A 72,089-nucleotide genomic window follows, 5' to 3' on the forward strand; every position below is an offset into this window, starting at 1 on the left:
GAAACTTTTTGTGAAGAAAATGATTTTTCTCATAATTTCTCCACTCCAAAAAACTCCTAACAAAACTGTGTAGTTGAAAAGAAAATCGTACTTTGCAAGAATTTGCTAGATCAATGTTGTATGAGTATGGGTTTACCTTACATACTTTTGGGCGGAAGCCCGTTAACACCACTTGTTATGTTTTAAATAGAGTTTTAATTAGATTTTCTTTTGGATAAAACTCCTTATGAACTTTGGCATAACAAATTCCAAATATTGGTATTTCAAATTTTTTGTTGCAAATGTTTTATTTTGAATAACAAAAAAAACTTAGAAGATTTGATTCTAAGACGGATGTTGTATTTTCCCTTGGCTATTCCTTCTACGTAAAAGCTTATAGAGTTTTCAAAAAAAGAACTTTAGTAATTGAGGAATCTATGCATGTAGTATTTGATGAATATGCAATGTTATTTTTTAATGAGCCTATTTATAGTGATGTTTTAGAAGAAATTTTGGAGATTTACTTGTTAATGACAAAGGCAAGGAAATTGTTTCAAGTAAGCAAGAGGTGAGCTTAATAAAAAAGAACGAAGTTGGTTCTTCATCCATGCCTAAAGAGTAGAGGTATGCTCCTTCCCATCCCAAAGAATTAATTCTTGGTGATCCCGAACAAGGTGTCAAAAATCGTTCCTCTCTTAATATGTTTAATAATCTTGCTTTTGTTTCTCAAATTGAACCAAAAAGTTTTAAAGATATCGAAAATGATGAATTTTGGATTTTACCTATGCAAGAAGAATTAAATCAATTTGAAAGGAATGAAGTTTGGGAGTTAGTCCCTAGGCCCTCTCATGCTTCTATAATTGGAACTAAATGGGTCTTTAGAAATAAAATGGATGAAAATGGAAATATCATTAGAAATAAAGCTAGACTTGTAGCTCAAGGTTATTGTTAAGAGGAAGGAATATAGTATGAAGAAACTTTTTTTAATATTATTTTATGTTTGTGTCTAACGGCTGGTTTTTTATACATTATATGTTTTTTTATTTTGGATTGTCTTTAAAGAGAATGAATTTAAAAAGAAAATGAATTAAAAGAAAAATGATTTAATATTAGTTTGTGTTTGTGTCTAACGGCTAGTTTTTGACACATGGTATGTTTTTTTATTTTTTGGATTAATTTTAAAAAGAAAAGAAATTTCGAAAGAAAAGGAATTTAATATTATATTTTGTTTGTATCTAACGACTAGTTTAGTTTAAAATCTCCACCATTGATTTTTTTTTTTCCAAAATCCAATGGTCCAAATTAATTGTGGTTTCTAAAAATTTTTCCATCTCTATATAAACCATTTTCCTCTCCAAATTTTACATTTCATAATCCTCCAAAACTCAAAAGTTCCATTGTTGCTCTCTCTAAGTTCCCAATTTTTTTTCTTCATTTTATTCTTGAGAGAGTGTTATTGTATTGTGAGGATAAACTTGTTGAATGCTTAAACTTGTAAATCCACTCTAGTGAGAGTTATATTGTGTTCTTAAAAAATTCTAACATTTGTAATGGTTTGATCCTAAACCGTGAAAGGCTCGGGTTTGCTCTTGAACCCGTAAAAGGAGTGGTGGTGTAACGGTTAGGTTCTAATCCGTGGAAAGAGTCGGAAAGATTTATTCAATTTTCAAGAGGCGCTTGGGGAGTGGAGTAGGTCGAGTTTGACCGAACCACTATAAAAATTATGGTGTCTTCTTCTTTAACTCTTTCCTTTTTATTTTTGCAATTAATTTAAGCAATTTATTGTATGTTTTAGTTTGTTCTTATTTATTTGCTAAAATTTGATAGAATTAAATTATCACATTTTTTGTCATCTTATTTGTTGCATAATTTGAATTTTTCTTTTATTTATAAAAAGTGTATTAATTAGTTTAATTGGGTTAATTTAAAAAAAGTGTAATTAAACCCTATTCACCCCCCTCTAGGGTTACCATATCGATCCAACACCATTGGCATGTATGAATCAAGCCTATGGCAAAGAAATTAGGGAATGCAGTCGAGGCTTTGGAATGAGTGGATTGTAATACCGATGGTTCTTGTTGGGGTGTGAGTCTGCATGTTAAAATCCGGCTTGGATATTACTAACCCCCTTTGAAGGGAAATCAAACTTAATATTGATGGCTCGATGGGGGATCTTTGGATCGACATGCGGTACAAGCGACTTCTAGATTTTTGTCCCTATGCGGCAAGCTAAGCTATGGACCAAAGGACTGTCCAAGTACTTTTTGTTTGTCCGGGAAAGGGAAGGTGCTATCCATCCAATATGGGCCTTGGTTGTAGCTAGATTATATGGGTAAGAGCAGCGGTCAACTTGTTATGAGCCGGCCCCGGTTACGCCAACCGATAGTGAGACAAAGGAACAAAAAAAACATTCCTACGATGTTCTGGCATTGATAGTGGGGCTCAGGCAGGGGAGTGTTGGGTTGTATCTCCTAAAACTCGTAGTTTGTAAACATTAAATATATTATATTTACAATAAAAATGTTACTGAGGTTTATTCAATAAAATTGTTATTGAATGTGTGAATTGCACTTGTTAAAAGCCTAAATCCAGTAAACTAACGAATTTCTAGCATAACATAAATACTTGAACTTTATGTAGAGTCATAGAAGTCAATTAAGTTCGAGCATATAGCCAAAATGGTTTATCACTATACGGATAAGGTTGGGTACCTTATACTGGGACACTACAGATGCGACCCACTTTGTATATGATACAAACGATATGATCCTAAAATCATTCATGTAGAGACATGCGAGTGGGGGCATCCTATACAAAAAATATTTGCATAAGACCGGACCATGAAATAGTCACTTTTCTTTATAACGTTGTTTACTGTTAAAACTGACTATTTCATTTCAATGACCTAAGGTAACTCGATTTTAATCCTGAGCTAACTATGAACTCCTGTTTATTCGGGATTATCCTTTAATTTGCATGGGTGGGAATGGGTCAACATAGCCGCTTAATAGGCCTCCCATTTTAGAGGTAAGACTGGGTAGATAGTTGGAGACATAGTTTGCAACATGGAATAAACTCCTAATCTTGAACAAGGGGCCCCACCCTCTCTATGACTGTGAGGGACCCAGTTTATTGGTAGAACTATAAACCAATTATTCATTAATGGATTAGTAGGGACTTAAGAAGCAAGATGTATTACAAGGATAAAACGACAATTTTGACGCAGCTATAAATACGAACAACCTGTGAAAGATTGACTTACTGATCATGGTTAAATCAAATGGATATAAATATAACTACAGTGAGGAGAGTGCAGCTACTGGACTTTAGTGGAGTGCCAGGTAGTTAACGAATATTGGTTAATTCGGTTAAAAGAGTTTAACCAATTAATCTCGAATCATTGGAGCTCATGATTTGTAGGTTCGTTAGGTCCTCCCACTAGCTCATCTAAACCTTAGAACAGTGTAACGGGTGAGTTTGAAGTATTCATATTCGAATTAGGGAATAAGCATTAAATATATGCGATATATTTAACGACATATCATTTAATTGGAAATTGAATGATAAAGAGAGAGTTGGAGACATTTAAATAAGATTTACATATCAAAACTATGAATAAGTATTCATCTAGATTAGTGTTGAATTTAATAATTGAATATTAAATTGAATTAATTATTTAATATTAATTTAATTTAAAATCAATTATTTGAATTAATTTTAAATTAAATGGTATTAATCAAAGTTGGTCAAAGTTAAATGTTGACTTCACCAAGGTTTGAAGGTCAAAGGTCAAAAGTTGACTTCACTAAGTGGGAATTTCCAAAATTAGTTTTGAATTTAAAATTGTATTTAATTAAAATTTGACTAAAGTCAAATGTTGACATCAAAATAGTCAAAAGTCAAATGTTGACTTCATTTAGTAGAAAGATCCAAAAATGATTTTTAGTGGTTCATCAGTGGATCCAAGAAAGATCCAAAAGTCAAATGTTAAGGGGATCGTACTAAATGAAGCGGCATCTACTGTCTCCACCTCGATTGATGCTTTTGCTTTGGGTGGTTCATCAATATTAGCAGAGGCTGTGGAGCAGCCCGAGAGTAATTGATGGGTTTTGAATTCTGAGCGGAAGCATGTGAACGCCTTACATCCCGAAAAACGATTTTTACATAAACAAAACCAGTGTACTAAAATAGAATATGTGTAGAATAAACATGTGAAATAGCATGCTTTAAAGAAAGGAAAGAACCATTCTCACCTTTGTAGATTCCCAAACTCCTAAAACGATCCTTTCGATACTCCAACGAACGACTCCTCCAATGATCTTGAACACGAACGTCTCCTCGAACAATCTTGAACACGAGAACGAGAATAACCTTGTTATTCTAAAGGATTCAAATAGAAAGATAGGTGATATCCAATTATTGAAAAAGGGTGAGGAGGAAAAGCCTTTCGAAGAGTAGATAATTTATTATTTATTTATTTTTATTTTTATTATTATTATTATTATTCTTTTGTAGTTTAGGAAAATATTTGCACAATGAATGCTTACCCTAAAAGGGTCATAAAGGAAGACTTTATATAAGGAAGGATTAACTCCCTTCTCTAAGTATTTTTCCAATTTTTCCTTGTGCACAATTAATTATATAATACTTATTTAATTAATTAACACATCAGTTAAATAAATATTTATACATTAAATTCAATTTAACGTATATATTAATTATCATAAACATCGTATATCTATGTGCAATACCTTTCTCTTTATTAATTAATTCTTTGTGAATCTAATTCACTTGAATTAATTATTTGCATCTCATTCATAAAGAAGTTAGATAACATACAACGGAAGAATTTAGAATCAATAAGCACTCTAACTACTCTTAATTTGATATTTAAACATGCTACTCATAACAAGTTTACAAGAGGGTTTGAGTTACACATTACCTTTGAAGAAACCTCCACGAATTCAGCAAGATATCCACTAATTTGAGCTTGAATCTTCAAGTAGACCACTACTAAGATCTTTTCTACTAATCTCAAGTGAGGATTATGTGGTGGAAACACTCAAATTGAGCTGGATTTGGAGGAATTTGAGAGAGGGAAGAGGGTTTCACTTCAGCAGAACTTTGGTTCAAAATCACATAATGCATGCCCATTTCTCAACCTTAAGCTTCAATTTATAGGCTCAAATGATGCATGGATATGGTGTTTGCATGGAGGCCAGCTCTAGCTTCACCAATTTAATAAACTGAAAATAGATTTTGGCGATTAACCACTCAAATGAGATAATGGATTTTTCCAAAAATTGAAAAAATCCACTAAAACTCATTTAATCATTTTTTAATCAAAATGTTAAATTTGTTTAAATAAACTATTTTATTTGAATATTTAGTTTTATAAAATTAATTTAAATTGATTAATTTAAATAAAACTAATTTTAATTTTAATTAAACGTTTTAATTAAATTATTAATTTAATATCTTAATATTAAATTAATAAAATACCAATTCCACTAATGTGATTCAATTTCATATAATTAATATTTAAAATATAATTTAAATATTAATAGATTCTCCAATTTCGTTTAATTTCAATTAATTTAAACTTTTCAATTGTATTGTATACAATTAATTGAAGCTCTAAAAATGAATTTGAACATTTCAAATTCATAACCCTAATTTCAAATATCATCAAACATACTCAATTTATTAATCCAATTTATGCGGTAGTAGAGGGACCTAATGGACCTATAGATCATGAGCTCCAACGATCTGTAATTAATTGGTTAAACTCTTTAAACCGAATTAATTACTATTCGTTAACTATCAAGGCATACCACTGTAGCTCGATAGTTGTACTTTCCTCACTGTAAATGTATGTCTGTCCATTTTGACCATAATCAATAAGTCGATCCTTCATAGGTCATTCGTATTTACAGTTGGGTCAAAATTACCATTTTACCCCTGTAAATACATCTTGCATCTTAAGCTCCCACTAACCCCCTATTGAATAACTGATCACTTATAAATCATGTTCCTCTCTATCAAGAAAGGGCGAGACCCCTTTGTTCAAGACCAGGCATCAACACTTAAGAGAACAACCTATCTACTAATCCTAAGACGGGTAGGAGCGAATTCCATCTTGCATAGCTATGTCCCCAGCTATCTGTCCAGTCTTATCCCCAAAATGGGAGGCCTATTGAGCAGTGTTGTTGGACTACCTTCACCTATGCAGATCAAAGGATAATGCCGAAATAAACAGGAGTTCATAGTTAGCTCAGGATTAAGATCGAGTTACCCTAGGTCATTTTAGTTTGAAATGTTGGGATTGGTGTCCTAATTCTCCCGGAGTCTCGTAGTTTGTAAACTATACACATTGTTCTGAATAAAATAAGAGTTATTTTATTTGGCATTTACTTATATCCAATAAACAAAGCTCCATGGTTATTGTATGAAATCTTAAGCATGTATATGAGATATACAAGTGAATCATGCCTTAAGTGATAACCTAAAAAGGTTTGTAGTATAAGGATTAAAGAGGGATACCTGATTCTAGTGACACTGCAGATATGGCTCACTTTGTAGAGGTTTACAAGTGTTGTGAACTACTACAGATGGTTGATCCTGACCATTCATGTAGATACATGCGAGCGGAGGTGTCTTATACAAAGAGTTTGTATAAGACCGGACCACGAGATGATTTGTCTCTTTATATAACACCGTTGATACTTGAGAATTACATCTCACCTAAACGACCATAGGTGACATGACCTTAATCCTGACTGTTTTGGAAACTCCTGCTCTTAAGGGCAGTTCTTTGATTAGTATGGGTGGGAGTGGCCAAATTGCTAACTCAACAAGCCTACCTTTCTGGAGATTTGTCTGATTTGGGAGCTGGGAACTCAATTATACAAGATGGAATTCACTCCTTCTCCGAAGCAGGGGTAAGTAGATAGATTTCTCCCTTAAGAGCTGATTTTGGGTCTTAAACATAGTGGCCACAACTTCTCTTTAGAAGAGAGGACTCAGTCATAGTAGAACTATGTCTTATGTTCATTAGAGGGATCAGTGGTACTTAAGGAGTTAGATGTAACTACAGGGGCAAAACGGTAAATTGGCCCAACTATACTTACAAGCGATCTGTGAAGGGTTATCGCATTGTTGATTGGTTGATATGGACACAAAATATATCTGTAATAAGGAAAGTGCAGCTGTTGATCTTTAGTGGGGTGCCCGAAAGTTAACAGATGGTAGATCCCGTGACTAAAGAGTTTAGTCAGTTATTCACGTACCGTTGGAGCTTCAAGCTACAGGTCCATAAGGTTCCCTTGGTAGCTCAATGGATTCAAGTTGAGAATCAATTCTTGGTGTTGATTTGAATTGTTCAAATTAACAAGAGAAAACGATTATATATGATATAATCGGTGTGATGTATGAGATACATCAAGTGGAGGATTAATGTAAATATGATTTACATTAAGTACCATAAAATAGAAAAAGAACTATGATTTATATGTTTCATGAGATGAAATATTAAAACTATAAGTTATAAATATAATATGGTAAGTTGGTTATCATATTTATTTATAATAATATTAATTATTTGATAATTATCTATTTTTCTCTAATAATCAATTGAGTGGGAGGTTATTGGTGGTTTTATGGTAACCGTGTGATAAAAGGGAAAATGTTTTCCTAAATTTATGAGAGTTGCTTAATTCGGAAAGAAACTCACGGATTGCTATCAAGTGGAATTGTTTCACTAAACGATAGTTGATAGAGAGACTAAACGATTGTGGAGTGTTACTATACGGTAGTTCACACAACTGGTCGTAGCTAAACGATCGCAGGGCAATATCTATATGATAGGCTACCTTCTTCTACACGATTGAATATTCGTATACGATAGACTCTTCTCATCTCCCACTTGCTCAATTGTCTACACGATTGTTGTTCCTCTGGTCTCTTCCTCTAACCAAATTCATACAGAGCCCACACTTCTGGATTCTCACACCAAGAATACCAAGATAACCATTATGGTGGTGTCCTCATTTAACTCGACTGAGTTCGAGGTTTTGGAAGTCGTTCGTTGCGTGTTTGCGTTGCTCATGTGGTGTTTGCTGTTGATCGTGCTGTGTTGCGGTTGTTGTGTTCGAGCGTTCATGTATTGCTGTCTTGGACGCTTGGAGTTCGTGATTGAGGGAATATGAAGAATGAGTCTTCAAAGGTATGTATACTTTATCCCTTGATATCATTGTAAAACATGCTGTAATTTCGTATTGTGCATGACCTGTTAGTTTCCGTTTTCTGACTGTAATTGTTTATGTTCAATTTTGAATGGAATTTGGAACGATCATTTCGTTGCTCATGGAAATCCTCATGTCTGATTTCTTTCATGAAATAGTCAGTTTTAATAGTAAACGGTCGTTATAAAGAAAAGTGACTCTTTCGAGGTCCAGTCTTATGCAAACTCATTGCATAGGATGCCCCCACTCACATGTCTTTACATGAATGATTTGTGGATCACATCATTTGTATCAGTATACAAAATGAGTCACATCCAATAGTGTTACCAGGATGAGATACCCAACTTCATTCATATACTTTATAGACCATTTAGGCTATATACTATAACTTGATTCTATTTATGTCACCACATAAAGTTAGAGTATTCATACTATAGCTATGGATTTGTTTATTAGATTTTCATAATAGAATGCAATATCAACAACTTTATTAAATAAAATACTCAATAATATTTTATTAATAAATAGAATGTTTAACACGAAATTTACGAAGTGCGAGTTTTAGGACATTTCTAACAATTCAAATGTTTCTTTCTAACATAATTTGGATTATAGATCACATCCATAATCAATTACATATTAATCATATTAATATATAATTTCCTCAAATTGATTTGAACAATTTGAAGGAAATCAGGCATGAGGATTTCCATGAACAGCGGAAGGATCGTTCCAAATTTCATTCGAAATTGAACATCAACAATTACAGTACAAGAACGGAAACTAATAGGTCATGCACAACAAGAAATTACAACTTGCTACGAGAATCCAGGGATAGAGTATGCGTGCCTTTGAAGAACCATTCTTCAAACTCCCTTGAACAATCTTCAAGTATCCAAGAATAGCAACTCTCGAACATAATGACCGAAACAATGCGATCGCCAGCACGAACACAACGAATAGCCAAACGGCTCCTCAAAACCAATCGAGTTGAGTGAGGACACCACTATAATGGTTACCTTGGTATTTTCGATGTGAGAATCCAGGAGTTGTGGGTTCTATATGGACTTGGTTAGAGGAAGAGATTGGAGGACAACAATCATGTAGACGATCGAGCAAGTGGTAGATAGGAAGTTGTCTATCGTATAGACGAATGCTCGATCGTGTAGTAAATGACAGTCTATCATATAGACAAAGCCACACGATCGTTTAGCTACGATAAGCTGAATGAACTATCGTATAGTCAAAGTCCACGATCGTTTAGTCTCTGCACACTATCGCTTAGTGAAACATTTTCACTTGATAGCCTTGTCCATGAGAAAATTTTCGAATCAAGTAACTTCTAATTTTAGGAAAACATTTTTCTTTTAACTCACGGTTACCATAAAACCACCAATAACCTCCCACTCAATTGGTTATTAGAGAAAAAGAGCTAATTATTAAATAATTAAGATTATTATAAATAAATATGATAACCAACTTACCATATTATATTTATAACCTATAGTTTTAATATTTTATCTATGAAACATATAAACCATAGTTTTTTTTTCTATTTAATGGTACTTATGTAAATCATATTTACATTAATCCTCCACTTGATGTATCTCATACATCATACCAATTATATCATATATAATTCAATTTCCTCTTGTTAAATTGAACACTTCAAACTAACACTAAGAACTGATTCTCAACTTGAATCCATTGAGCTACCAAGGGGACCTTATGGACCTGTAGCTTGAAGCTCTAGCGGAACATTAATAGCTGACTAAACTCTTTAGTCACGGGATCCACCATCCGTTAATTTTCGGGCACTCCACTAAAGACCTACAACTGCACNAACTCTTTAGTCACGGGATCCACCATCCGTTAATTTTCGGGCACTCCACTAAAGACCTACAACTGCACTCTCCTCATTACAGATATATTTCTGTGTCCATATCAACCAATCAACAGTGTGATAACCCTTCATAGATTGCTCGTAAGTACAGCTAGGCCAATTTACCGTTTTGCCCCTGTAGTTACATTTAACTCCTTAAGTAACACTGATTTCTCTAATGAACATAAGCCATAGTCCTACTATGACTGAGTCCTCTCTTCCAGAGGATGTGGCCACTATGTTCAAGACTCGGAATCAGCTCTTAAGGGAGCAATCTATCTACTTACCCTTGTTTCGGGAAATGAGTGAATTCCATCTTGTGTAACTGAGTTTCCAGCTCCCCAATTAGACAAATCTCCAAAAAGGTAGGCTTGTTGAGTTGGCAATCTGGTCACTCTCACCCATACTAATTAAAGGACAGCCCTCAAAGGTAGGAGTTCCCAAAACACTCAGGATTAAGGTCATGTCACCTATGGTCATTTAGGTGAAATGTAAGTCTCAAGTATCAACGATGTTATATAAAGAGACGAATGATCTCATAGTTCGATCTTATACAAACTCTTTGTATAGGACACCTCCACTCGCATGTCTCCACATGAATGATCAGGATCAGGCCATTTGTAGTAGTTCACAACACTTGTAAACCTCTACAAAGCGGGCTATATCTGTAGTGTCACCAGGATAAGGTATCCCTCCTTTATCCCTGTACTACAGACCTTTTAGGTTATTACTTAAGGCATGATCCACTTGTATATCTCATATACATGCTTAAGTTTACATACAATAACTATGGATCTTTGTTTATTGGATATGAGTAAATGGAAATAAAATAACTCTTATTTTATTCATAACAATGTGTACAAAGTTTACAAACTGCGAGACTCTGGGAGAATTAAGACACCAATTCCAATACAATTTAAATTATTCCTCTCTAATATCATTTAGTGAGCTAATAAAGAGACCTGGTGGACTTGTAGATCAAAAGCTCCAATGATATGAGATTAATTGTCTTAACTCATTAACCAAGTTAATCAATATTCGTTAGCTGTGAGTACACTCCACTAAAGACCCACAACTGCATTCTTTTCACTACAGATATATTTCTGTGTCCACGGATATAGACTAATAACAACAACTTAGTCCTTCACGAGTGTTCGTAATTCCAACTGGGTCAAATTACTGTTTTACCCTTAAGTACCAGTGTTCCTCTAATGAACAACCTATTTATGGTCCAACCAATAAACAGAAATCCCTCTGGGGCCAATGAGAGGGTAGGACCATTTGTTCAATTTTCGGAGACACCACTTAAGGGAACACTTATCTACTTACCCTGAAGATGGAAAATAGTGAATTCCATCTTGTATTATTATGTTCCTAACTCCCCACTCGGTCTTGTCCCTAAAATGGTAGGCTTATTGAGTCGGCGAACTGATAATTCTCACCCATACAAATCAAAAGACAATCCCTCATGAACGAGAGTTCATAATACACTCAGGACTTTGACTAAGTTGCCTAAGTCATCCTAGTGAAATAGAAACCTAACTAGTCAACGGTGTTACATCTAGTGGTTACTATTTTGCAGTTCGGTCTTATGCAAAATCATTGCATAGGATACCTCTACTCGCATGTCACCTATACAAACGCGTTGGATCTTTGTATCAAATACAAAGTGGGTCGTATCCATAATATTACCATGATAAGGTACCCAATCTTATCTCTATACAATAGACCCTTTAGGCTATATATTAAACATTGATCCCTGTATGTCTCCATGTACAGTTCAAGACTCATAAAAACAACCTTGGATGTTAGTTTATTGGATTTAGGGTTATTAAGACAAAATAGAAAACAACACAATAACATTTATTGAATTAACATCTATAACGCTTTGTTGATGATGGTCAATTAATAACACTTACTATCTACGTGTTTTAGGGCATAAAACCTCTTGGGTTGTATATCTTAAAACTCGCAGTTTATAAAGTTAAACATTTTCGATAATCAATAAAAGATGTTATTGACATTTATTCAATAAAGTTGTTGTTGAATATGTAAATTGCTAAATCTAATAAACTAAATATTCATGGCTATTATATGAATACTTGAACTTTATGTGGAGACATAAAGATGGATCGAGTTTGAGTAAATAGCCAAAAAGATCTTTTGTATCCGAATAAGGTTGGGTACCTTATTTTAGTAACACTATCGGATGTGGCCCACTCAATAGTTGCTACAATTTGATGTAAAATGCTACAAATGAAGTGATCTTGATTCGTTCATGTGTTGACATGAAGAGTGGGGGCATCCTATGCAATGAGTTTGCATAAGATCGAACCAAGAAATGAGTCACTCTTACTTTATAACATTGTTTACTATTTGAGACTGACTATTTTGAATAGATGACCTAGGTAACTCGACCTTAATCCTGAGCTAACTATGAACTTCTATTTATTCAGGATTATCTTTAGATTTGCATAAGTGAGAGTTGACTCAACAGCGCCGGCTCAATAAGCCTCCCATTTCAGGAGTAAAACTGGGTAGATATCTGGGTACATAGGGTGCAAGACGAAATTTACACCTACCCAATTAAGGGATAGGAGAAAAGTTATTCTCTTAGATATTAAATCCAGGTCTTGAACAAGAGGCCCCACCCTCTCATTGACCCGAGAGGGATTCGGTTTAGTGATTGAACCACAAACCAATTGTTCTTAGAGGATTAGTGGAACTTAAAGAGCAAGATGTAGTTTTGAGGGTAAAACAGCAATTGGTCCAGCCGTTATTACGAACAACTTGTGAAGGGTCGACTTATTGATTATGGTTAAATTAAGTGAACAAAAATATATCTACAGTGAAGAGAGGGCAACTATCGAGCTATAGTGGTATGTCTTGATAATTAACAAATATTGATTAATTCAATCTAAAGTGTTCAACCAATTAATCTCAAATTGTTAGAGATCATGATTTGTAGGTTCATAAAGTCCTTCTACTAGCTCGTAAAACATGAACATCTTGGATTAGTGAATTAATGATTTTGGAATGTTCAAAATAATAAAAACAAATAAATAAATAAGTTTTCAATTTGAAGTGTTCAAATTGAATTTTAATTTGAAATGTTCAAACTAAATTAAGGGTTTGAATTTGAAATGTTTAATTTTAAATTAGGGTTTGCATAATTATATTTGATATAATTAACGCTTAATTTATCAAAATTAAATGAAATTGGAGAGTTTAAAATATTTAAATATTGAATTACATGAATTGAATTCATGTTTAAATTAGGTGTTTGATTAATTTAATATTTGATATTAAACTATTATTTAATTAATTAATTTTGTTTAATTAATTAAAATCAAAATTGATTTACATTTTTTCAATTTTTAAACATTGAATTTTTACTTTTATTAATTTTGAATTAAATCAAAATCAAATAAAAGTCAATTTTGGCTTTAAAGGAAAAGTCCACTTTCTATAGTGGAAATTTCTATGGTTTGGTGGCTAATTCACAAACACAACACCTAGCCCACTCCTTCTCAAGTTCTTGAAGTGTCAATCAGAATTTTTGCTAATGGTTTGCATGTATTAGATACATAAAATACTTCAATTTATGGATTGAAGGAGGATGATACTTGATCAACTTCAGAATTTCTATAGAAAAAGGTTTATGCTAAAACCTTCTCCATCTCTCTTCACAATTCATTTGAATTCTGAGTTCCACCACTCAAATCCAAGACCGAGAATAGTAGAGAAGACACTTTTGATGCTCTACTATTGATTTGAAGCTCATATTAGAGAAGAGGAGCTTGGATTTGGAAGATTCATCAAAGAAATCAGTTCTGAAATCTTTTACTTTGATAAATTGTTATGTAGCATGCTTTTAGAACTCAAATTAAGTATAATTAGAGTGCTTATTGATTCTGATTGCTTCCATTACTTGCTTGTACATTCCATCAACTAGTATCAGAGCATGATTGTATGTACTCAATCAACATTAATTTGAGTTTGGTGGGTGAATTTCTATGAATGCATGTTTTGGGACTGATATGGTATTTTAATCAACTTTGGCATGAGATTACTCTTTGATTCAGTTGTTAAATTTGTAATTGGCTCTTGTTTGATGAGATTATATGTGTGCTCTAGAGTCTGTAATTTAATTGGAGTGAATAGAGTTGAAATTATGATGTAAATGAAATTTGAAGCAAGCTTGATCAGCAACAAAAACTGGGAGAACAAGCCACTGCCAACGCTACCCATAGAGCGTTGCAGTGCTGCTCATCTTCAGCCAATGGCATTGTAACACTGGGATGAAGCGTTGCAACATTGCTCATCCCAACCCAGCAACGCGCGCATTCGTGAGCCGGTTCACGTGGGAGAAAACCAATTCGACTGGTCTGGCTCTTCTCTGGTCCAGTTTAGACACATTGGAGTCTGGTTCAGCCTCATTTGGAGCCTTGGGGAGCCCGCTTGGGTTTGATTCAGGTCTGGTCGGGCAGTCCAGAACAGTTTTGGAGCTATTTTTGTGTTGTTTTGTAATATTTAGTTATTATTGCTTGCTTAGGATGCCAAAGTTGAACCATATCTCATTGTTGTTTAAATATTTATGCATGTGATGTATGTTATATTTAAATTGAAACATGTATATGCATATTGTATGCCATGTAGATTTAAAATCTCACCATAGAAAGCATGTCTCATGCATTGGATATATGTTATAAAGAGTTATAATATATAGTATGCATGTTTAGGGTTTCTAAAGTTTAATATAAGTGTTATATTAAATTTTGAATGCCTTTTATGAATGTTATGGATGCGAAGCATGTCTATTATTTTATAAGTTGTTATAAAATTAGATTAGACATTAAAATCCATAACAAAGATAAGTTGCATGCTCACATAGGTTAACCACTTGTTTTAATAGTTAAAATAGGTCGTTATCTTATAAAACACGGTTACAAACTCAACCGGTATATAATCCTGTCTAAGGCTGAAGGTATTTAGGTTGACGGTCTATGAAACACCTCCTACTTAGAGATTATGGCTGAATAATTGAGCGTTTTTAACCAATTTTATGAGCAATGCATGAGCGGTGTGAGGTAATAAAATCGGTTTTATCACCTAGACATTGTAGGTTAAATCCATTCATAAACGTTATAGTAGGATAAACCACATTGACTTAGGTTGTTTAATTAGCCGGAATAAACCTAAGTAAAGGTATACCCAAACAAATGTTAGAACACTTCAGTGGAATATTAATAACATATATGATATGTTTGAACACTTCAGTGGGAGATTGATAACATATGCGATATGTTGTTTTTTTTTCTCACGTCCCTAAAAGTTCACATTGTGAGATTCATGCTTCGCTTCGTACCCTGGGAGTGACCTTCATTCGAAATTGTTTGCATGGGTCAAGATCAAGGTGAATAGGGGAAGTAGTTCATAATAAAATTAAATATATATATGATATATTGATTTTAGCTCTCATGTCCCTAAAAGTTCGCAACGTGAGATTCTGTTTGGCTTTGTGTCACCTTGGGAGTGACCTTCATTCGGAAAGTTTTTGCATGGGTCAAGATCAAGATGAATTGAGGAAGTAGTTCATAGTAAGTTGGTGAACGATGTGTGTCAACGTGTCCTGCGTTCTCTTCCATTGGTTTGGACCATAAAATTCCTATGTTGTGCCTGTTTGTTGAGTTTAGGCAACCTTGCTAGTCGTTTAATGATGGCTATCCCCTCGGGGGTTGTAACATGGGATTCAGAGCAACTCAAACTTCAGAAGTGGCTAGGATTTCTTAGACCTATTCCCAACCTTGACTCTCCAATTCGGTAGCATCATTAGGGCCGACCTCTGAAGTTTGAAAATGGAGGGTTACACTTACATAATTAGTAGCATCGTTGGGACTAAACTCTTCGCACTACATATATATTTCTATGTCCATTGGATATAACCAGTCAACAATGCGATGGCCCTTCACAAATAGCTCATAAATAAAGTTGAGCCATAATTACCGTTTTATCCCTATAGTTACATCTAACTTCTTAAGTACCATTGATCCCTCTAATGAACAATAAGTCATAGTCCAACTATGACCAAATCTCTCTCAAGACAAAAGAGGGTGTGGTTGTAAACCCTGAGCCCTAGTTTCTCTACTTGTGTATGTTCCCTACTGAGACCTGGGTGGTGAGTAGGTTGATGTGAGAATTAATGTGTAATTGTAGGGAAAAGGGTGAAAAGTTAGAAGAAAAGTTTGAGTTTGAAAGCTTGACTCTTGGGTGAAGCTAGAAAAATTGGCTAAGTGTAACCCATGCGTTGGAAGCTAGAAAAATGGCTTAGTGTTTGCCCATATGTTGGCCTTAAGCTAAGTGCTAAAGTTAAGTCAAGGGTGCTGGCCTAAGAAGCACAGACACAGATACGGATACATGAAACGGATACAATACGTAAAGACGATACGTTAATTTCTAAAAAACTAAGATATGGATACGTTGAAGATACGTTTTAATATATATATATATATATATATATATATATATATATATATATATATATATATATATATATATATATAATGTCTAATTAATTGCTATAATACTTATTTTAAGTTAGAATAAAATATATTCAAAAAGAGAGTAAAACCTTGAAAAAAAAATCTCAAGTGATTGTTGAACAACTAGAGTAGACGGTAGGAAATAAGTAGAAGATGAAGAATGAAGTTTAGGATGAAGGGGGTGTGAATCATGATTTAAATAATGAGAGAAGGGAAGAATGAAGATTAATTATGTTTCAGTTTTTTTTTTTATGTTTTATCATTTTTAATTTATTTTGTTTTGGATTGCTCAATTTAAGTGGACTTTTATGTTTGGAAGTGATTTTAAAATGGTTGAAATCACTTTTGTCATTTTCAAAATCTGACATGTTTAATTCTTCAAAACTAATTTTGATGATATGAAAATTGCATTTAAATATGTAAAATTGAAACTAAGTTAATTTTGAGTAATTAAAAATGTGTTTTCGAGTGATTTTAAAAATGAAAAAAAATGATTTTTGATGATTTTAAAATCACTCCTAAACAGGCACTAAAAAAAAAATAGGTTGTGGGTTTGGCTTTTAAATGGTTGGGCTTAAATTTGAAAAAAAAAAATTGACCCACGTATCCCCTTCACGTATCTAGAAGCAGATACGCGTATGTGAAAATTAAAAATAAAAATAAAAAAATCAGATACTTCAAATTACGTATCGGACACGTATCTATCACGTATCTGATCCGTATCTCATACCGATTCTCTGCAAAATTAGAAGTATCTGTGCTTCCTAGGTATTGGCTTTACTCATTTGAGAGGTTAGTTGGGCATTTAAGGAAGCCAAAGTGTGTCAGAGTGGAAAAGCTATGCGTGGACAAGGCATGCGGCAACCAAGTCTTGGGAAGTTAGCATGCATGCGGCAGCTTCAGGTGTGCGCGAGCGTGAGCGTTGGGCATTGGAGTTGTGTGCGCGGATGATCGTGTAGCTATGAGCGGTATTAAGCGATGCGTTAGATGATCGTGTAGCTATGAGCAACGTGATGCGCTAGACGATTGTGTAGCTACGGGCGGACGATGCACTAGACGATCATGTAGCTATGTGTGGCACTAAATGATGCGAGGTGATGGGCTAGACGAAGCGCTACACGATGGACAATAGCGCTAAATGATGAGGTGATGGTGCTACACAATCAGCATTAACGCTAGATGATGACGCTAGATGATGGCGATACACGATAGACGTGAGCGCTAGACGATGGGTGTGATGCGTTAGATGATAGGCGTCAGCGCTACACGATGAGCGACAGCGAGAACTACATGATGAGCGGCGGCGAGAGCTGTGCGATAGGTTGTGTGCTACACGATGAGCAAGAGCGAGATCGTCAAGTGACAAGCATCAACGAGAGAATCACTAAACAATGAGTTGAATGATGGGTGGTGAGCTAAACGATTGAAGCATTCATTAATCAGTCTTTAACCACTGATTAAGGGCAACAACTATCCTAAGCACCAGATTTAACTCTATGAAAGCTGAACGTGTCGTGCTAAGTTTTAATGGTAAGCAGTGGAAAGTAGTATAAAAAGAAGAGGCTGAAATTCAAACGATTAGTTTGATCATTTCCTCCATGCAAATTAAAAGATCTTAGTGTCTTTGGAAAGCTCTGAGAGTCTAATTTCAAAGGTGATGCTGCCGGAAGAAGGTCTCACCGGAATAAGGCCGGAGAAGGGAAAAGATGACCAGAGGTTCAGTTCTTGGGTGAATCCGGGCCATCTATAAAGAATTGAATCTCTAGAATGAACTATGAGAAGTTTGAAGTTGAAATTTTAAGGTAACCTTCTTAAGATAATTATAAATAAGTTTGTACAAGGAAATTTCTTGAGATGAGCTCTATAATTTGAGTTATTAATTCCATAATTTGAATCTAGAATTTTATGAACAAGCAGACAGCTGCTTAGGTTGATTAAGCTAGTAGCTCGAAGTAAAATGCTCGAACAGACCAAGGGCTGAGCATTTTTATGCGTTGGACCTGCTGTGTGGGCTGAGGAGAGCTTGCATTGAAGTCTTGGATGCATAAACAACCTTGTGGACAGCCATGTGCAACTGAAGGAACACTTAGAGAAAAGTGTTGGTTGCACAAGTGGGTTGTGTTTGTGAGGAGCGGTTGGAAGCACTGCATGAGCTAAAGTCTCAAGGAAATTCCCAAGTGCTAAACCTACAGCAAGGTATGCGTTGAGTCAAAGTCTTCTAGAGGAAGGCTAAACACAAGGTTTACTTAAGGGTTTGTCTCAAAAGGGAGATCAATGCTAATAGCTAATATATGCTTTTGTGTCCACAGGATTGACACCAGTGTTAGAAGCATATTGACCCTTGAGGAGTAGTCCTAAAAGTTGTGAGTGACTAAATATTTATAATGTTTTAAAGAAACCATGTTTTAAGAAAGATTATTCTCATGCTAGCTAGTTTTGCAAAGTAATTTCCAAGCAAACTATGAGTTATGTTTTAAATGCATGCCATGTATGAAAGTTTATTGAAAAACTATTTATGTGTGTTTAAATACACAAAGCATGTGTTAGTACCTTTAAAGACATGTTTTCTATACGTATTGCTTTACATGCTTTAAAGAGAAAGTCATAGTATGACTAGTTTTACTTGAAGCTCGATATAGAGGGACATTTGAGAAGGTATCCGAGTAGCTCGATACTGAGGGATATTTGAGAAGGTATCTAAGCAGAAGTACCTAAGGTATGACGGTACTTAGTTATAACCACATGCACATAGGTAGCTAAAGTCAGAGATTGAGCAAAGTGGTTCCCTCTTGACTAAGTCATAGATTAAGCAAAAGGGTTCTCTCTTAACGAAGCAATTGACGTTGGAATTTAACCACAACAGGGTTAATCTGAACTAAGTAACAATTTAATGATTTAAGTTGAAAACAACTTTACATATTTTATGCTTGGAAAATGTTTATATCTCAGTAAAAGGTTACTATAGAGATTTATAATTTCAGTATGATCTCTTTATTGAGACTTATGCATGAGAATCAGTTTTCTTTCTTAAGTCACTCACTAGACTAGCAAGCTCACCTCATTTTCAAATGTTTTTCTTTTCCCCAACTAGCGGTTAAATTCTCAGAAGGTAGTTCTGCATCTACTCTGCCACTCAAGAACAAAAGTTATTGTAACCTGTCTGCTAGGTGGTTACTATAAATATTGCATATGTTACAGTTGTTCATGTAGGGACTAAGTTTTGGTTATCAGAACTTATGAGACTTGTACTGTAATCTCTGTAAATGTTGCGTGTTTAATACTTAATGTTATTTAGCCATAGAGGCAGCTGTTATGTATGAGATTGCATGTTGGTATCAGATTACTTCCTCTAGAGTTAGTGGGCAGTAAGTGTCAGTAAAAGGGTTGATAACTATTGCAGTCATGTCCTTTCCTAAGCTCAGAGAGTAGTCTGGGAGGGGGTGTGACAGGTTGGTATCAGAGCATTAGATCGTTGGGTGAAAGAGAGAGTTCATGTATTAGATTAAGTCCCATAAGTAAGTCCCTAACATGTGTACATGTTAATTAGGCCAAGATGCTGAGGAAAAGTGGCAGGCTGAGTAGGCTGACTGAGGAGAGGAATGTTGACCCTACCAGCGGAGGCTCTGAAGTTAGACAGGACCCAGATTCGAAAGGAAGAGAGTTAGAGACTTAGTAGGAAAAGAGACGACTTTTGAAATGAGTCGAGTACCCCACGGGTAAGTGCAGATCCTCAGATGGAGGATCGAGTATTTGATAGGATCGCCCAGAGATTAGCGGCGAGTGTAGGATCGATTTAGACAGATCCAAAGAAGAAATTTGACATCGAGAGGCTGAAAGCTTTAGATGCCACAACGCTCGGTGGAGCCACAGATCCAGTAGATGCTGAGGTCTGGTTGGACTTGATTGAGAAATGCTATAGTGTTATTGGATGCCCTGAGGACTGTAAGGTCGAGTTAGCGGCGTTCTTGCTGCAGAAAGGGGCTGAGAAATGGTGGAAAGTGATAAAGGCTAGGAGAAGTAGTTCAGAAGCTATGACTTGGTCTGAGTTTAGAAAAGTATTTGAGGACAAATACTAGTGCTTTCAAAGAACCAAAGAGAGATGAGTTTCTTAGGCTAACTCAGGGATCAATGACGGTTGCTGAGTATGAACAAAGATTTACAGAGTTATCTCAAAATTATCTCAGTATGCCCTTTCAATCCCAACAATCTCCTATTTGTCCTAAAGTTTAGGGAGCCAAATGAACAATACAAATAAAGTACAAAAATTCAATAAACTAGGGCATACACTATACCCCAGTAATATCTCCCGCTTGCCCTAGGCAATATGCCGCATATCTCGTAGACCTATATTTTCTAGATGACCCTTGAACACTTTAGTCGTGAGAACCTTGGTAAACGGATTAGCAACTTTGTGCTCTGAAGCAATCTTCATGACAATCACGTCACTTCGATGCACAATCTCATGAATCAAGTGATATTTTCATTCAATGTGTTTGCCTCTTCAATGACTCCTAGGTTCCTTAAAATTTGCCACAACACTACTATTATCATAATAAAGTGTGATTAACAAAGATATATTTGGAACAACTTTCAAATCATTAAGAAACTTCTTAAGCCAAACAACCTCTTTAATAGCTTCACAATGTTGGGGTTGATGCCCTAAATCTCGTAGGATCCTATAGTTTGTAATTGTATTGTACAAACATCTTATTTATTAATAAAATATATGATATTTTTATTTTAATTTGAGTTGCATTAACCACAAACCAATAAACTAACATCCAAGGTTATCTTGTAGCTTAAACATGTATGTAGAGACATACAAGTGGATCATGTTTTAAGTGATAACCTAAATGGTCTATAGTAGATGGATAAGGCTAGATACCTTATCCTTGAAACGTACGAGTATGACCTGCTTTGTAGATGTTACAATTGTTGTAAAGTGTTAGATCTGATCCTGATCATTCATGTGGAGACATGTAAGTGGAAATATTCTATACAAAGGAGTTTGTATAAGACTAGGTCACAAAATGTTTTGTTTCATTATATAACGCCATTCATAATAGAGATTTACATTCACCAGGATGACTATAGGCAACATGACTTGAATCCTGAGTGAGTTGTGAACTCCTGCCTATGAAACCGGTCCTTTGATTAGTATGGGTGAGAGTGGCCAAATCGCCGATTCAAAAAGGCTACTATTTTGGGGATTCGTCTGATTAGGGAGCTGGGAACATAGCTAATGAGAAGTAATTCACTCCTTCCCCAATGTCGGGGTAAATAGATAAATTTCTCCCTTAAGGGCTAATTTTCGAGTTTTAACAATGTGGCGCCATATCTTCTCTTGGCCCAAAAGGGGTTTGATCATAGTTTGACTATGATTTATTGTTTATTAGAGAGATCAGTGGTACTTAAGGAGATAGATGTAAGTACAGGGACAAAACGGTATTTTTGATCTAGCTGTACTTACGAGCAATTTGTGAAGGGTCATTGTACTGTCAACTAGTTATATCCATGGACACAAAAATATATCTTGAGTGAAAAAAGTGCAGCTGTCGGTCTTTAATGGAGTGTCCGACATTTAACGGATGGTGAATAATTTAACTAAAGGAGTTTAATTAATTATTCACGTACCGTTAAAGCTTCAATCTACAGGACCATGAGGTCCCCTTTGTAGCTCAACAAGAATTAATGAGAATCAATTTTTAGAACAATTTGAATTGTTCAAATTAATTGAGGGAATTAATTATATGTGATATAGTTAATTTAATCTAATTATATATGATATAATTACTATAATGCATTTGATACATTTATAAAGTTTATTTGAGAGGAAATAAATATTTGATTATGATTCAGATATTAATTATATGAATTTGATTAACATAGAAATTTAATATAAATGAGATTTATATTAAATGTCATCGGTGAGAGAATAGAAACTATAAGCTATATTGTATTTGATACAATATAGCAACTATAGATTATGTGTTAGATATAACATATAGTTTAATATATATTATATGATAAGGTAGTTATCATATAAATATATACTAAATTTATTTATGAAAATAAATATTTTAAAAAATAATTTTTGGAGGGAGTTGTAACTCCTTCCTCCTCTTTTCTCTCTAACACATGATAATGGGACAGGAGATAGTAGCACTTCTTCTTCTTCCTAGTGTGGTTTCATAAAAAGATTGTAGATCCACAGAAACATTCTGAGAAAATCTGAATCCCATCACTTCCTCTCATCTCTCTAAAAATCCCACTCTTCCAAAATAGCCAAAGGCCATAAAACTCCTGGATTCTAACCCAGAGAATACTGAGGCAATCAAGTGGTGGTGTCCATTGTGGGGTTTTGAGTTCGTGGTTTTTGGAGAAGAGGATACACGAAGAAGATCGTTCTTCAAGGGTTAGTTCTCTCACCCTAATTCTCTCATTTTCTTTTGTTTGCATGTTGTAAATTTATGATTATGCATAACATTTGTACTCGTAATTTTGATTATGTGAAAATAAATTTTGGATCGATCTCCATGCTTCTGCTCAAGGATCTTCAAAAAGATTCCTTCAATTAGTATCAGAGCACGGTTTTGAACCCCAATTTTTATTGTTTCAGATTTTAATTTTACAGAACTGGTGGGTAGCATTCTATATATGTTCATGTGATGAATATTTGTGAATGTGAATGGTTTACGATTATTGGTGTTTTCAGGATTGGACTGTTTAGATTTATCGCTTTCAATTTACAAATTGGTTTGTAAGGGCCCATGTTTTGGGCATTATTGTTGCGATCGAGTTTGTAATTTAAAGTTTGAGTTGCTTGTGCTATTCCTGGTATGTTTTAGAGGAAAAACAAAGCAACGCTATGATGAGGAAAAGATTGCTCAGTGTTTGCTAAGAGATCGTGTAGTGTTTGCTAAGAGATCGTTGCTAAGAGATGGCTACTAAGAGATCGTTGGTGGGTGATTCGGTTCGAGCGCTTCAAGGCCTAATTCACTTGTTTCGAACCCGTTGACTATTATTTTGTAATAGTTATATTTTTTAATTAATTAAATTAATATAAGTGTTATATTAATTTAATTAATTGTTAAGGTGTCCAATCCTGGTCCAATAATTATTTTTTTAATTATGCATTTGATGTATGATTTATATTTATTATTATATGTCATAATGGATATCATATAGTAAAAATTCCACCATAGGTTATGCATTTAACTTCATGCATCATTTATAAAGTGTTAGAATATATATAGTTGAATTATTTAATTAATATAACATGCTCATGCATCATATAGTATAACCCTTATATTATATGATGCATGAGCATGAAGTGTTGTACTATATGTTTGCATGCATTAATAACATTGACATTCACCATTTATATTATAAATGTTATAATATATAGTTTTGAGTATGTATAGATGAATGACATTATTATATAATTGTTATATATAGTTAGTAATGAAATGGAATTGCATGTAGCATGACATTACCTTAAGTAATTAATAATTGTTATAATTTACTAAGTGTATCAATGGATGCAATGTATGATTTTAATTTCTTTCATTTACTTATAATTGTTATAACAAAATGAAATAAAAAAAAATTTAAATCAATAATTCATAATTGTTATTGGGGTTGATGCCCTAAATCTCGTAGGGTCCTGTAGTTTGTAAACACTTGTATGAACAAACATTATGTGATTTATTATGATATTTTATTCACTTTTGTCTATGAAATATATGATATTTTAGTTGCATTAACCACAAACCAATAAACTAAGATCCATAGTTATTATTGTAACTTAACATGTATGTGGAGACATACAAGTGGATCGTATTTAAGTGATAACCTAAAAGGTTTGTAGTATATGGATAAGGCTGGATACCTTATCCTTGTGACACTACGAGTATGACCCGCTTTGTAGGTGTTACAAATGTTGTAAAGTGCTACAAATGATCTGATCTTAATCATTCATGTATTAGACATGCGAGCGGAGATATTCTATACAAAGGAGTTTATATAAAACTGGACCACAAGATGTTTAGTCTCGTTATATAACGCCGTTCATAATAGAGACTTTCATTTCACGATGATGACCATAGGTAACATGACCTTAATCCTGAGTGAGTTGTGAACTCTTGCCTATGATTTACATGGGTGAGATTGACCAGATCGTCGATTCAACAAACCTACCATTTTGGGGATTCGTCTAATAGGAGAGCTGAGAACTCAGTTACACAAGATGAAATTCACTCCTTCCCCGAAGTAGGGGTAAGTAGATAAGTTGCTCTTTTAAGGACTAATTTCGGATCTTGAACAATGTGGTGCCACACCCTCTCTTGGCCCGAGAGGGGTTTAGTCATAGTGAGACTATGATTTATTGTTCATTAGAGGGATCAGTAGTACTTAAGAAGTTAAATGTAACTATAGGGGCAAAATGGTAATTTGGTCTACCTGTACTTACGAGCAATTTGTGAAGGGTCATTGTACTATTGATTGGTTATATCCAATGGGCACAAAAATATATATGTAGTGCGAAAAGTGCAGTTGTCGGTCTTTAGTGGAGCGTCCGACAGTTAACGAATGGTGGATAATGTGATTAAAGAGTTTAATCAGTTGTTCACGTACCGTTGGAGCTTCAAGCTACAGTTCCATAAGATCCCCTTGGTAACTCAATGGATTTAAGTTGAGAATCAGTTTTTGGGTTAATTTGAAATGTTCAAATTAATAAGAGGGAATTTAATTATATATGATATAATTAAATTAATTAAATTATATATGATATAATTGGTATAATGTATTTGATACATTATTGTTTATTTGGAGGAACTAATATTTGAATATGATTCAAATATATTTTTTATGAATTAGATTTATAGTTATTAAATTTAATATAAATATGATTTATTTTAAATGCCATAAAAGAGACAAAGTATTATGGTTTATATATTGTATATGATGCAAATATTAAAATTATAGGTTATAACTATAATATGATAAGTTAGTTATCATATTTATTTATATTTATTAATTATTTGATAATTAATTTCTTTTTCTCCATAACCACCCTTAGTGGGTAGTTATTGGTAAAAATGGGATAAATGAAAATTGGTTTCTATTATTACATACGAAAGACACGGTTAGCAATCGAGTTGCTACACGATTACTTGAGAGACTCAATGATCGAGTAAGCTTGTCTATGCGATAGATTTCATCGGCTACACGACTGCGTTGTTTCCTACTCGATCGTCTTCCTCCTCCACACCAAACTTCCCCTCTAACTAAAATTAGCCAGAGCCTACCACTCCTGGATTCTCACACCGAGAATACCAAGGTCACCAAGTGGTAGTGTCCTGTATGGTTCGAGGATCGATTGTTGTTTGCTACTTGTTCGAGAGGAGTGTTCGAGTTGTTCGATGCGTTCGTGAACGAGTTTAATCGAGGGATTACTTGAAGAAGGGTTCTTCAAAGGTATAGTTTCTTGATCCTTTGTTTTTATTTCAAAGTATGCTGTAATTTAAGATTTATGCATAATCTGATCTTGTATGACTGTAAATGTATGCATTCAATCACAATGGGATTTAAACGATCCGCTTCCGTTTAAAGGTTCTCTGTAAATAGAGTTCATTCAATTGCATGCAAACCTTAGGTTAAAATCATCATTTAAATTAGTTTTAAAATATGACACATAGACCTAAGATCACTTTTCTAATAAGATTAGAAATTAAGTTTAATCTTCTAATCAATTTAATAGGATTAAATTGATTCTTAATTAAAAGATTAAATTTTTAACAAATGTATCTATAAGAAATCTTTTGTCTAAGGCTACAAGTCTAGGTTGGAGTATTTAAGTTGAAGGAAACGACACCCCTACCTGGGAACTTACCTGGAAAGGTGAATTAGATAGATTTATTACAAGCATGCAATGTTTGTTTAAAGTTTATTAAAGTGTTAATGTTTGTTTAAAGTTTATTAAATTGTTTAATAAACCTTAATAAAAAAAATGTTTAACTATCCAAAGCAAGTGTTGTTTTTGGGCAAATTAAACATTCAATTAGTTAAAATCAGTAGCCAGATTTTCATAAGTTAATTAACCCTAGGTAAAACACTCAGTGGGAAGAAGATGGGGTATATGATACCTCATTTTTCCTCTTCACGTTTCTCCCTTAAAAGTTCATCCCATGAGATCTATACACGGCCTCGAGGCACCTTGAGTGTCCCCCTACAGATGATATTTGTATAGATCAATATCAAGGTGAATGGAGAGAGTGTTTATAGTAAGTGGGAGCAGGACGTGTGACAAAACATCTCTCGGTCTCTCTCATTAATTTGAAGTAAAATTTCATACACGGCCTCGTGGCACCTTGAGTGTCTCTATAAAGGATGACATTTTTGTATGACACTTTATTCAAACTCCAGCAATGGATAAGGTTACTTTAGTTTCATGTCCCAATCAGTTTTTCCCTACGGTTGACTCATTGGAGCGGAACTTTAGAATCTAAAATGAGGGGGTTACACTTACAAGAAATGTTAAGCGAGTTTAACAATTTCTAGACCGAATAATGGTGATTGATAGTTATAGTAATAAGGAGTTTTTTTGTCTGTTAGTTGAGATTGTCTCATAGCAGTGAAGGGCAACCTGATCACCCTACGGTGGCTTTTGTCGTGCCTCACTGAAACATAATTGCAAAATAGATGTCACTTAGGGTGCATTAGAATATTTTGCTAAAATTTATTGGTTTTTCTAAGTAGTTTAATGCAAATAGACTAATATAAATAATTTATATGGTTTCAGAAAACTTATTCATAATGACTTTCGCAATGCTTAATTTACTCGTCGCTGACAAATTAACGGGTGAAAATTACATGTCTTGGAAAAATATGATCAACACAATCCTAATCATCGATGACATTCGTTTTGTCCTAATGGAGGGCTGTCCTCCTATTCCAGCTCCAAATGCTGCTCGAAATATTCGAGAAGCATACGAGCAATGGACACAAGCAAATGAGAAGGCCCAAACATATATCTTGGCAAGTCTTTCCGAAGTCTTAGCCAAGAAGCATGAACCCATACTCATGACCTGTGATATTATGGAGTCCTTGAAGGGAATGCTTGGACAATCGTTCGCAAAACTCAGGCATGACACTCTCAAACATATCTTCAATGCTCGTATGCAAGAAGAGGCATCTGTTCGAGAACATGTCCTCAACATGATGGTCTACTTCAACGTGGCAGAGATGAATGGGTTCGTCATCGATGAAGCCACTCAGGCTAACTTGATTCTGGAATCTTTACCTAAAAGTTTCATTCAATTTAGCATTGTTGTTATGAACAAGATTGACTATAACCTGACCACCTTGCTTAACGAGCTACAGACCTTCCAGTCCTTGATGAAAACCAAGGAACAGAAGGGTGAAGAAAATGTTGCTTCATCCTTTAAGAAGTTCCATAGAGGTTCGACCTCTAGGACAAAGTTTGTACCTTCTTCTTCCGGCACCAAAAAGTGGAAGAAGAAGAAAGGTTGAAAGGGGAAAGCTAAGCCACCAGCTGCTACCCAAAAAGGCAAGAAAGCCAAGGTTGCAAAGGGAATCTATTTTCATTGCAACCAGAAGGGACACTGGAAGAGGAATTGTCCTAAATACTTGACGGAAAAGAAGAAGGCCAAGAAAGGTAAATATGATTTGCTTGTTTTGGAAACTTGTTTAGTGGAGAATGATGATTCGACCTGGATAATTGATGCGGGCGCCACTAACTACGTTTGTTCTTCATTTCAGGGAACTAGTTCCTAGTGGCAATTGGAAGCTGGGGAGATGACGATGCGGGTTGGAACTGGATACGCCGTCTCAATTGTGACAGTGAGAGGTCTCTAGTTAACTTTACAGAATAAATATATTTTACTAGAAAATGTATATGTAGTTCTTGGTTTGAAGAGGAACTTAATTTCTGTAAAGTGTTTATTAGAATAAAGTTATTGTATATATTTCTCTGTAAATAAAGTGTTTATTTCAAAGAATGGTGTCAATATTTGTTCTGTTGAACTAGAAAACAATTTTCATGTGCTAAGACTGTTAGCAACTAAAGGCCCCCATAATACTGAAATGTTTAAAATTGTGGTAACTCAACATAAAAGACTTAGAATTTCTCCTAAAGAAAATGCTCAACTTTGACACCTAAGATTTGGGCACATCAATCTTAGTCGGATTGAGAGATTGGTAAAGAATGAACTTCTAAGCGAGTTAGAAGAAAACTTTTTATCTGTGTATGAGTCATGCCTTGAAGGCAAAATGACTAAAAGATCTTTTATTGGAAAAGGTCATAGGGCCAAAGAACCCTCAGAGGTTGTACATTCAGACCTCTATGGTCCAATGAATGTAAAAGCAAGATGAGGGTTTGAACATTTCATTACCTTTACTGATGATTATTTAGGATATGGGTATGTTTATTTAATGCAACATAAGTCTGAATCTTTTGAAAAGTTCAAAGAGTTCAAGGCAAAAGTTGAAAATGCATTAAATAGAACAATTAAGATATTTTCATTTGATTGAGGTGGAGAGTTTTTGGATATAACATTCTAGAACTATTTGATAGAGCATGGAATTGTATCCCAACTCTCGGCACTTGGTGCGCCTCAACAGAATAGTGTATTAGAAAGAAGAAATCGAACCCTGTTTTATATGGTTCGGTCTATGATGAGTTATGCTTCCTTATCTGATTCACTTTGGGGTTTTACAATACAGACTATAACGTATATTTTAAACTGTGTTTCATCCAAAAGTGTTACGAGAACACCTTTGGAGTTATAGAATGGTTGTAAAGCTAGTTTATGTCATTTCAAAATTTGGGGTTGCCCAAAACATGTGCTTGAGGCAAATCCTAAGAAACTGGAACCTCGTTCAAAATCGTGCCTATTTGTAGGCTATCTCAAAGGAATGAGAGGTGATCACTTCTTCAACCCTAAACAAAATAAAGTGTTTGTGTTGACAAATGCTACTTTTTTGGAAGAAGACCACATAAGGGAGCACAAGTCTCGCAGTAAGGTTGTGTTGAATGAACATTCCAAGGAATCTACTGAATCTTTAATAAGAGTTGTTGAAGAACCCAACACCTCAACAAGAGTTGTTGAAGTTGGATCATCTAGTAGGTCAAATCCATCTTAAGTGTTGAGGAAGCCTCGACGTAGTGGGAGGGTTGCGAACCCACCTGTTCGTTACATGGGTTTAAAAGAAATCCTAGCTATGGTAGCAGACGGTGATTTTGAGGATCCATTGTCTTATAAGAAGGCAATGGAAGATGTTGACAAAGATGAGTGGATCAAAGCTATGGATCTCGAAATGGAGTCGATGTACTTCAATTCGGTTTGGGATCTTGTAGATCTACTAGATGGGGTTAAACCTATAGGTTGACAATGGATCTACAAAAGAAAATGGGGTGTTGATGGGAAGATGCAAACTTTCAAGGCTAGACTAGTGACAAAGGGTTATACCCAAGCTAAGGGAGTCGACTATGAAGAAACTTTCTCACTTGTTGTCATGTTAAAGTCTATCCGAATTCTCCTATCCATTGTCTTATATCATGACTATGAGATTTGGAAAATGGATGTCAAAACTGCCTTTATGAATGACAATCTTGAGGAGACCATTTATATGGAGCAGCCCGAGGGATTCCTAAGTTCAAGAGAAAAAAGTTTGCAGGCTTAATTGGTCCATTTATGAACTGAAACAAGCTTCTTGATCTTGGAATATAAGGTATGATACCGTGATCAAATTTTATGACTTTGATCAGAATGTTGATGAGCCTTGTGTATACAAGAGGATCATCAACAGTTCAATAACTTTCCTAGTGGTGTGGCTATCCGGTACAAGGTGAATAATACGCATCCAATCCTATCCTGTCCGTACCCAGTCGGGCTTTATTATCTCATAATAAAAAAAACCCACAACATTAAGCAACAAAAACGTTCTGGAGTTTTCATTAATATTCATAAAGAAACGATGCAGACAAAAAAAATGGTGAACAGAAAAAGATTGAGAAAAATTGTGATGTCGGATAGAATATGACTTTTTTTTCTTTAATTTGTTCCATTTTCCAGCTCAGCCACAGTGTAATCTTCTTTTTATTTTTTCCCACTTTTCTTTTTTTCTTTTTGTTTATTTTTTAAGATATTGACTTATGCTTAATTCTAATTCAAATAGGGCATTCACTGTTTTTTTTTTCTCCATTTCTTGTGGGTTGTTATTAAACAACAGTTTTGTGAATTTGAATGAGAAGTGTTGATGTTTTTTAGCAATTCCTCCCAAGACCAATACTGTTGGAGAGGAAAAAGGAAGAAAGAAGGAATTTTTTTTTTAGAAGTTTGATAATAAAATAAAGGGTTTAATGGTCTTTTCATATACCTAATGAAAAGTGAGAGTCAAAAATACTTATTTTTTTAAAGGGTCCTATTTTCCAAATCAAAACTCAAAAGGGCCAAAAATTGTCAATTACCCCTCTTGAGGGTGGTTTTATATTTGTTTAAATCCATCTTATATATTTTATTATATTATGGGTAATAAATAATAATTAGCTAGAAAACAAGAAACAAAAATTCAAACACTTTTATGTCCTTGTTTCTTTTTTTTTTTTTTTTCAAGAAAAAAGAAATCGAAATAGTTAATCAAACATATTTTCATTTTTAGTTCTTAAATAATAAAAACAAGAGACAAGAGACAAGAAAAAAAAGAGAAAAAGAAAAATGAGAACGTTATCAAATGAGTCTAAATTTATAAAGTAAAAGTTAAGGGTGATAAGAGTATTTAAATCAATACAACATAATCTCTTGATTACCAAACACACTTCTACTTTCGATAAAAGTTAGAATTGAAAATTAAAATCAAGATTTTCATTTAAAAAAAACTAGTACGATAAATGTTTATATTAGAAAGGTATGATAAATGTTTTTAAACCAATACAAAATAACTCCTAGATTACATATTATATTTGGCAAGTTAGTAGGATAAAAGTTAGAATTAGATACCAAGATATTCTAATTTAAAATGTTAGTATAAGTAATAAAATCGAAAGTTATAATATCACAAACTCAGTAACATGAAGGATTTTTCTTTTTTCTTTTTTTCTTTTTTTTTTAATAAAAAAAAATTCTAAAATAGTAATAAGAAAATAGTCAACCTAACCTCTTATCTAAACATGGATATTATCGAAAACCAACAAACTCAATCTTGCACCCCAAACATAGAATTCAACATTTTCTAGTAATCTTGATTGCCAACCACAAATATAATCATAATCACATTCATAGTAATCTAAACACCCATAAATTGATATAGAGTTTTCATCTTTTTTTTAGGATAATTTCCATCCTAATTAATCTCTCATTAAATCCAATCAAAATGGACACAAATAAAATTTAAGAAATATTAATAGGTGCAACAGGAGGTTACAAAACCAATTTAAAATTTAAAAAAGAATGGCTAATCTTATGACAATAATATCTTGTCTAAATCAAGTCAAATAATTTATTTAATTACCAAATTAAGGTACTTATCTCCATGTGTCAGCATAGAGAGGCGAGTAGAAGCCAATGCGAGTAGGAAAATAGCAGGAAAGGGAAATGAGGCCACCAATACCTTTCCCTCGTTTTGTGAATTCAAATTTCAAAAAACGACCCAACAACTCTCTCCTCTATACTGATTGCATAAATCCCAACTCGAGAAAAAGGAAAATTATTAGAACCCCACAAGAAATTTTGAAAGAAAAGTAATACCCAAAAATAAAGAATCGATTTTTGTTTTGTGTTGGGGCCTTGGGCGTTTTGGGTTCTGTGGCGACCATCAATGATATGTGCTCGCAGTTGAGGCGTGAATTGGGATTTCTTTCCTGGTCTTTGGTGGGTTTTCTTGATCGATCGGTTTCAAGAGCAATGGGGTGCTTCTTTGATTGCTTCAAAGTCAGAGACGATCGCCATCGACCTCGATCGCACCTTGTTTCTGAATCCCCTTGTTCCAAGTACAGGGTGCGTTTTCGATCCTCGTTTTTCCTTATTTCTTAATGTTCTGTAGTCCCTTCGTCTTGTTCAAATAAAGAAGGATTTGGGGAAATAAAATCAAATGGGAACTTTGTTCCCCTGTGTTCTCTGGAAGATTCTGTCCTGATTCCACTTTTTCAACTTTTGCTTTTATCGGCTTTTTGTATAATGTGTTTCTTTCTCTTCCATTCTGCTGCTGTTATTGGGGCTCATGTAGTATACCTCTGCTGGATTACCTGAATTAGGTAGCTGATTTGGCTTTGATTTGAGTTAAATTAGATGTTCAAAATGCGAGATTCTACTCTTCTTTTTTATGTCTTTTTTTTTTTTAGTCTACTTTGTATCTGAGGGAATCAGGGAAAGTTATAAATGGATTTTTTTTATGACTTCTCGCTTTCTATTTCATGCTTCAGGCACCTGTGGTAGCTCGAAATCAGTTATCATCTCTCTTCCTGTCTGAAGGTAGATGTTTGCCTCATCCATGTTTGTTCCTAGTATTCAAATCTGCGGATTCTTATTTCCTTTTGTGTTTTTGTTTTATAAAAGAGAATGAAGATTCCCCAAGGAAGGATTCAGGTTCCAAGTCTTTTGGGTCTCCACGATACACCAAGGATTTGATGGATGAGGTATGCAACCTTCCCAATTGTGTACAGCTCCAAGTATAGTGTGTGCTGATAGTGATGGCTCCTGGTATAATCATGGCTTCAGTTCGACAATTGGAATGTAATTAGTTGGGGAAATGAAAGGCACGAGCTAGAATGAACTTCTCTGCTTTCAAGTTGCAAACTAAACATAATGTTTCAAATGCTGAGAATGTTCTTTAATTCCTCGAGGTCTTAGTGCAAGTTTGGGAGTGATTTTAAAATTGATAAGATCCCTTTTTGTGAAGTTCAAAATAACTCTAGAACCCGTCTTTAATCACTCAAAATTATTTTAATATTTAATTTCTCATACTACCAAATTTTGTTTCAAATGATTAAAAACATGTTTTAGAGTGATCTTAAAAATGAAAAAAGTGATTTTAATTGTTTCAAAATCACTCACAAATATGCTCTTAATCATATCCTTGACTGGTATAATATCTGTTAATTGGCATCATTATAATCTAATAATTTGGACATTAATTTGCAGGCCAAATTTCTTAAGGCATGTGGGACTATTGTGGAGACCCCAGCTGAAATTCGGAGACCATCCAGAAAGCTTTCAAATGCATCCCCTGAAACACATCCAGATCTTTTACGTACACCTGTTAAACAGTTGGAAGAGGGGGAAAATGAGTCAGGTTCAGCTGAACGCACACCCAGCAGGTTGTAACATATATATGTAAAACCAACATATATTTCATGATTGATTTTGCATAAACTTGGAGGGTCTACTTTAACATTTAAGTTTATTAGCATGGCCATCTTATAACTTGTTGAGTTAATAGATTATACATGCAAGTTCTGCCATCTATTCCCCCAAGAACTGAAGAATACGGTACAATTTTTATAGGAGGATGTGAAATTTGGTCCAATATATTGGCTTTTATGGTCAAGATAGTATGGTAAGTATTGTTATTCAAAAGAGATGCAGAAAACCTGTGCTGAATTTAGTCGAACTTTCAGTTTCTGCCTTTTATTTTTAATATCAGACTCATATAACTTTCCAACAAAACTTGGACCATGTCTCACATTATGGAGCTTGTTGATACTACAGTTGTACTACCAGTGAACAGAATACTCAAAGAGTCTCTGCTTACCACATTGAAGGCAGTGAGACTGGAAGTGTTATTACTTCAGTAGCTGCTCTTAATAGTTCTGATAAAGTGATGACTACATGCCGGAGTAAATCCGTGCATTTTGAATGTGATATAAACGAATCTCCCAGCCGAAGTTCATCTGGAAACGGAAGAGAAAAAGTAAAAGGATTTGATTCATCGGGTAATAGGAGTGTATCGAAGTCATCACCTTATCCAACTCCTCTACAGCTATCTGGCGAAATGCAAACACCTGGAACTGTTTTTCCAGAAAACTTGGATCATGGGAAACCAAGAATCAGGTCCCAGTACGTTTATTCAGTTATGAACTCGGTTGAGAGTGCTGCTCAATTGAAGGCACTGAAGGAAGAAGAATCTAACCTGGAAGGAATTTCAAGAGAAATGAGAGAATCCGTTCAAGAGCTTGAAATGATGACACCTATGCCAGAAAGGAATGTGAAAGCAAATACACGTGAAAAGGACTTGATGGTGGAAGCAAGTTTGGCTGCTTGGTTGAAACCAGTATCTAATCACGATGATGATAGCAAGAAATTTGGAGGTGCAGATAGGCCAATTCGTGTTGGAAAAAGTGCAGGGGACAGGCCAATCATAGGGATGGTTGCTGCTCACTGGAACGAGGATGAACCAGTTCAAATCTCACCCAAGGAATGGGATGGGAATGGAATCCCAAATTCCACCCATAAGTACAAGGAGGTAATTTTATGACTGATCTTGAGATTTTCCTTTTTGTATGAACTTGTATGGTCAGTTACCAGATTGCTTTCCTGTTATTTGCAGGATCAGAAAGTGAGTTGGCATGCGACACCATTTGAGGAGAGGCTAGAGAAGGCACTATCAGAAGAAAGCATAGTTACAAGGCAAGCCTACTCTGTCTTGCTGTCTTCCATGTATTTTTTCTAGAGTAGAGCTTAATAGCTGGACTTCCCCTTTCCCCATCTTCTGTGGTAAACGTGTATAGCGTCACTGGTCTCAACTCACTGAATAAAACATTATTAGTTCTTTGGAAGAAAGTTGTGAACCTATAAGGGACTTAAAAATAACCCAGAAATAGGTGAAAGATAATCTTTGTTTTCCTCTCTGAACAGCATTATATGTTTGATACCATAAAACGATGATTTTGAAACTCCTTACACTTCGCCTATCTCTAAGCCTATAAAGTAAAATCTGTATCCTTAACGAAGTTTTAAGCAACTAAAATTTCGTGTGCATTTGTAGCTTCAGGTAACAAATAGATATGATACTCCAAATAGAACTCATAAGGTATTAGAATAGAATAGCTTGGAAATTAGATAAGTGAGAGCAGTCGTTAACAACTTATGAGATTCTAAAATTAGTTCAGAGTGTTTTTAAAATGTCATTATTTTAACATATGACCCATCGCCATCACCTAGTATAAAGTCTGAATTCTTGACCAATAGGTCATAAGTTCAAATTCTCCATTCCAAATCAGTCACTACAAAAGTTTTAGAAAAATAATGGCCTAGTGGTCTTTTAATATCCTTCCAAAAGTCATGTCTAAACCCACTCTAAATTAATGGAGAGACTTGAAGAATGGTTACTTGAGCTTGTATTCCCATGTCCCTCTAAATGGTAACCAAGGTGTCCGAAAGAATTTGAACAAAGTATAGACGCTTGTGAAGTTGAAATGAAAAACCTATCATATTGTTTCAAAGTTTTTACGTTCTTGTGTACATGATTATGCAGGAAGAATTTCCAAAGAAAGCCAGTAGCATTTGATGAGGAAGATGATACAGCAGTTTCACGGTTGCAATCTTCAATCCAGCCAAGTTCAGTGGTATCATATTGATAAAACAAGTACATTTTTACGGCTGTGTTATCCAACCCAGTTGTGATTGGTAGCTTCAATCTGCCATATAGTGATTGTTATGAAATTCATATTTTGAAAGCTCTATCATATCACATCTCAGTTGAGAGTTTTCTACAATGCAATAGAACAAGGAAGTGGCTGAATATTCCACAGCTTGCCTTTTTTTTTTCTTTGTAGTGTTGCTTTATAGCAGCAGTAAAAAAAACTTGCGTTATGTAGCCTCTGCAACTTTTTGTTTATGGGTTTGAACTTGTAAATCTTCTTGGATAATGGACAATGAGTCGAGTTGTTGCTTATAAACTTGATTTGCAATGTTGTAGACAAATTGAAATTTGCCCTTTTGATCATTGGCAAGGATGATCTTTGGAATGGTTTTGATTAAGCTTAAGGAACATGTTTTTGAGACACCAATTTGTTGATTTTAACTTCAATTGTCGACTCCGAAAATGAACTTCAGTTTTTAAATTATTAGACTAACAATCTTCGATGTATATTGTTTTATTTCAGCAGTATAAATTGAACTGTCATCTATCTAAAGAAAGAATAGTGATAAAATAAAAGAGCATACAAAAAGGAAAGCTACAAAAATTGCACCAAACAACAAATTACAAAAAAGAACTTATTAGCAATCACAAAGACCTAGTCACCGATAAGTCCAAAATAAAATATAGAATCTAATGAGGGACCATACATGGAGCGAAGTCCAGCTTGCCACAATAAAAGCCCTCTCTCCCAAGGAGTCAACTGAATATGTCGTGACAACAACATTTGTCCTTCTCAAGCATGATAAGAACTTGTGGGAAAAGCTGCAGCGATACTCTTATGAACTAACTAGACTAGTCAACATTTTCACATCGGTCTAGGAACCAACCAAGAAAATGTTCATAAGAAATGGCATTGGTTCTGTAAAAAGTTCAGAAGCCATCCTTATGAGTGCTTGGGGGGGAAGAAATTTTATAATACAACAGAGCAGGAAAAAAGCTGAATGTCAACAAGAAACACTCATCATCAATGGTTTTTGTTCTCTAGATTTACATCTTCCGACTCTCTACACAGAAGTATAAATCATCCATGAATTGGCTCACAGCCTCACACAACAGAACACAGTTCTGTTAATACTTTAGCATCTAACGTCAAGAAATGTACACACATCATCAACAACAGATCAGCCAGTCAAATAATTTGAATATTACTCCCAAATAAAAGAATGCAAAAACAAAGTTCGCATTTTTCTAAACTAGGTGCTGTGTACTGTATGCTTATATCTAACATGCGTTTTTGTTCTGTATGATGCTGAATTTAAGGCTGATTGGAAGAGCTCACATCTTGCTCATGATGGCTGCTGACGGGTTGGCTAACAACAGTAATATCTAAACTGCTTCCTTCAGTTTCTGCAGCAATTTCTCTAACATCAGCGATTCTTGCTTCTGTTGTCTGAATATCACTCCATTCCCCATCTCCAATTGGTCGTAGGTTGACCTCACCAGAGACTGGTATTGCTCTAGAGTCACTCAAGCATGCTTTATCCACATTATCATTTGACGAGTCAACGTGCTTTGTTAGCAGAGAACTATCATTACCTGGACAAGACTCCATTTTCTCCTCAAAAACTTGTATATGTTGTCTGTAGGCAGAAGTAACACATTCAATTTTAGTAGCCACAAAAAGTCAGCATCACACGAATCCTATCAAATCTACTGATAGATACAATATCGATCTATATGGAATCAAGAGAGAGTAGAGCTCCATTTAAAGGCCTTTCTAGCCTGCTAATAAATTTGTTTTTTTATCTACTTTAGAGAACACGCTTGAAATGTCAATCGAATTTTAAAACAAAACAAAATTTTGAAAAATAATATTATATCATTTTAAGATGTGAATGTGGTTGTTTAAAACAAAAATAGATATTGTCGATAAACAAAGCATAATTTTTTCAAAGTACAAAACTAAAATAATTGATAATAATTTTGGATCTATTATATCCAGACAAACAATAGTTAAATAAATTTATTGTTTAAAAAGGCCAAAATTGATCTATAGGGTAATAGCTCCCATGAAAGAGGATGTTGTTGCTTTAAGAGATAGCAAAATAGTGACACGTGCAACTTAATCAGCTAAACAATTATGGAGAGGGATAAGAGTGTAACACAACTGCATCCAGATTGGAAACTTTAGAAAGGGAAAAGATGATAAACCTCTGAATTTGTGCTTGTAACCTATTTATATATGCCATAAGCTCCTGCTTCTCCTGCAAAGCAGCTAACTCTTTCTGTTTAGCATCCTTTATTTTTGCTTCAGCATCAGCCTCTGAAACCCTGACTTTTTCCTCTGCTCTCACAACAGCACCTTCTAGAATCACAGCCTGCTCTCTAGCTTTTGCAAGCTCAGATCGCCACATATGTGCTTCCTGATTAGCAGCATCTCTTTGTTTTATCAACTGATCTCTTTCTCTACTCATATCAATTAATTTTGCTTCATACTCTTTGAGCTGGAAGTGGATGTGAAAATCAGAACATAATATAACCATAAATAGAATACGTATAAGGTAGCCATAACGACAGATGGGGTACAAGTCCTTCCATGAGTTCTAAGTAAGTGTTATATAATAAAGTAGGCAATACCTTCAAGATGGATGCATCCAGTTGCTTCTCAGAATCTTCTTTTATACGTTGAATTTCTGCACAAACGATTTTCCTTTGTTTATCCATCATATGAGCTGCAGAAGCAGCAGCCTCAGCAGCTTCAGCAGTCTCAGATAATTTTTCAGCTATATCATTTATTGTTGAATCTCGTGCACGAAGATCACGAGCCAAATTCTGTAGTTCCTCATCCTTGACCCGTAGTGTCTCCTGGACAAACATAGAGATGAACACTTGGAACCATATACAACAGGATGAAATACCAGAAGGGCCTATGGCATAATACATCCATAGTTTATCACGTCTCAAGCAAATCCAGCCTCATACAAGGAGTAGCATTCTTGCACAAGCAACATGATCCAAAATGAGGGTTCAAAATGTTCAAGGCCTACAGTTTTTATTGTGGACATGAAAACACCCATACTAGAAAGAAATGCAGTCTGCAAAAGCCTAACATCTAATTCAGACTATTGTATATGAAATCTCTGCCCATATATGAGTGTGTGTGTGTATAACAAACAAAGAGATGTACTAAAACCAGACCATAAAAAGAACACTGCCCATCAAATAACTACAAAAGAAGGGTCTTCCAGTCGGTTATTACCAGGCCTTGATAATAAAAAATTGACTGTGATTACAGAAGAATTTATTCTAGTTCTCCAAACCAAAAAGACACAAGTTGCAGACTAATAATTGAATGATATTATCATCATAAACCATATGAGTGTGTTTGGGGCAAGGACTATCCTAAGACTATAACAACCACCTCTTGCTACAGTGAGTACTATTTTGTATTCCCCAATTAGCTACAGTCAACACTACTTTAAAGCCCTCATTTGCTACAGTATTTACTATTTGCTACAATTTTTACTATTTTACATTCGTCATTTTTTTTATTCTTTGCTACAGTATTTAATATTTCCTTCTCAAACTAAAATAGTTTACACCTCAAACAAATACTATTATAATCCAAACTAAAATAATCTACACCTCAAACACAAATCATTACAACCCAGCTATAATAACCTAGGATTATAATAACCAATTTCTTGCCCCAAACGCCCCCTATATTACAACGGATAACACCTATATCATACGTAAATCTAAAAAAACCACCAACCAATATAAGATATCAACAAATTTAAAAATCATTCACTAAAATAGAGAATAAATAATTTTTAAAAAATAAATATAGGAAGGGTTGATTCTAGCACATTTTAGACGTTGTAATAAACTCAACACTTCAAAATTTATACGGATAAAAACCTAAAGTACACGAAGGTCCATCAACTTCCACAATTTGGCATGGGACCACATATTCACCGACAAACAAATGGAAAATGGTAAAACATTAAAAAGTGCAACAAAACATTTGAGAATCTGAAGTCATTGTGTCAGAAGAGCATAATGCATCAATCATACTCCAACTATTTGTGTTTTCTAATTTGCACGTAGGCTGGAATAATAAACCAAATACAAATGAAGCCTTACACCCATGTGCTAAACTAACATGCAGAAGCAGCTCATCCTCAGTATGGAAGAAAATATTAGACATGTATTTCAAATATACAAGATGATTTACCTTCATAATCGCTAAATCATCCATTGGGCCATCAGGGGTTTTATTTGTAATAATTCCCAGAGTATTTCTTAAAGTAATCTGCATCGCTCTTTCAATTTCTTTAGAACTTTCCTGGGCAGTTGAATTGGCAGCAGCAACTACTGTGGCCACTGTTCCCAATTTTGCAGAGCCACTGCCACTCAAGGAATTTACAGCCTCTTTATGGGCTTTAAGAACCAACTGGGTTGCACTGATTGGAGAAGGTCAAAACAATAATATTAAGATATTTTGTATCAGCTCATACTATGAATCTAAGGAAAATTGAGGAAAATTATTAATATGTTTCCTTAAATAAGGTGAATCATTATATGTCAAAGAAAACAAGCCCACCCTGGGGAGTCCTCAAACAACGTTAAGAAAATTATTGATACCAATTATATTGAGAATAAAAGGTAATAAAATTACAAATTTTTATTATATACGAAATCAAGCTTTCATCGAAAAAAGTGAAAGAAATACAAAGCATATAGAAAAAGGGTTCTAGAAAAAGGAAAAAAAAAAAGCGGCAGGGAGCCCAATACTAACTACAAAAAGGGTCTAAAATTCAACAAAATCAAACCAAGATTATAATTAGAAAAGAGCATATTAACCGACACCCACAAAGAGGCATTAAACTTTGCCCTCTCCTAGACCTCCTCACTTTCTCACTCCATCTCCCTAAAAGTCCTATTATTTCCTGATAACATAATTACAATATATAACTCTCTTGACATGTCACTCATGCCTGAAGTCATGAAACAATTGCCTATCTTCATATTTACCCACAAACTTCCATAACTAATTACCAATATACATCTGAACCCTTATCATATTCCTAATTCTATTCTAATATCATTCCTATCAATGAAATCTCCGAGTTGAAATGGTGTTCTCATAAAAACTGAAACCAGACTATTTTACAGCTATTATTCAGTAATTTATTCAAAGCCTAAAGTTCTTTGGAGGAATGCTGAAGAATTGCGGGAGGGAAACTATTAAAACTCTTTTATGAGAGGTTTAGGTGGAAAGAGAGAGAAGAATCTTCACAGCAGTTCTTGAAGATTTTCTAACTTTTGAGATTTTAAGGGGTCTCTTTCTTCTAGATGATGTTTCTTTCCAGTAACTTTTGTAGTCATAAACCTTCTACTTCTGCTGATTAGGGTGAAATTTTCAGAGCTCCTTAGTGGCCGGGACTGGGAGATTTATTGTTTTCTTATCAAAGAAAATTGATTTTTACAAAACTCAAGATTGCAACCATTTCCAGGTTACGTGTACATCAAATAGTTTGCAATTCAATAAATATGCACAAACAAATGATTATTGGTATTATAGTTTGTAGATTTTTTAAAGAGCAGATAATTTTTGTTCCAAAATTGTTTTAATTTAGAAAAGGAGATTGATTTTCATAAAATTCTAGATTGAAACAATTTCCAGGTTAGACATCAATGAGTATGGAATTCTACAAATATGCATAAATAAGTGATGATTGGTATTGTAGTTTTTAGAATCTTTAAAGAGGATATATTCTTGTCCCAAAAAAATAATAGAGGATAACAGCTAACTTATTAAATGTAATTCTAATCTAGAAAAGGAAATTGATTTTTACGAAATTCAAGATTGCAACCATTTCCAGATGATAATCAGTTTGCAAATCTACAAATATGCATTAATCAATGTTGATCAGGTAGTTTTCAGTTTCTTTATAGAGGACAGCAGATATCTTATCCTCTTGTTCTATAATTTTCTTCTCCATAAAATCTCAGAGCATACACTCCAATGGAGGTTCAGAAACTGCCATTTTATGTATGAACGTTAGTCATAATATTACTGAGCATGAAAAGGTATGGAAATAATTGTGCCTTATGTGGGTTCATGAAGATGTTGCACAAATAATATCACCGATATGAGGTATGTTTGAATGACTTACTGCAAAGTAGACACCCAAGCTCTAGCTGCACCAGGAGTCTCTGCACAGAGGAAGTAATCTTGCTTCTGGGGTGTGCCAATATCTGAAGGTACAGTTAAGACATTTGAAATTGTAGTAAATCAGTTTTTCAGAATAATATCCAAGTAAATATTTTTCCCAAATTGATACAAAATAAAGTAGGAAAAATAATGTGGATACAGATACAGCAACCATCGTACTTTGGTAGCCCACTAAAACAAAAGAAAAATTGAAGAGAAAATATAAATTAGTAACTATCAAAGCGATAATGAGTCAACCAATAAGCTGTAAGAATCAAACTTACTGGAAATTCACGGGAGAAACTGTAATATTGCTATTTGCATCAAATATAATAGTTCCTTTGATAGTTGCCTCATTTCTCCTAATTCTATGGCATAAGTTGCAAGAGAGGGAAAAATGAGATATTTCCATGTCAAATAATACACTGAACCAAGCAAGAGAAGAGAGAAAGGTTGTAAATATTAGACGTATGGTTACTTGTATTCCATTTTCCCTGTTGTTGGGTCCAAAATTACCCATCGCTCGTTCCATTTCCTCAACTGCAAAAATTATAATAGAGAATATCAGATTTGCTACGATGAGGGCTCATTGCCATCATAATGCAGTCCAAGAATAAAAAGATGCAGAAAATAGAAGACTGATCTATATATGTGACCACAATTGAGCATTTCTGCCCATAAAACTGTCTGAGACTACTATCACATCAACGGCCATATTCATAATCACAAAGGGGCTGTTTGGGAGCCCGTAATGGAATGGGTTTGTAATATAATATAATCCAAAATCCATGTTTGGATTGGGCGTTTTAGGCCTGAATTATAATACACAAACTCATTCCATTCTCACAGTTTTCAACCCAACCCTCTTTCCCACCGTTTTCATGCTTTACGATCTCATTTTTGTTCCCATCTCGATTCCTGGCTCATTCCAACCCTACTCTCTTATTCGCAGTAATCCTGATCACATTCTAGCCTCCCAAACAGCTCCAAACATGCAGACAGCTAGATCATGACCCTGGCCGTTTCTCACATTTCTCATGTCCTTGAAATCCCAAAGGCCAACTTCCTCTTATCTTAATGAGAACTGTGAACTTTTGAGTGATTTAATTAAGTCTTCAAATATCACTAAAAGCAGTCTAATTTCTCCAATTAAACGAGTTATCAACGAAAATTTGAAAATCCTGTTACAAATGGAAAACCAATGCCAAACGAATCATCAGCGGAAGTTTCCTTATCTTGATCATGACAAGCGAAATTCAGCTATCGGGGCCGCTCAGGTCACAAAATGAGGGAATGGGGGAGGGAAGACAAATGAAAAGAATAATACTAAAATTTTTCCTAAATCAATAGAAAACCAAAAACTATCCCACTTCGCCAGACAAAGCCCACGAGAAAACCCCCAATTTAATCACCTAAAATTCGACGAGAAAGATTCAAATGGAAGAGCTAAAGCCAGCGCAATTAAGTAGTAATCATCAATTCAAAACAAAAGGCGAGAAAGAAAGAGCTGCAATGCTTTAATTAACGATCGTACTGTTTCAGATCGCTTGAGAAGGGGACCCTGCAACAAATTCCGACCAGAACCAGAGGCCAGCTGCCGCTTGATCTTCTCCAAACTGTTCCCGGCATCTTCCGCTCTCTGCACCAACAAGAATCATAAATCCAAAACATGTTGAGGCAACAAACATCCCCACCGTCAAATCATACACCGAAAAAACGAAGAGATACCCACCGGTATTGCACCATTGGAGGCCATTTTCGATCAAAAGTGGGTGGCCGAGCTACCAAACAACTACCAGTGCACTATCTGAGGGAATTTGCTTCAGTTTTCAATTCAACCTGCGATTTTCTCACTGCTTCGATCGAGAATTTCCCCAAACGTTTCTTCTTAGGTTTGCTTCTTGCACTTTCAGTTGAGACTGTTAACCCTTGGAATCAATGTTATTCATGAAATTAGAAGAATCTTTATTCAATTATAAATATTTTAAATTAGATGTGTCTAATGTGTTATTTATCTATTGCCTATATGTTGTCCATGAATCTCAACCAAATACACATATTCGTGATCAACCCAAAAATATTAGAGGGGGTGGGAAAATACATTGTTTGTTATTTCATTTAGTTTTTGTTATTCGTGATCAACCCAAAAAGATTAGAGATAATGGGGAAATACATTGTTTGTTATTTTATTTACTTTTTGTCATTTATTTATTTTATATCTTTATATATTATATTTATTTTATTATTATATTATATTTTTTCTATATTTGTATTCTCGTTGTGCATTGTTGTGCTTGTCAAATTTACAACACGTTATCAGCACGAGCTCCTGTCGTTCTCGCTGAAGGTGGGTCCTAAAGGTATGTTTTTTTTCCCTCTTCGTTATAATTAATAAATTTAATGTTATTTTGCATATTTAATAGCTATTAAATTTCTAATATAAATACAATATTTTATGATAGTATTGTCATGACAAATCTCACAAAATTAGAATTTGTCACCCTTGATATTAATGACAGTAATTATTTGTCATGAGTACTTGATACTGAAATCCATCTGGAAGCTATGAATCTTAGCAAAAACTATGATTTTCCTTCGTCATCATCTCCACGAAGGATTGAAAATGAAGTATCTTACCATAAAAGATCCCCGTATCTTGTGAAAAAATTTGAAATAAATGTATGTTCATAAAAAAACAATTATTCTTCCTAAAGCTCATTATGAGTGAATGCACTTGAGGCTACAAGATTTTAAATCAGTAAGTGATTACAACTCTACATTATTTAAAATCAGTTCGAAATTATTGTTATACAAAGAGAAAATTACTAATGCTGATATATTAGAGAAGACATTTTCTACATTTCATATCTCGAATATGCTCCTACAGCAGTAATATTGAGAGAAATGCTTTAAACAATATTTTGAACTAATTTCATGTCTTCTCATGACCAAACAAAATAACGAATTATTAATGAAAAATCATGAATCTCGACCAACTGGGATGACACCATTCCCTGAAGTGAATATGTTGAATTTTAATAATAATCGTGGTTGAGGTCGTGGTCGTGGTCAAGGTCGTGATTGTGGCAAAGGAAGAAATAATTATTATTTTCATGGTGGTCGCTCTAATCATTCAAATTTCAAAAGAACCACACAAAATGATGATCACAAAGGAAAAGCTCCACAAGTTAAGAGTTCAAAAAGTGTTGAAAATAAATGCTTCCAATGCGGAATAACTAGACATTGGTCACGTACCTGTCGTATGTCAAAACACTTACTTGATCTCTATCAAGCATCCCAAAAGAAAAAAGAGAAAAATGTGGAAGCAAATTTTGCATACCGGATAATGACATATTTGACTCATCTCATATGACAAATTTGGATGTGACAGACTTATTTGAATCTCTTAAAGAGAAAATCGATAGAATTAATGGAACATCAAGTGCTTTGAAAATATTTAGACTTAATGTTTTTTTTAATTCATCTCCATGTTTTTCTTCCTCTTAGTAGATGTTAACCTTTATATATTCGAAATGTTGTTTTTCTTATTGTAATTATTTTCTTTTAATGAAAAAACCTTGATTATTTTCATATATTGGGTGATTCAAAATTGAGTACAAAAGACCTATATTTGGCAGACAATACAACTACACATACAATACTTATAAGTAAAAAATATTTTTTCAAACTGACAAAACTCGAAGCAGAAGTCAATATAATATCACAGGTTTTGTAAACCTAATTGAAGGGTTTGAAAAAGAAAATATTATTTTGCCTAGAGGAATAAAATCTACAATTGACAATGCATTATTCTCTAGTCAATCAAAGAGAAATCTACTTAGTCTTAAAGATATACGTTGTAATGGTTATCATATTGAGACTGATAAAAAGAATAATGTGGAGTATCTTTATATCATATCTATTGTCTCATATGAAAAATGTATACTGAAGAGTTGCCTGCTTTATTTTCTAAATTATATTATACTTATATACGAGTAATTGAAACATATGCAATAATGAACTTGAAGTTTATGAATCCAGACATAATTACAATTTGACATGACAGATTAGGTCATCTAGGGTCTATAATGATAAGGAGAATTATTGAGAATTCAAATGGACATCCTTAAAGAGCTAGAAGATTCTTGAATCTAATGAATTATCATGTGATGCTTGCTTTCGAGGTAAATTAATCATTAGGCCATCACCAGTCAAAGTAAGGACTGAACTCACCTGCATTTTTAAAACAAATTCATGGTGATATATGTGGACTTATTAACCCACCAAGTGGACTATTTAGATATTTTATGGTATTAATAGACGCATCTAGTAGATGGTCACATGTGTGCTTATTATCAAGTCGAAATCTTGCATTTGCAAGATTACTTGCTCAAATAATTAAGTTAAGAGCACAATTTCCTGATTATATAATTAAAATCATTCGTCTTGATAATGCTGGTGAATTTACATCCCAAACTTTTGATAATATTGTATGTCAATTGGGATAAATGTTGAACATCCTATAGTTTATGTTCATACACAAAATGGTTTAATAGAATCATTCATAAAACGTTTGCAGTTAATTGTTAAACTATTGCTTAAGAGAGTTAAGCTTCCTACATCAGTATGTGGATATGCTATTTTGCATGTCACTTGTACGGATTAAGCTAGTATCTTATCTGAAGGAACTCGTATGAGAGAACCTTGAGCAGAAGCGAAGTGACCAAATTCACAAATTATTAAATATAAAGTTTACAGTAAACAAACAAGTAGATATGCATTTAAAATTAAATTACAACATGCTTTACAAGAAAAGGTTAAGAAATATCACCTTTGTAGAACCTTTTCTTCATGATCCTCCTTCGAACAAAAACACCAACTTCTTGAAGACCTTTTTCAAGATAAGCCTCGAACCAAAATCCGGATACTACCATAATAGAAACCTGGGTATTCTTAGGGTGAGAACCCAGGAGTGGTGGGATCTGACTATTTTGGTTAAGAGGGGAAGGTTAATGTGGAGGAAAAAGAAGATTGAGAACTCTTTCAAGAAACACAAATGCACAAAACACTTCTATCAAAACTCTCAATCGTTCAACACCAACAACCATCAGAGAAGAAGAAAACAATTTTTTTTTTATTCTCCTTACCATAAAGAATAACCACCCCTACTAATGTAGATGGAGAGAAAGATAGGAAGTTGCAACTCCCTTCCTTATTATCAAAATAATAATAATAATATAATATAAATATGATAACTAACTTATCATATTATATATATATATTAAATTATATGTTGTATCAAATATAACATATAACCTATAGTTTTAATATTGTATCACATACAATATAAACTATAGTTTCTTTTCTCTATTATATGACATTTAATATAAATCTTATTTATATTAAATTTAACAACTATGAATCTCATTCATAGAAAATATATCTGAATCACATTCAAATATTTATTTCCTCCCATTAAGCTATAATATATCAAATACATTATGACAATTATATCAAATATATTTGAATCAATTATATAATTAAATTTATCTTTAATTTGAATAATTCAAATTAATTCAAAAACCGATTCTCAACTAAATCCTATTAAGCTACCAAGGGGACCTCATGGATCTGTACTTTGAAGCTCCAATAGTACATGAATAATTAATTAAACTTTTTAATTACATTATTCACCATTTGTTAACTGTCGGGCACTCCACTAAAGATCGAAAACTGCACTCTTCGCACTATAGATATATTTCTGTGTCCATTGGATATAACTAATCAACAGTACGATGATCCTTCATAAATTGCTCGTAAGTACAACTAGGCTAAATTACCATTTTGTCCCTGTAGTTACATCTAACTCCTTAAGTACCATTGATTCCTCTAATGAACAATAGATCATAGTCCAACTATGACTAAACCCCTCTCGGGCCAGGGTGTGGCGCACATTGTCCAAAATCTAGAATCAGCTCTTAAGGGACAATTTATCTACTTACTCTGCCTCGGGGAAGGAGTGATCCATCTTGTGTAGTTGTATTTCCAACTCCCTAATCAAACGAATCCCCAAAATAGTAGGCTTGTTGAGTCGGGCGATCTGGCCACTTTCGTCCATACAAATCAAAGGACTGCTCTCATAGGCAGGAGTTCACAACTCACTCAGGATTCAGGTCATGTTATCTATGGTCATCCTGATGAAATGTAAGTCTCTATTATGAACGACATTATATAATGAGACTAAACCTTTCGTGGTCTAGTCTTATACAAAGTCCTTTGTAAAAATATCCTCGCTCACAGACATACATGGATGATTAGGATCAGATCATTTGTAGCACTTTACAACAATTGTAACACCTACAAAGCGGGCCATACTCGTAATGTCACCAAGATAAGATATCTAGCCTATACATCTACTACAGACCATTTAGGTTATCACTTAAACATGATCCACTTGTATGTCTTTACATACATGTTTAAATTACAAAGATAACTTTGGATGTTAGTTTATTGGTTTGTGATTAATGAAACTAAAATATCACATATTTTATAGACAATGAATAAAATATCAAATATTTTATTAGATATATAAAGAGTTCATTCAACAGTGTTTACAAACTATAGAACCCTACGAGATTTAGGGCATCAACCCCAACAATCTCCCATTTGATCTAAAGCTAGTGAAATGTACAATATAAATAAAATTACAAAGTAACACAAATAATAAACTAGGGCATAACACGCCCAGTACAATATCTCCCACTTGCCCTAGTCCAGACGTGGCCTGTCCTATAGACCCATACTCTGTAGGTAAAGATGTTCATTTAATCCGTGGGGCCAGGATCCCATGGGGACCTGCCTCGAACGGGGCGGAGAATCCCCGAACATACGGGAATGGAGGAGAGAGTGGGGATTTTTTTCCCCATTTCCATTTCGGGAATGGGGCTGAGGAATATATTCCCTGGCCCGCCCCCGCCCCGCCCCGAGTGTGTGTATATATATATATATAATATTATAAATATATACATACATATAAATATATATACTATAAAAGTAAAACCCTAAGTAGTAAGCGGCGACACTCTTATTTCTCATTCCCTCCAGTTCACTGACTTCAGTCGGCGGCACACCCACACGACACACGGCCTCAGTCCTCACCCTTACCTCACCGGCTCACCCTCACGGCCAGTCAGCTCCCCCTCGTCGGCGACTCCTCAGCAGCGACACTTCTCAGACCAGTCAGCTTCCCCTCGTCGAAGACTTCTCAGCAGTGGCACGACTTCTGGTCAGCAGTCACGGCCTCAACTCCAGTCAGCGGTGACTTCTCAATAGTGAGTTCTCATCATCACCCTCCCTCTCGCTCAATCTCACCGTCAGCGACGATTTCTCAGTAAGGACTCCGGTCAGCGACCTCCGTCAGATCGTTTTAAGGTATATCTAACTGAATATCCACTTCTGATCTGATTTGTGAATCTGAAGATAAAATTAGTTGTTCGATTTGTGAATCTGTTTTGTGATTTATGGTCTGATTTGTGAATATGCGATTTATGATTGTGAATTTATGGATTGTCTGAAATTGACTAGTTGTTCAATTTTGTGATTGTTTTGTTACTATTTGACTATTTGTAGGTGAAATTTGAAAATGACTCAATCGAATAATAATGAGTTAGAACAAGGTGGTTCAACTCCAACATCTATGAACATGAGCGAATCAACCCCAATAAACAGTGTTTCTAGTGGTAATGATCAATATACGCCTATTACATTAGATATCGATGATAATGAGGATGTATTAAAAAGTAATAGGTTGACGTCAGTAGTATGGAATCATTATAAAAGACAAAAAATAAATGACACAATAAAAGTAATATGTAATTATTGTGGAAAAAAGTTAGGAGGGGAATCTAAAACTGGGACAAAGCATTTACATGACCATTTCAAAATTTTTCCTTTATGGAGACAGAGATATTAGGCAATCATGTTTGAGATCCACTAAAACTAATGAAGGAAAAGTAGTCCCAAATCCGATCCTATTTGATTATGAAGCTTCTAGAAGAGATCTTGCTTGTGCTATAATCTTACATGAATATCCAATAAACATGGTTGAACACAAAGGATTTAGAAAGCTTTTGAGTGGTATTCAACCGTTGTTTAAGATGATTTCAAGAACCACGATGAGGAGAGATATAATAAAAATTTATGAAGAAGAGAAAATTAAAACAATGAAATTTTTGGAAAACAATAGAAGTGGGGTTGCTCTTACTACGGACATGTTGACTGCGTCTAGTCAGAAGAAGGGATACATGGCAATCATTGCATATTTTATTGATGATTCTTGGGTCTTGCAAAGTAGACTTTTAAGGTAATTTAAATCTTTTATATTGTTATGTATTTTTTGTTGATTTGGTAGTTTTCATTTTAACATATTATTACGTAATACTACTATACTAGGTTTGTACACGTGCCACATCCACATACTGGACAGTTGCTTTCTAAAGCATTATTGGAGTGCATTTTTTATTGGAACATAGATCGTAAATTTTCCACTTTAACAGTAGATAATTGTTCAACAAATGATGTGATGGTTGACATTTTATTAAGGAAGTTAGATTTAAGGACACTGTGGTTGCATGGAAGTTTGTTCCACATTCGTTGTTGTGCACATATTTTGAATTTGATAGTGAAAGATGGTTGGCTGTAATTTCGAATGGTATAGAGAAGATTAGAGGTACTGTTCAATTCTGGACTCTTTTTCCAAAAAGGAAGGAAAAATTTGAAGAAGGAGTTCGTCAATTACAAATTCCATGCACTAAAAAACTTAGTCTTGATTGTGTTACAAGATGGAATTCAACCTTTGTGATGCTTAAAACTGCTTTAGAATATAAGGATGTTTTTCCTCGTCTAAAACAACATGAACCACTATACACTTGTCTTCCTTCAGATACTGATTGGAATTTTGCAAAAGAAATGTGTGATAGATTAGAACCATTTTACTTGATGACTGAGTTGTTTTCTGGGTCAAGTTATCTAACCTCCAATGTCTTTTTTGAAGAAGTTTGTGAAATTAGGTTGGAACTTTCTAAGTGGCTTAACTCTAATGTTGAGGAGGTACAAGTAATGGCATCAAGAACTATTGCTAAGTTTGAAAAATATTGGAGTGTGATTCATGGTGTATTGGCAATAACTATAGTATTAGATCCTAGATTTAAGATGAGATTGATCCAATTTTATTTTTCTCAAATCTATGGATCTCATCATACTGTTGAAATTAAACGTGTTAGAGACGTGTTGTGTTTTGATGAAGTTTTATAGTTCAAATTCAAGAACAATAGAAGAACCTCAACGTTCTACATCTACAATTAGTACTTCTTCGACTTCAAGGCGAGATAGAAGTAGTAGTTCAACGGCTCTTGTTAATAGGAAAGATCGATATCTCAAGTTTGAAGAGTTTGTTAATAATGTTGAAAATGATGTTGATAATGTCAAATCAGAGTTGGATCATTATTTGAATGAGTCTTTTCTACCGCGGTCGGATGATTTTAACATTTTGCAATGGTAGAAGTTGAATGGAGTGAAGTATCCTGTTTTGTATCAAATTGGAAAAGATATTCTAGTCGTTCCCGTCACTACTCTTGCTTCTGAATCTACATTTAGTATTGGTGGTAAACACATAGGTCCACATTGTTCTCAAATTCATGAAAATTTATTGGAAGCTTTGATGTGTACTGAAGATTGGTTATGGGCAGAAGGTATGTATTGTTTAATTCATTTAATAAGCTTTTATTATTTATAATTTGAGATCTAATTTTCCTTTTACATGTCTTAAATAGATAAGCATACTCCTATAGATGCTAAAGTTTTCGAAAATGTTCTTGAGGATCAAGATCCAGATGATGTAAGTTATAAGTTCGTGTATTATTATTAATTTAATATTAATTTATATTACTATGTACAATATTTGTGTTTTTCTTTTACAATCATCTATTGCAAAGTTGGATGAAATTCGTTGATGGCAACTTGGTTTGGCGATATTAATGGAGTGTTGTTGTCTGTTGTATCTTAAACAAATATGTTTGTTGTCATGTTGTAACCTTTTTAAAAATAGTTGATGGATTATGAATGGATATTATTTAAGTTTAAGTTGAATTTTAATGAGATGGATGTTTTTATTATTTAAGTTGAATTTTAATGAGATGGATGTTTTTATTATTTAAGTTTATGTTGAATTTTAATGAGATAATTGATGGATTATGAATGAATGTTTTTAATAGAAAAATTGATGATATTATATTGAAATTTGCATTAAAAAAATGTTTTGTTTCAATTAATTTTGAATTGAAAAAGTCCATATTTGATTAAAAAAAAAAAGGCGGAGAATTTTTCTCCATGGGGAACCCGATCCCTGCGGATCCCCGCCCCGTTCCCCTAGAGAAATTCGTGGGGACGGAGAATAGTATAGGGAGGCGGGGATGGGGACAGGGATGGTTTCCCCATCCCTACCCCGCCCCGTGGACACCTCTATTTGTAGGTGACCCTCAAACATTGTAGCCGTGAGGGCCTTTGTGATGGATCAACATCGTTGTGCTCCGAAGCTATTTGCGTGACAATCACGTCCCTTCAATGCACAATTTCTCGGATGAGATGATACTTTTGCTCTATATGTTTGTCGTGCTTGTGACTCCTAAGCTCTCGAGAATTAACCACAACACCACTATTATTACAATAAAGTGTGATGGGCTTTGACATGTTTGGAATAACTTTCAGATCAGTTAAGAATTTTCTGAGCCAAACGGCTTGCTTAACAACTTCACAAGTCGCTACATACTCAGCCTCCATGGTGGAGTCCGCGATGCACCCTGACTTGGTGCTTCACCATACTACTGCTCATTCGTTAAGAGTGAACACTGATCCTGATGTAGATTTCCTAGAATCCTGACCTGTTCACATTTACATCTGGGTCAAAATTATCGTTTTACTTCTATAAATGCATCTTGTTCCTTAAGCTCCCACTGACCCTCTATTGAACAATTGATTCATAATACCACATATGATTCATGTCTCTCTCTACCACGAAGGGTGGGGCCTCGTTGTTCAATACCAGGAATCAGCACTTAAGGGAACAACCTATTTGCTAACCCTAAGACAGGTAGGAGTGAATTACATCTTGCAAGGCTTTGTCCTCAGCTATCTACCCGGTCTTATCCTCCAAATGGGAGGCTTATTGAGCAGTGTTGTTGGACTACTCTAACCTATGCAGATCAAAGGATAATCCCAAATAAATAGGAGTTCATAGTTAGCTCAGGATTAAGATCGAGTTATCCTAGGTTAAGATCAAGAGTACCTACGAGCGGAAGTAGATCTTTCCAATTTATTGTGACAGAATTACCACATATACATTCAAAACATACTAATATGCATTCATAATGCTAAAGAGATCAAGGGATCATACCATATGAAGATTTCTTCTTCACAGCGAGTCTAAAACCCAACCGTCTACCTCGAATAATCACCACTCGGATAGAAGAAAACGAAGATGACACCACCACTTAGAACCCTCTGTATTCTTGGAGCGAGAATCCAAAGTGTGGGCTTTGTTCGGATTTGGTAGAGGGAAGAAGGAAGAGAGACCGTACACAACGACCAAGCAAGTGGAAGATGAAGTCGTCTATCACATAGATAAGATGCTTGATTTTTTAGGTGAAGTATACGATCGTGTAGAAAAAAGTAAGCGATCATCTAAACGATTGTGTAGGAAAGGGTAAGTGATCATTGATAATGGGCAGAAATGCACATTATAACAACGCAAAGATATAAAACAATGTAGGATTGCAACGGTAAAAATATGTAAAATCGTGTCCAAAAGCATTAAGTTGAGAACATTGCATTCGCATGCGCCCATCGCATTAAAGTAGCTAGTTTACGTATTTTGTGCAAGAAAATGCGTTGGCGCAAGGTAGAATTTCGATCAAAGGAATTCAGTGTCCGAGCGCATTAGAAGATTACGACCGCAAAGCCATGCGATCGTATGTGTTCACGAAGATTTGCTCAAGAAGGTGGCCGCATAGAGACGGTGCATCAAAGTGAAAGCTTAATAAATCACGATGGTACAGAAAGCTGATGACAATCGAATCTAAATTTAGTTGATAAACCGTTAACGACACATTGTAGCAAGTACACTCAATTTTTCGGTGACAATTAATCGGTGCATCAGACAGAGATTTAATGACATCCCATAAGAGTAATCATTTGAGAGAAATGCTCTTCACCTTGAAGCTCTATAAATACCGAAGGCCACCTTTGTTAAAAGGATTCCAGTTTAGCAGTTCAGAACTCTGAGTTCTCTTTCGCCATATACATAGAGATAATAGATAGCTGTAATTTGTAAATTTTATACCTAGAAGGCGAAGGCGAGTGAAGAGAGAAGATGCTAAAAGATCGTTCCTGGTTAGCTCGAGAGAGTGTCTGGAAGCGTTGAGAACGGAGAGAGGGCCGACTCTTGCGAAAACAAGAACATTCTTTTGGGCAGAGTAGAGAAAATCACAGTGTAAAAGCCTTGGGAAGCAAGACATTGCTACCAGGCTCACTATCCTTACTTTCCATTGTCATTCTGTATTCGGATTTTATTTATAAAATGGAATTTGCATCTCTACATCTGTTCACTCTCTTTACATTACGCATGAGTAACTAAACTTTTGAATGGGTTGAGAAGTACTTGGCTAGCATGACCTAAGATCTTCATTTTATGCGATCATCTTGTCTTATGTATGCATCCATCACCCTTTAGAGATACTTGAGAGAGAGTCTAAAGAAAGAACCTAGACTTGATAGCGCTAGGTTAGAATCTAGGCTTGAGAAAGTCATATTAGAACCGTATAAACAAGAGATAGAAACTTAGAGATAAGATCTGTTTGCTAACATGCATCACATGCACCCTAGAAATAGGATATGATAATATACGGTCACCTTGTGTATGTGTGTGTCATTCATCATCTCATAGACAAGAATAGAGGCTTAGACATAAGTCCTATAGACATCATCGTATACATCGTATGCGTCCTAAAATTAGGAGCTATAGCATTTGCATTGAGAGATGACCTGCTGTTGTATGTGTGTAGCATGATCACATAACTTGAACACAATCTTGGGAAGTGTTAGCTAAATCCTTTCTCAACCCGTTCCCCGCATACTCATTATAACTTTCGCTGTTATTAACTCTTTTCTCAATTCCGCCGCATAGGATTTATATTTTAAACAAACATACCAACCAACTTATTGTTTTGATTGTTACTGCAAAGGAACTAGAATTCACCGTCGCATATTGTCTCCATAGTCCTTGCTTTCGACCCTGGACTTACTAGGCAACCTAGTAGGATTTATACTTGGATTTTGCTAGGAAAACTTGCATGTACAACGCAAACACGACTATCGCAATATACACCATTATTTCATCATATTCACAAAGCATCAATCGTCTAAACGATCGTATAGGAAAAGGGTGAGCAATCGTCTAAACGATCATGTAGGAAAAACTAAGTGATCGTCTATACGATAATTTAGTAAATATTGGGAGCTAAACGATTGCTTTGGAAAAGGTAAACGATCGTTTAGTTAATAGCGCGCGAAGGTGTAATCGCTAAGCGATCGCTTAGCAATATCGTATATGTAAGCGATCGTACAGGCACTATCGTTCAGGCACTGATTTTCTAAACGATGACATTCTCTTTAACACAATGTCCGCGTCTCCATGCTCAACACACAGTTAACTATTTATGCATCCCAAAGTGATCTTTCAATACACTCATCCATTATTTAGAACAGAAGAAACGTCGTCCAATTTCCTTTATAACCGTCTAATGAATGTGATCTCATCATATTCATAACATATAAATTAATATCATATATTAATTATAATATTTTCCTCTAATAGATATAAATTATATTCATATCCAATTTCCTCCAAATTAATGTATCTCATACATAAAGTTAACTATATCATATTTAATTAACTCGTTCAATTATATCATATATAATCGAACTCCCTCTTGTCAATTTGAACATTTCAAACTAACCCAAAAACTGACTCTCAACTTGTGATAACGGGCAAAAATGCACGTTATCATAGTGCTAAGTTCTTAAACAATGTTGGATTGCGTTGATAGAATATGTTAAATTGCATCCATTAAGCATAAATTCTATAATATTGTGGTCGCATGCGTCCAATGGATTAGAGCAGTTGATCTTTATATTTTTGTGCAGAATAATGCGTTACGCAATGCAAAGAATGCGATCATAGGAATACATTGGTCGAGCGCAACTTCACCGCAAGACTTTGCGTTGATCGTGCTCGCAAACATCCACCCAAGAAGAATCACTGCAACATGGTGGGCGCATCCAGACAAAAGGACAATTAAGATCGATGGGACAGAAAGCTGACGACAGTCGGATCCAAATTAAGTTGATAGCCGATAATGGTCACAAAGTACATCTAGCTTTATCGGTGACAATTATCCAGCGCATCAGTCGGGAATTAAAGCTGTCCCATCTGTACAACCAGGAGAGAGAAGCTGCCTTTCACCTTTGATGCCCTATAAATACCAAGTGCATTCTTCAGAGAAGGGGTTAAGCAGTCGATTACTTCACATCACTTTACAAGTTCACACCTCTGTTCATAGCTTTCTTTTCCATTTTACAGTGGAGTTAGAGAAGAGTGGTGACGTCGGAGATCGTNTTGATCGTGCTCGCAAACATCCACCCAAGAAGAATCACTGCAACATGGTGGGCGCATCTGGATGAAAGGACAATTACGATCGATGGGACAAAAAGATGACGGCTGTCAGATCCAAATTAAGTTGACAGTCGATAATGGTCACAAAGTACACCCAGCTTTATCGGTGACAATTATCCGGCACATCAGTCAGAAATTAAAACTATCCCATCTGTACAACCAGGAGAGAGAAGCCGCCTTTCACCTTTGATGCCCTATAAATACCAAGTGCATTCTTCAGAGAAGGGGTTAATCAGTCAATTACTTTGCATCACTTTAAAAGTTCACACCTCTGTTCATAGTTTTCTTTCCATTTTTACGATGGAGCTAGAGAAGAGTGGTGACGCCGGAGATCGTCCAAGACGGCTCGAGAGAGAACCTTGGGGCCTAAGAGTAGAGAGCGGGTTGACTCTCGCGAAAGCGAGAATATCTTTAGAGCACGAGTAGAATAGTGTAACGCCTGGTGGCAAGAAATTGCTCTAGGCTCTTTACTATACTTGCATTGTTATTCTATACTTCATCTTATATCTATTCAATGGGAGTGTTGTTTCTATATCTGCTCATTCTCTTAATACGCATGAGTAGCTAAACTAGTTGAATGGGTTGAGAGGAACTAAGCTAACATGATCTAGGAAGTTCATTGCTTGCGATTGTCTTGTTTTATGTTGTGCAAATTACCCTTTAGAGTTACTCGAGAGAGAATCTAAAGAAGGAACCTAATGTCTCAAGAGAGATAGGTTAGAATTTGGTCTCGAAAGAGCAAGATTAGACTTGCATAAACAAGAGATAGGAACTTAGAGATAAACTCTATTTGTCAACTTGCATCGCATGCATCCTAGGAATAAGAATGATATTATGTGGTCACATATTTGTGTGAATGTCATGCTGTCATCGCATAAATAGAAATGAAGGTTTATGTGTAAACCCTGTAGACTTATCGCTTATTTATCGCATACGTTCTAGCCTTAGAAGTCGTGGCATTCACGCCTAGAGATGGTTTACTATTATATGCATGTTGCATGATCGCAAAGCATGAACGCATCCTAGGGAGTGTTAGCCGAAACCCTTCTCAACCCGTTCACCGCATATTCATCGCATTTCCCGTTTACCAACTCTTTTCAAACTCTGCTGCATTTTATTTATTTTCAATCAACGCAATCACAACCAACACCTTATTTATTTTACCGGTTACCGCAAAGCTTTCATAAGAAAATTATCAATGAAAACTATTTTCACAAGTCCCTGTGATCGACCCTGGACTTACCAAGAAACTCAGTGGAATTTACACTTGAATTCCGCTGGGGAAACTTGAGTGCATAACGCAATTCCATCAACGCATATCATCCATATTCCACTTAAGAAAATAACGCATCATGTATCCAAGCTACCAAGGGGACCTTATGAACCTATGACACGAAGCTCCAACGGTACGTGAATAGCTGACTAAACTCTTTAGTCACGATATCCACCATCCGTTAACTGTCAGGCATTCCACAAAAGAGCGACAGTTGAACTCTTCTTGCAATAGATATATTTCTATGTTCATTGGATATGACCAATCATTAGTACGATGACCCTTCGCAGATGCTCGTAATTAGAGCAGGCCAATTTAATGTTTTGCCCCTATAATTACATCTTCCTCCTTAAGTACCACTGATCCCTCTAATGAATAATACAACATAGTCCTACTATGTGTGAACACCTCTCAGGCCATGAGAAGGTGTGTGGCGCCACATCGTTCAAGCTCTGGGATCAGCCCTTAAGAGAGCAATCTATCTACTTACCCCTACTTTGCGGAAGGAGTGAACTCTATCTTGTGAAGCTGAGTTCCAAGCTCTCAAATCAAACGAATCCTCAAAATGGTAGGTTTGAGTTGGCACTGTGGCCACTCGCACCCATGCAAATCAAAGGACCGCCCTCAATGGCAGGAGTTCCCAACTCACTCAGGATTGAGGTCATGTTACCTATGGTTATCCTAGTGAAGTGAAGTCTTAGTCATGAACAGAGTTATATGACAAGACATTAACACTTCAAGGTCAGGTCTTATACAAACTCTTTGTATAGGACACCCCTGCTCGCATGTCCACTACACGAATGATCAGGATCAGACCATTTGTGATAAGTCACAACATTTGTAACAATTCTACAAAGCGGGTCGCGTTCGTAGTGTTACCAAGATAAGGTTTCCCTTCTATATCCATATACTACAGACTATTTTGGTTGTCACTTAAGACATGATCCAGTTGTATGTCACTACATACATTCTTAAGTTACATAAAGACAACCATGGATATTAAGTTTATTGGTTTGTGGTAAAATTAAAAAAAAAATCTAAATGTGCAAAGTCAAGTAGTGAAGTAAATATCATATATATTATACATCACAAATGTTCGTACAAAGTTATTTACAAACTACAGGAGACGAGACTTTAGGGCACAAACCCCAACAATCTCCCACTTTTCCTATAGTGAAGTGGGGAGTACAAGTAAACAGGTACAAAATAATAAACTAGGGCATAAAAACCCAGTGCAACAAAATCTCCCACTTGCTCTAGTCCAGCCGCGGGCGGTCCCGTAGACCCATGCTCTGAAGGTGACCCTCAAACACTGTAGCTGTGAGAGCCTTCGTAAACGGATTAGCAATGTTTTACTCCGAGGCAATATTTGTGACGACCACCTCTCATCGATGCACTATCTCGCAGATCAGATGATACTTTCACTCTATGTGTTTGTCGCGCCTATGACTCCTGGGCTCCTTAGAGTTCACCACAACACCACTATTGTCACAATAGAGGGTGATGAGCCTAGACATATCTAGAAAAACTTCCAGCTCTATCAAGAATTTTCTGAGCCAGACGACCTCTTTAGCAGCTTCACAAGTCGCTACGTACTCGACTTCATCATGGAGTCAGCGATGCACCCCTGCTTAGTGCTCCGCCACACTACAGCTCCTCCATTAAGAGTAAATACTGACCCTGAAGTGGACTTTTGAGAGTCCTTATCAATCTGAAAGTCAGAATCCGTGTATCCAGTAAGGATCAAATCCCGGGACCCATACACGAGCATGTAGTCCCTCGTTCTTCGAAGATACTTGAGGATGTTCTTAACTACGGTCCAGTGACCATGGCCTGGGTTAGACTGATACCTACTGACTATTCCCTCAGCATAACAGATCTCTAGCCTAGTACAGAGCATCGCATACATTAAACTACCAATGACATATGCATATGGGACCCGTCTCATGTCCTCAACCTCTTGAGGCGTTTTAGGATACATGACCTTAGACAAAGTGACTCCATGCCTGAATGGTAGTAGGCCCTTTTTGGAGTTCTGCATCGAGTACTTGAGCAAGATTTTGTCAATATATGATGCCTGAGACAACACTAGCACTTTGTTCTTACAATCCCGAAAGATCTGTATACCCAAAACAAACTGAGCCTCTCCCAAATCTTTCATTTGAAATTGGGTCGCTTACCAGTTCTTAACTACAATCAGTAGACCTACATCATTCCCAATGAGTAGTATATCGTCTACATACAACACTAAGAAAGCTACTGATCTGTTCACTATTTTTTTGTAAACACAAGGTTCATCAACATTTTGGTCAAAGCCATACGATTTGATCGCAGCATCAAACCGAATATTCCAAGATCGAGATGCCTGCTTCAGCCCATAAATGGTTCAGTTTGCAAACCTTTTGCTCTTGACCTTGGGCAATGAATCCCTCGGGTTGCACCATGTAAATGGTCTTCTCAAGATTGCTATTCAGAAAAGCCATCTTGACGTCCATTTGTAAAATCTCATAATTATAATAAGCTGTAATGGACAGGAGGATGTGGATCGACTTTAACATGGAAATAGGTGAAAAGTTCTCCTCATAGTCGACTCCCTCCACCTGGGTATAACCCTTTGACACAAGTAGAGCCTTGAAGGTTTGCACCTTCCTATCAGCATCTCGTTTGCACTTGTAGATCCATTTACAACCTATAAGTCTTACCCCATCAGGCTAATCTACAAGATCCCATACCGAGTTGAAGTACATCGACTCCACCTCGAGATTCATGGCTTTAACCCATTCATCCCAGTCAACATCGTCTATTACCTTTTTATAGGACAACAGATCCTCGTCGCCATTTGTCACCATAGCTAGGATTTTCGTGAAATCTAGATAGCAATCAGGTGGGTTTGTAACCCTCCCACTGCGTCGAGGTTCCCCCAACTCTTGAGGTAAAACTGACCTATTAGATGAACTATCATCAACAATTCTGGTTGATGAAGTAGGTCCTTCAACAACTGTTGTTGAAGTTTCAATAGTTTCTGTGGAAAGCTCACTTAACACGACTTTACTACGTGGACTGTGCTCCCTGATATGATCCTCCTCCAGGAAAGTAGAGTTCGTGGAAACAAACACCTTGTTTGTTTTCGGACGGATCATAAAAGTAACCTCCTCGTATACCTTTGGGGTAGTCTACAAAGAAGCACAACCTCGATCGTGATTACAATTTCTTTGGATTTGCCTCAGGCACATGTGCTGGGTAACCCCATATGCGGAAGTGACGTAAACTAGCTTTATGCCCGTTCCACAACTCCAGAGGTGTTCTTGCAACACTCTTAGAAGGAACACAGTTGAGAATGTATACCACAGTCTCCACTGTGAAACCCCAAAACGAGTCCGGTAAGGAAGCGTAACTTATCATCGAACGAACCATGTCCAAAAATGTTATGTTTCTCCTCTCTACTGAGGTGTACTCGGTGCCGAGAGTTGTGAAACAATTCCATGTTCTAATAAATAGTCCTAGAACTCAGAATCCAAAAACTCTCCACCTCAATCTGATTGAAGTGTTTTTATTCGTCTATCCAAAGCATTCTCAACTTCGGCCTTAAATAATTTAAACTTTTCAAAAGATTCAGACTTTCGTTGCATCAGATAGACATACCCATATATCAAGTAATCATCAGTAAAACTGATAAAGTACTCATAGCCTCTTCGAGCTCGCATATTCATGGACCACGAAGGTCAGAATGTACTAATTCAAGAGGCTCTTTGGCTCGATAACCTTTTCCAGTAAAAGATTTTTTAGTCATCTTACCTTTAAGGCAAGATTCGAACACTGGTAAAGAATTTTCCTCTAACTCGCTTAGAAGGACATTCAATCTCTCAATCCTATTGAGATTGATGTGCCCTAATCAAAGGTGCCAAAGTCGGGCATTTTCTTTTGGAGAAACTCGTTGGCATTTAGATTGAGTTACGACATATTTAAACATCTCTATGTTATGGAGGGAACTTAAGGCTAAAGGTCTTAGCACATACAAGTTATTTTCCAGTTTGGCTGTACAAATTTCAACACCATCCTTACGAATAAACACTTTATTCAATTTAAAAGAATAGTGTAATTGTATTGTAATAGACACTTTACAGAAATAAGGTTCCTTTTTAGTTCAGGAACTACAAATACATCTTTTAATATAAGAAACCTATTCTGTAAAGTAAACTTGATGTCTCTTACTACCACAGCTTAGACGACGTTTTCGGTGCCTACTCGCAACCTCATCTCACCAGCCTTTAACTATCGCCGGGATCTAATCCCTTGAAAAGAAGAACATACATGATTAGTGGCGCTTGAATCTACTATCCAAGCAGAATTATCATTCTCCACTAAACAAGTTTCTAATACAAGCAAATCATATTTACCTTTGTCTGCCTTCGCCTTAGCTTTGACAGCCTTCTTTTCCTTCACATAACGAGGACAATTCCTCTTCTAGTGTCTGTCCTGGTTACAGTGGAAACTTTTGCCTTTTTCAATCGGCGGTGGATGCTTCTTCTAGGTGACAGGTGGCAGGTAAGCAGGCGCATTTCCTTTCCCTTTACCACCCTTCTTCTTCTTCCCCTTTCCAGAGTTAGAAGTTGAAGGTGCAAACTTTGTTCCTAAGGTCGAACCTAGATAGAACTTTTTAGAGGACGAGACAACATTTACCTTACCTCCCTTTTTCTCCTTAGTTTTCAGCAAGGATTGGTAAGTCTACAACTCGTTGAGGAGAGTGGTAAGGGAGTAGTCCACTTTGTTAAGAATCGTATTGCTAACAAAGTGGAGGAAGCTCTCCGGAAATGAATGCGGGATAATGATAACCTGACTGCCCTCATCGATTTTAGACCCATTCATCTCTGCTACGTTAAAGTGGACCATTATATTCAGCACGTGTTCACGAATAGAGGTGCCTTCCTCCATTTTGGAGCTGAAGATGTGTTTCAGAGCCTCATGCTTGAGATGTCCAGACGGCTGTCCAAACATCCCCGCAGGGACTCCATGATCTCACGAGTTGAGACCATGGACTCGTGTTTCTTGGCCAACAAGTCACTAAAACTGGCCAAAATATAGGCTCGGGCCTTCTCGTTTACCCATGTCCAACGCTCGTACGCCGTCCAAACATTTTGATAGCATCTTGAGGTGGAATAAGAGGACATTCCTCCGTAATGACAAACTTTAGATCCTCGATGATGAGTATCTTCGTGAGCATATGTTTCCAACTTGAACAGTTTTGGCCATTCAATTTTTCGGTGCTGAGTAAATTGATAGTGGCTGATGCCATTAAAAACCGTTGCTGGAAAAAAAAATGAATAATTTTTTATAAGATTTTGCAAAAACCACATTTTTTAATTAACCCATTAATTTTAGCAAAACTGATTCCAAATACCCTAAGTGAAAAGACTTCTATTTTGCAATGATGCCCAGCGAGGGAGGATAAACATCACCGGTGGGGTGATAAGATGTCCCTTCACTGGGATGAGACATTCTCAACCATTAGGCAGAACCAACTCTTGGAACTAAACCTAATAGCCATCATTTGTTCGGTCCAAAATAGTTAACCCTTAACAATCCTGCGTAAGTGTAACCCCTCGTTTTTTGCCCTAGAGTTCCGCCCTAATGCGCCCACCGTAAGGAAAAAAGTGGATTAGGACAAGAGACTAAGTAACCTTATCCTCTTACAGGAGATCAAATAAAGAAACGCGCAAAACAACCATCCTATAGGGGGACACACCTAGGGTGCCACGAGGCGATGCGCAAAAACTTTATTCAATCCAACAAGGGAGACCGAAGGATATGATGTCGCACTTCCCACTCCTACTTACTATGAACACTCTATCCATCCACCTTGATATTAATCTACCCAAACACCATCCGTAGGGGGACACGCCAAAGGTGCCTTGAGGCCGAGGGTAGATCTCATAGTGTGGACTATGAGGGAGAAACGCGTGAGGTGAAAATGAAGCATCACATGCCCCAAGAACCCCCCACTGAATGTTCTACCTAGGGGTTTATTAACCTAGACTATCCGGCTACTGATGATGATCTAAGTCATTTATTAAGTTTGCTAAAAAACAACTTTTGGCTTTGAAATTAAAAAAAAAAAAAATCCAAGTAGTCACATTAAACTCTTTAATGGACTGGCCTTAATTTGTATGCATGCATCAGATCTATCTAAATGACCTTTCCAGGTAGGTTCCCAGGTAGGGGTGTACCGTTTTCATCATTTTAAATACCCCAGCCTAGATAGAATCCGCCTTTGACAGAAGGTCTATTATAGATAGACTTGCTACGTATTAATCTTTTACTAATTATTTTAGTTTTAATTTCATTTTATAACCATTTATAAAATAAACAACTAAAACACTCATGCCACGTAACGAAGTATTTATAACACTTATAAATATAATGTTAAATAAATAAAGAATATATAAATTTTACCCTTATATTATATGATGCATGAGCATGCACTTATGTAAATTAAATCATGCTTCACTAAATCATAACACTTATAATAAAGAGAATATGCATGACCTAAGGTGGAATTTATCTATATGTGCATACCATATGACAAATATATATATATATATATATATCACATGCATAAAATCATGGATTAATGGACCGGGATGAACCAAAATAAAACCGGAATGAGAAAACAATCTATTTACATAATTCAGCTGAGCAAACCGGTTCACAAGCGAACCGGGTCTTGAACCATCGAGCAAAGCTCCCATCGTAAACATCTCTAGGTAAACGATCGTGTAGCGCACACTATATGATAGTGTAAAAGCTAAATGATCGCATAGACAATAATGAGGTCGTGAAGCCTGATTGTCTAGATGATCTCTTCGTGATCGTATAGTCAGTAACTATGCGATGAGGCTTGCTGAGCTATATGATCATCTAGTGCACACGCACGTTAAACGACAGCTGAGCATCTGATACTCAGCAATCGTATACCTGATCGTCGACACGATACGATCAACCCTTGATCGCGTACCCGATCGTCAACACGATACGATCAACCCTTGATCGCATACCTGATCGTCGACACAATGCGATCAACCTTTGATCGCATTCCCCATCTTCTACAGATGCGATCAACCCTTGATCGTTTCCTTCCTCGAAGAACCACAACGCTTGCTCTGATATTCTTCATGAACGACTCAAAACTCAAACAAACTTTGAATTACAGACTCGATAACGATTATCAAAGCCCAAAAACATAGGGGCTTTTACAAACAATTGCAAATGTAAAAGAATTTAATCAAACTCAGGCTACCATCCACGAAAACATCCATTAATCCGCACATCCACAACAATTTAACGAATTTAAACAGAGTAGACATGCACCCACCAAGAACGTATATGTTATTCGTTGCAACAATGAAATTGGAATATCAGAAACCTGGCTCTGATACCAATTAAAGGAACTCTTATTCAAGAGTACCCATGAGCAGAAGCGGATATTTCCAATTCATTGTAACAGAATTACCACATATACATTCAAAACATACTAATATGCATTCATAATGCTAATGAGATCCAGAGATCATACCAGATGAAGATTTTTGCTTCACAGCGAGTCAAAAACTCAACCGTCTACCTCGAACAATCACCACTCGAACTGAAGGAAACGGAGATGACACCACCACTCAGAGCCCTCAGTATTCTTGGAGTGAGAATCCAAAGTGTGGGCTTTGTTCGGATTTGGTAGAGGAAAGGAGGAAGAGAGACCATACACAACGATCACGTAAGTGGGAAATGAGGTCGTCTATCGCATAGACAAGATGTTTGATCGTTTAGGTGAAGTATACGATCGTGTAGGAAAAAGTAAGCGATCGTCTAAACGATCGTGTAGGAAAAAGTAAGCGGTCGTCTAAACGATCGTGTAGGAAAAGGGTGAGTGATCATCTAAACAATCGTGTAGGAAAAACGAAGCGATCGTCTATACGATCGTTTATTAAATATCAGGAGCTAAACGATCGCTTAGGAAAGTTAAACTATCGTTTAGTTAATAGCGCGTGAAGGTGTAATCAGTAAGCGGTCGCTTAGCAATATCGTATATGTAAGCGATCGTGCTGGCACCATCGTATAGGCACTAATTTTCTAAACAATGACACTCTCTTTAACACAATGTCCGTGCCTCCATGCTCAACACACTGTCAGCTTTTTATGCATCTCAAAGTGATCTTTCAATACACTCATCCGTTATTTAGAACAGAGATGCTGTCCCATTTCCTTTATAACCCTCAAATGAATGTGATCTCATTATATTGACAACAAATAAATTAATATCATATATTAATTATAATATTTTTCTCTACTAGATATAAATCATATTTATATCCAATTTCCTCCAAATTAATGTATCTCATACATAAAGTTAATTATATCATATTTAATTAACTCGTTCAATTATATCATATATATCGAACTTATTCCCTCTTGCAATTGAACATTTCAACTGCCTCAAAAAATTGACTTCTCAACTTGACCAGGCAACCCAGGGGACCTTAGGACCTATGGCTCGAAGCTCCCAAACGTATCGTGAATAGTCTGACTAAACTTTTAGTCCACTGCATATCCACCATTCTATTAACTGCTAGGTTTTCCACTAAAGACCGACAGTTTTAACTCTTCTTGCAATAGATATATTTCTATGTCCATTATGATAAACCAATCATCAGTACATGACCCTTCACAGATGCTCGTAATTACAGTAGGCCAATTTACCGTTTTGCACCTTTAATTACATCTTCCTCCTTAAAGTACTACCGATCCCTCTAAATGAACAATTACAACATAGTCCTACTATGTTGAACACCGTCTCGAGCCATGAGAAGGTGTGTGCCCGCACATCGTTCAAGCTCCGGATCAGCCCTTAAGAGAGCAATCTATCTACTTACCCCTACTTTGCGGAAGGAGTGACTCCATTTTGTGAAGCTGAGTTCCCAGCTCCAAATTAAACGATCCCCAGAATGGTAGTTTTGAGTCGACGCTATGGCCACTAGCACCCATGCAAATCAAAGGACCGCCCCTCAATGCAGGAGTTCCCAATCCTCAGGATTGAGGTTAATGTTACCTATGGTTATCTAGTGAAGTGAAGTCTTAGTCATGAACAGAGTTATATGACAAGACCATTACACTTTTCGAGTCAGGTCTTATACAAACTCTTTATATAGGACGCCCCCTGTGCTCGCAAGTGTCGCACTACACGAATGATCAGGATCAGACCATCTATGACAAGTCACAACATTTGTAACAATTCCACAAAGCGGGCCCGGTCCGTAAGTGTTACCAGGATAAAGGTTTCCCTTCTATATCCGATATACTATAGACTATTTTTGTTGTCACTTAAGACATGTCAATTGTATGTCACTACATACATGCTTAAGTTACTTAAAGACAACCAGGGATATAAGTTTACTGGTTGTGGTAAAATAAAGAACATCTAAATGTGCAAAGTCAATTAGTGAATAAATATCAAATACAAATGATGTGATCCACAGTGTTACCGAGATGAGATATCCAATTTCATCTATAACTTATAGACCATTTAGGCTATATACTATAACTTGATCCTATTTATGGCACTACATAAAGTTAAAGTATTCATATATATAGCCATGAATTTGTTTATTGGATTTTTCATAATAGAATGCAATATCAACAACTTTATTGAATAAATATCCTCAAAATATATTTTATTGATAAATAGAATATTAACATAATTACGAACTGCGAGTTTTTAGACATCCCCAACAGATGTAACACAAGGGTAATAGGTAATTTTGGCCCACTGTACTGTACGAGCAATCTGTGAAAGGTCATCACACACTGTTGAGTGTAGCATCGGTCTTTAGTTAGTAAACCAATATGTAACAATGTTGGTAATTTAATTAAAGAGTTTAAATTATTATCTGAGTACTGTTGGAACTTCAATCTATAGTCCATAAAGTCCCCTCTGTAGCTCAACAGGGATTAATTGATAATTAATTTTGTGGATTAATTGAAATGTTCAAATTATTGAGAGAAATTAATTATATATGATATAATTAATCAAATTAATTATATATGTGATATAATTATATAATGTATTGTATTTCGATTCATTATAATTTAAGGTAATATGAGAGATTTGAATATGATTCAAATACTAATTATATGAATGAGATTCATGTAATTAAATTTAATATAAATATGATTTATTTGAGAGGAATTAAATATTTGGATGTGATCCAAATATAATTATATGGATGAGATTCATATAAGTGAATTTAATATAAATGTGATTTATATTAAATGTCATGTATTGTTGAGAGAAAATAAAATCTATAAGTTATGTTGTATTTAATGCAATATAAAACTATAGGCTATATGTTATATTTGATATAACATATAATGTATATAGATAATAAAGTAATTATTATATATATTATTAATTTAATTGAAATTAATTAAAGGGAAGAAGTTACAACTCCTTCCCCCCATTCTCTCAGTTAATTGATGTGGGTTGTAAAACATTAATGTGGTTGGAGATTCATCTTCTTTCTCAATTATCTTTGAGAAGAGTTCTCATTGGAAAAACTAAAACAAAGGAGAAAAGTTTTTCTCCTCCCTCTCATTCTCTCCATCTCCTTCCCTCTTCCAAGGACTCAAGCAAAGCCCACAACTTTTGCTTGAATCCTTTATCCCAAGAGAATACAAAGGGTTCTCAAGTGGTGGTGTCCCTTTTGGAGAAGGAGATCTACTTGTGGCTTGTTTGAAGGATTCTTGAAGAATAGTCTTCAAAGGTAAGAGTTTATAAAACCCTAAGTTTTTTCTTTTGTATTGCATACTATAATTTATGTAAATGCATATCTTGTTCTTGTTTTACTGTAAAACTTATATTCAATAAAAAATGGAAATTGGGATAATCTTGCTTCTAATCAAGGATCTCTCCTTAGTTAGAGTTCCTTCAAAACCATAGTGGGTGTTTAATTAGACGGTGGAAATTAAACATTCATCCTAGCATAAGCCCTAAAACTTAATGTGGTTGGATAATCATATTTAATATGGATTCATTTAAGCATGTTTAGCTAATTAGGTAATTAGGACCATTGGTTGGATGTCCAATTGATTGGGCTAGGCATAGTTAAGAAACAAAAATTACATTAAGCAATTTGATTATCGAAATTAAATTGAACAATTAAAATTTCCTTAAGCTAGGTCGTTTCCTTTAATTGTATTTCTATCTTTTAGTCTCATTGCATTTTATTTCTTTTATTCATTACCTTTCCAATCCACACAAACACCACCCCCCCCCCCCATATAATTTTACCACTTTAACTAAAAACTAGCTTCGAGGAACTAATATTTTGCGCTTCATTGTGGTTCGACCCTGAACTTGTCGCTTGTACTACCAGTTAGTATATAAGTAGTTCAACTAGTAAGGATTTATGGGCGACAATAAATTTCGAGCCTAGAAAATTGGTGTCGTTGCCGGGGAAGCCAATTAGTTCTTCTTAGTTAAGTTTTTAGTTAAAGTTTCTTTTGATTTGATTTTTTTTCTTTCTTGTGTCAATTGAGCATGACAGGATTTCCAAATTAATCTTTGACATCCGAAAGCCGAGTTGCAGGTCTTGACGACGAGGTAAGTGGCCTTGATCGCCATATTGCCGAGTTGACCACTTGGTTGGCCACGTGATGAAGTGGAATTTGTAGCAAGCAGAGGTAGTAGACCCGAGGTTGCAGCGGAGTCCAGTACCACATGGTCATTTTAAGGAGGAGTATTATGGTCATTTGGACTATGAGCCTCACCATTCTTGGTAGGAGTCCATTGACCATAGATACTTAGGATGACAACAGAGCTTGATTTTATAGCACCCCACCAATTGACTCATGCTCAGCTTTAAGGTCAGGTAAGTCTTTAGAGGCTTTGGTTGTGAAGCTTGTCGACTACACTTTTGAGCTTCAGCAGGACACCCTTCATAGGCAGTAGAAGTTCGAGCTCTTCCAGCATGAGAGTTTTTGCCTCAAGGCAAAGGCTAAAATCGACTTGCAAAGCCTAAGTGACCTTGTTGCTCAGCTTGCAACTTTAGTTGGGAGGCCTGACGAGCCGTTGCTAGACCATTCCTTAGATTTATCAGAGGCTCAGACGCATGAGGTAGTCCACGCTGACATGATGGAGGAGGAGGAACCATTTCTTGGAGATTCGTGCCCATGTATGACTTTGGAGTTTTTAATTTCTGAACTTGCTAATACCTCTCTTTAGTTTCAGTAGGACATTCAAGCTCAGTTGCAAAGTATGGCCAACCATGTTGCCTAGCTGACAGAGGTTGTGTAGAGATTGGAGAGCGTGCCAGAGCAGCCCATTGTCTGTACCTCGGAGGTTGAGTTCCTTGTGAACTACTACTACTCCAGTGATGATGAGGATGTCACTCAATGCTTCTCAGTTTGTGAGGCTAATAAAGATCCCAAGCCTAAATCTGACGATATCCAGGTGATAGGTTAGAGGTCAAAAGACCTCGCCCTGTTCTAACTCCTGGCATTTCGTATATATTTGAGTTTTGTTCCTTTAGGTCTTATGAGTTTGTTGCGTCTTTTCTTTCTTTAAACTCTTTAGAGTCATTCGAGTATTTTGATTCTTTCTTTTTTCCTTTTTTACCATATACTAAAAACACCAAATTCAACTTGTCTGGTTCTCTTCAAAAGATGAGGAGCTTTATAGCTTATCGGGCTATATTCACTCATCCAAGAAGGGACCAAAGAAATACAAGGATTTCTTTGTGCCTTGATAGGGGACAGGTCATGTCAAGTAATCGACGTTAAATAAGAGTGTTTGAAAGTTATTCTTGACGTTAAATAAGGAGTTATTCTGGGATAATATTTGATTGAGAGTGTCTCACTTCAATGATAGGAATAACTGTACACCCTGAGGAATCATTTATTCCAAATCACTAAATGTATCATTAAAAAATTCAATGATGTTGGGGTTCATTAATCTTTGCTAAAGTGGTTGGATTAGAATGAAAAATGAATTTTTGCACAAAGTGTCTAATATAGGTAATGTGTTTTTGTATCAACATATCTAACTCAATCGTTATCTTTCTTGGCACCAAAAAATTAAATGTAAAAAATTATACAACTTAGAAAAATACGATGAATACGGTTTTGGTAGTGGATGACCTCAAATTCGTTCTCACAAAGGAATGTCCTCTAGCCCTTGGACACAACGCATCACGAAGTGTTCGTGATGCTTATAAGAGGTGGACCAAGGCCAATGATAAGGCAAAGATCTATATTTTGGCATGCTTATCTGAAGTTCTGGCCAAAAAGCATAAGACCATGATCACTGCATGCCAGATCATTGAATCATTGTGTGATATGTTTAGAAAACCATCCTCACAAGCCATGTATGATGCTCTTAAGTTCATCTTCAGTGCGCGAATGTTTGAAGGATTGTCTATTAGGGAACATGTCCTTAACATGATGAACCATTTCAATATTGCTAAAATGAATGGAAGTCTCATAAATGAGCCCAGTCAGATGAGCTCTATCATGCAATCGCTG

The 72,089-nt window shown here is 35.5% G+C and overlaps 3 protein-coding genes across 3 annotated transcripts in view; 2 read left to right on the forward strand and 1 right to left on the reverse strand.

The window, feature by feature from the left end:
- Window positions 1-32,361: 32,361 nt before the first annotated feature.
- Window positions 32,362-36,608, forward strand: LOC120072476 (protein JASON-like). The gene is made up of 7 exons (XM_039024851.1): window positions 32,362-32,662; window positions 33,088-33,136; window positions 33,221-33,300; window positions 33,806-33,981; window positions 34,373-35,126; window positions 35,211-35,290; window positions 36,138-36,608. Exons 1-7 carry the CDS (start codon window positions 32,489-32,491, stop codon window positions 36,238-36,240), a joined length of 1,416 nt encoding a protein of 471 aa, XP_038880779.1. The 5' UTR covers window positions 32,362-32,488; the 3' UTR covers window positions 36,241-36,608.
- Window positions 36,609-37,243: 635 nt separating this feature from the next.
- On the reverse strand, window positions 37,244-44,443 carry LOC120091412 (switch-associated protein 70). Its single transcript, XM_039049435.1, has 10 exons — window positions 44,198-44,443; window positions 44,000-44,104; window positions 42,944-43,005; window positions 42,750-42,833; window positions 42,626-42,657; window positions 42,428-42,509; window positions 40,483-40,711; window positions 38,883-39,110; window positions 38,457-38,749; window positions 37,244-37,885 (listed from the first exon to the last, which is right to left on the reverse strand). Exons 1-10 carry the CDS (start codon window positions 44,219-44,221, stop codon window positions 37,561-37,563), a joined length of 1,464 nt encoding a protein of 487 aa, XP_038905363.1. The 5' UTR covers window positions 44,222-44,443; the 3' UTR covers window positions 37,244-37,560.
- Window positions 44,444-71,678: 27,235 nt separating this feature from the next.
- The window catches only part of LOC120079234, a 429-nt gene continuing 18 nt past the window's right edge, over window positions 71,679-72,089 (forward strand). Inside the window, exon 1 of the mRNA XM_039033397.1 lies at window positions 71,679-72,089. This exon is cut by the window's right edge and continues 18 nt beyond it. Within this exon, the coding sequence (XP_038889325.1) occupies window positions 71,679-72,089 (411 nt within the window).

Source organism: Benincasa hispida, chromosome 1 (assembly GCF_009727055.1).
Source record: "Benincasa hispida cultivar B227 chromosome 1, ASM972705v1, whole genome shotgun sequence".
Classification (NCBI taxonomy): domain Eukaryota; kingdom Viridiplantae; phylum Streptophyta; class Magnoliopsida; order Cucurbitales; family Cucurbitaceae; genus Benincasa; species Benincasa hispida.

Bases quoted from the DNA above. Each gene is read 5' to 3' on its own strand.
- LOC120072476 (XM_039024851.1), top strand. From the start codon at position 32,489: ATGTGCTCGCAGTTGAGGCGTGAATTGGGATTTCTTTCCTGGTCTTTG. The intron at 33,982-34,372 runs GTTGTAACATAT...TTGATACTACAG, and splicing joins GCTGAACGCACACCCAGCAG to TTGTACTACCAGTGAACAGA. The intron at 35,127-35,210 runs GTAATTTTATGA...TGTTATTTGCAG, and splicing joins CCACCCATAAGTACAAGGAG to GATCAGAAAGTGAGTTGGCA.
- LOC120091412 (XM_039049435.1), bottom strand. From the start codon at position 44,221: ATGGCCTCCAATGGTGCAATACCG. The intron at 39,111-40,482 runs GTAAATCATCTT...ATGTTTGTCCAG, and splicing joins ATGATTTAGCGATTATGAAG to GAGACACTACGGGTCAAGGA. The intron at 37,886-38,456 runs GTTTATCATCTT...TTCTGCCTACAG, and splicing joins TTACAAGCACAAATTCAGAG to ACAACATATACAAGTTTTTG.